This window comes from Myotis nattereri (genome assembly GCF_964212035.1).
Source record: "Myotis nattereri genome assembly, chromosome: 9".
Lineage (NCBI taxonomy): Eukaryota > Metazoa > Chordata > Mammalia > Chiroptera > Vespertilionidae > Myotis > Myotis nattereri.
In genome coordinates this window covers 18,724,567-18,796,655 of record NC_138084.1, presented here as the reverse complement: position 1 = coordinate 18,796,655, position 72,089 = coordinate 18,724,567, and the positions used below count along the sequence as shown (strand labels likewise).

Below are 72,089 nucleotides of genomic sequence, written 5' to 3'. Positions count from 1 at the left end.
GCTATATGTCAGATACTGTCCTAACCATTCCATATGTATTGTCCTCACTTAACGCTCACACCAGCCTTATGAATTAGGGACTATTACTATCATTGCCATTTTGCAGAGAAGGAAACTGAGACATGCACTTTTCAAGTAAATGTAAAGTTCATGTCATTGATAAATGCAAGCACCTTATGTAGTTAGTAAATGCGGAGCTGGAATTCTAACCAAGGCAGTCTGGCTGCAGAGCCCAAGGTCTTCACTCTCCTCTGCAGCAGCCTGTGGCCTGTCTAGGACTCCTGACTTCCGGTCCAGGGTGCTCTCCATGCCACAGTAGAGGCATAATCTCTATCCCTTCTTTTCATTACCAGATGTCTGTTAGGCATTGCCATGAGTGCTATTATCTCACTCACTTACTCACTCACTCAAGTACTTGTCACAGTTTTTATATGAGGAAACTGGGGCTCCAAAGAATACAGTAAATTTCCTTTGTTCTCACATTAGGTTAGTGGCAGAGCCAGGATTTGAACCCAAGTCTCATTGATTTTAACTTCCATGCCCTTTCTGTATATCACATGGTTACCAGAGAGGGTACACTGGACCTGAGGTCCTTGCCACTCTGATTGCTTAGTTTTGTGGGGGAACTGATGGGCATTTGGTGGAAAGATAGGAGTTCTTCTGGCACTGATTTGGTCCTAGAAAGTCCTTCCACCATCTGTGACTTCTTCCATGATCATGCCACTGGGAGCTTGGAATCTCTTTTCCAGAGCCAGAGTCTCTATCACTCCTTCCCTCTCCCCCTTGACAAGAAGAATATGTGCTTAATAAACCAAATAAACATGGCACATAGAAGTATATCATGTGTAAGGATGGCAGGTTCTCTGCATGGTTTTTTGGATGTGGGGTAAATTGGTTGAGTTTTTTGGGGAATGTGCCTTCTGCTTTTTAGAAGGCTATATCACTATTTTCTTTTATTACATTGAACATATATTTCATTAAACATAAAAAATTGATAACAAAATAGAAAAATAAATATCATCCAGTTTTGGAATTAAAAAAAAAGAAACAAGAACCTTAGAGATCATCTTGTACTCCAGAGATCAAATACATGGTGAGCTTGGAGCCACTCTCTCCTCCTTTATTGTGTTGGATGTCGGTTATTTTTTGTTTGTGTGGTGGCAGCACCTGATTTCTTGCTCAGGAATCAGTTCTCCCCAGTCTCAGTCCAGGTGCATGGGGTGGAGCAGACTAGTCTCTCTCTTCAGGGCTGGGTGGTTGACCCAGGGTCTTGGTTAGCTTGGGCAGCTGTAACAAAATAGCATAGACTGGGTGGCATAGACTGGGTGGCTTAAACAACACTCCCCCCCACCCCCAGTTCCCCACTCACAGTTCTGGAGTCTGGGAAGTTCAAGATCAAGATACTGGTAGATTTGGTTCCTGGTGAGATGGTGAGAAGCCTCTTTTTGTCTTGTAGATGGCGGTATTCTTGCTGAGTCATCACAGGGTAGAGAGAAAGGGAAGGAGAGAGGGAGAAAGAAAGAAAGAGGGAAAGGAAGAGGGTGAGGAAGAGGGTTAAGGGGAAGCAGAGGGAGAGGGAGAGAGAGAGAGAGAGAGAGAGAGAGAGAGAGAGAGAGAGAGAGGAAGAGTGTGTGTGTGTGTGTGTGTGTGTGTGTGTGTGTGTGAGAGAGAGAGAGAGAGAGAGAGAGAGAGAGAGAGAGAGAGAGCTAATTCTGGTCTTTCTCCCTCTTATAAATACATTAATCCCATCATGGGGCCCACACCCTCTTGACCTCATCTAAACCCAATTGCCTGCCAAAGGCCCACCTCAAATATTGTTACATTGGGCTTAAGGCCTCAACAAAAGGGGTTTTGATAGCGACGACAGACATTCAGTCTATAATGCCCAGTTTGACTCATTAAGACATCACTCTTTCTAGGGCACAGTGATTGGTTTACTGAAGTCTATCCAATCAGGACCAGTAGAAAGGAAATACTGGGGTGACTACTTGAGTAACTAGATAAAGAATGATATTTTTCTATTGGATGTGTTGCAGAAAGGACATAATCCTGAAGCCTAAGGTGGTTATAATATTGAGATTGTGTATTGAACTCTGGGATTCAGCCATTGCCTGAAGCCAACTCTATCCCTGGGCATTTTATTTTCATAGACCACTTTAAAATGTGAGCTCTGTGAGAATGGGGAATTCATCCCCATTGTAGCCTCAGTGCTTAAAACAATGTTTATCACACAGTAGAGTTCTGTTAAATAATTGCTGAAGAAATGCCAGATCTTAAGCCAATGTGTGTGGTGTTTTTTTTTTATTTTGTTTTTGCTTACAATCAGAGAAGTCCTAACTGATAAATTCTCATGGTATATATTATTAATCAATTTTGACACTTTTTGTAGCTGAAGGTAGATGCAGATTTTGAATTCTTTTTACTATGGTGCTTTGGGCAGGCAGACATTATCAATCATTAGAATTAGCAGGCAAGATGGAACTCACTTAGAATCTATATTAGCTTTCCATTACTGTGTAACAAGTTAACAAAAATTTGGTGGCTTACAACAACATATATTTATTATCTCAAGTTTTCATGGGTCAGGAGAATGGGTATACTTGACTGTGCCCTCTGCTTAGGGTCCCACAAAGCTGCAATCAAGTTTTAGCTGAGCTGTATTCCTTTTTGGAGTTCATGAAGTTGTTGGCCAAATTCATATCTTTGTGGTAGGACTGAGGTCCTCATTTTTTTTTTTTTTGGCTGTCAGTTGGGGCCACTCGGAGCTCTAGAGGCTATTCACAGTTCCTTATCACATAGCCATTTCACAGGCTCCCCAGGACTCAGCAGCTCTGTCTTCCAGGCTTACAAGAGAACCTTCCTTTTCAAGAAGGACCCAGTTCTCCTTTTAAGGACTTTCATCTGATTAATTCAGATAATCTCCCTTTCAAAGAACTGAAAAATCAACTAATTTGGAACTTTAATTACATCTGTAAAGAGCCCCTTTACTTTTCCCTTAGAACCTAACTTACTCAGGGGAGTGAGAGCCCATCACATGCCTACATCCCACCCACACCACAGGCATGTACAGCAAACGATGGGAGTTTTCAGAGGCCATTCTAGGGTTCTGCCCACCACAGAAGCCCCGGTTTAGTACAAATTCTTTGTTGTACAAATGAGAAAACTGAAGCTGAGAGAAGGAAAGCAACTGTCGGTGCACATGCAGGGTCCACTGGCATAACTGGGATGAAGACTCCACGTCTTCCGCTTTGTACTCTGGTGCACGTTGAGGTCATTGACTGTAGAACCATGGCTGAGCCTTTTTCAGGTCTGTTCAGACTCTGATCACATGACAACAACCTCTATTTTTTAGTTATAGTTGTGCCTTTCTCTTCTCCCCAACTCCCACTGCACCTAGCTAACAGATACACAAAATGCTTTTCGTGTTGGTTTGACTAAAATCCATTGGTTAAGTTTTAGGAATTTGGAGGCAGAAGTGAAATGAAACAATGTCTACTACAAAACCAACGAGGGATTCATCATACACAGAGGGAAGCCTTAAGGGCTCTGATGAATCATTAATAAAGTTCCTGTCAGTGACTCTTCTCCCAGCAACAGCTGTGACCTTTAAGAGTTAAGTGTCACCACAGGGACCCTTCCAACAGGGCTAGGTCCCCTGCTTTTCAGCAACTGAAGCCACTTACAAGTTATGGTCATGCTGGGGCTTGAGGAAGAACATGATGAATAGGTGAAAAGGATGTTAAAATGTCAGCTCAAGACCCCAGGCGATTCTCTTGGGAGTGTGCTGAGTTCATAAAAAGTTTTCACTCACCAGCAGTTTTAGTATTTTGAATAGACTTTGTTTCTCTTCTCATAGAAGGCTTATTGATATGAAATATGTATTTATCTAAATTAATGTGACAGCAAATGGAATCATGTGGAAACTATATATAACATATATAAAACACATATATATGGCATAAATATAAATGTTAAATATATACATTACCAAAGTATAAAAATATTTTATTACCACTTTCACGGGACTACATTTTTCATAAGAAAAACTTTTCGGAGATTTGGATACCTATACAATTTCTTAGAAAAGAGTCCAATTCATTGGTATTTTCAAACTCTGAGCTTAATTCTCAAGACCAAGCACATTGTCTGAAAAATAGAAGACTTTTAAAGAATAACAAGGGTCATGAAATGGTTTGGAGAGTGAGGAACAGATAGAGGGCAAAAAGGAAAAGGTTTTTCCAAAAATGTAGGCTCCTGAAAGGCATTTTGATTGGTTACTGTATGAGTTTTCTATTGTTGTATAATAAATCATCCCCAAACTTAGTGTCTTAATTAAGGAATATTTATTATCTCACAGTTTCTGCAGGTCAAGAATCCAGATGTGGCTTAGCTGAGTGCTTCTGGCTCAGGGTCTCTTACTAGGTGTTAGCCAGGTTTTGTGGGCTTTCCTCAAGGCTCTCCTCAAGGCTCTACTCAGGGAAAATTCTCTTCTAAGCTCACTAACGTGGCTGTTGACAGGATCCCTTGAGAGCTGTTGACCAGAGACATTAGTTCTTTTATACATGGGTCTTTCTACAGTGCAACTCATAACATGGAAGCTGGGGCTTACCTCTGAGGAAGAGTGGGGGAGGGGGAGGGAAGTGTGTGTGTGTGTGTGTGTGTGTGTGTGTGTGTGTGTGTGTGAGAGAGAGAGAGAGAGAGAGAGAGAGAGAGAGAGAGAGAGAGAGAGTCTTTTTGTAATTTTAATCTTGCTAATCTTGGAAGTGGCATCTTATTACTTTTTCAGTAGTCTCCTCAGTCCTTAGAGTGTCTGGTTATTTGAGCTAATTTTCTTAGAGCTATCTGACTCAGGTCTTCCTTTCAAAAGCATCGATCAGACCATCAAACCTCAGAGGGAAGGTAGGGGAGGGTGGGGTTAAGGGGAGAGATCGACCAAAGGACTTATATGCATGCGTATAAGCCTAACCAATGGACACAGACACTAGGGGGGTGAGGGCATGAGTGAGGGGTGGGTGGGGGATTAATAGGGGGGATAAGGACACATATGTAATACCTTAAACCAGTGGTTCTCAACCTTCCTAATGCCACGACCCTTTAATACAGTTCCTCATGTTGTGGTGACCCCCAATTTCATTGTTACAAATTGAACATAATTAAAGCATAGTAATTAATCACAAAACAATATTTAATTATATATGTGTTTTCCGATGGTCTTAGGCGACCCTGTGAAAGGGTCGTTCAACCCCCAAAGGGGTCGCGATCCACAGGTTGAGAACTGCTGCCTTAAACAATAAAGAGAGAGAAAGAAAATAAATAAAAAGAAAGCTAACACCCCCCCAACAAAAACAAACAAACAAACGAATGAATGACTGCTCACCTGACATTTGAAACACTAAATGTGTTAATTAAAGAGCTCCCTCCAAAAACAATAGACTCTTGCAAAGGCAAATTTTGGTCTTCAAACCAGAAGACAAAAAATTGCTTATTACCATAAAAATGATATCTCTTTGAGTCTAAAAATTTATTAAGGCAGGGTCTCTAGTAGGGCTTATATCAGAAGAGTTCTTATAATGCATTTAACTACATTTTCTCAAAGAATTCTCCTAACAATCATTTTTTATAGGTTATTACAGTCCTCCTGCTCCAAATGATAACAGGAAGACCTTGTGAGATGTAGAGATACAAAACTGTACATAAGGGCTCCAGACGCTTGTGGTCTGGAGCCTGTTCCTTAGTGTAGACAGTGGTTTAGCTGCATTAGTTAGACTGACTCTGGCTCTCACTGTTATTTTGAATAAGTTGTTATAAAAATATAGACTCCAGAAGCTCACATGTTTGGCTCAGTCTGAGAATTTCACATGTTAAAAAAGGAAGATAAAAATGTTCTGATGAGCTAATCATCACACAATTGTTGCAAACAGAATGCTAGATGACATCTTTAAGGGTAATTCACTTTAGCCTCTTGAATCATCTCTCCAACCACCCAAGTGTCTTCCTAATGAACTTCAGGAATTAAACTCTGACTTTCTTTTTCTTCTTTTATGAAAGGCCCTTATTCTGTATTTTTGAGTATGGTTGAACCCTATGCTCTTTGGTTCAAGTTTTTGGCATCTTCAGTTAAGTTCAAGACCGGTTGTGCCATTGATGCTAGGCTGAAAGTTTCATGAAGGCAGAGGTCATGTCTGTCTTGCTCATTTTTGTGTCCCCACTTAGCCTAGAACTTGTCACTGAGCATTCATCCCCAAAAACATTCATTGAAGAAATAAATTTCTGAAAATTGAGTACAGAATGTCTAGTAAGATTGAAAATTGAGTTGGGATAATCAAGCAAGATTTATGAAATATAATCATAGGCACTAGAGTTGAAAATCAGAGATTCAGTAAATTTTAGTGGAAAGAAAAGAAAAATCCAAAAACCCTAAATGCCCATTTTGGCCTGTGACTCTTTAGGTGAAGGATTTGGAAAGCCATTTGATGGCCCTGAGTATCAATGTCTTCGCCTATAAAAGGAGCTAACACCCTAAGAGACTCAGAGAAGTGCTGTGAGGGTCAGATAAGATGGTGTATAATAAGAGCACGTTGCATATTTTGGGACACTCTACATTTCTCTGGTGAAGAAATTGAAGAAAGGAAACGGTGATTCCAATGTGAGATAAAGGAGAGCATTATTTATGAAAACTAGCCAAGTAGGGGGCCCTTCCTCAATCACCTAACTCTAATTATTGGGAGAGCTTGAGGTTTTATCTGGTATATTCACCAGTTGATATCAAGTTAAAGAGCCTGCACCTTTGAAGACTTTCCCATGTTTTTCTGGGCTGAGCCACAGTGTCTCTAATATTGATAATGAAATTAGTAGGGGACAATGGTGACAGGGGGCAAGCTACCTTGTATTCTGACCTTATTGACTGAAGAAGCCCTGTATCTTAACCTGAAGGAACCTCTAATAAGCTAACTTTGAAGACTCCAGGAACATGCTAACTCTTGGTTCTGAGCTCAGGTAAATGAGTAAGATCTCAAGTTTTGGAGTTTAACATACCTAGATTCAAATATAGGCTAAGTTTCTCACTACTAATGTAATCCTATGGGTCTCTGAAGCTCAATTTTCTCATATGTAAGATGGGCATGTTCATTGCCCAGCCGGTGTGTCTCAGTGGTTGAGTGTTGACTCATGAACCAGGAGGTCATAGTTCGATTCCTGGTCAGGGCACAGATGTGGGTTCAATCTTCAGTAGAGGGTGTGCAAGAGACAGCCAATTGATTCTCTCTCATCATTGATGTTTCTATCTCACTCTCCCTTCATCTTTCTGAAATCAATAAAAATATTAAAAAATGGGCATGTACAATTAACTTTTGGTTATTAAACACATACTATGTGCCATGGTCTGTAGTAAGTTCTTCACTTATATATCAAGTTTAATTGAAAGTATCAACCTCATATAATGGTAGTGAGGATTAGATAAAATCATGCATGTAAAATACTTATCCTAGGCACATAATAACTATTCAATGAATGTTTGCTGTAATTATCATATTATTGACTATTATGGAATTTTAAATTTCAGGTTTGGTGCCTTGGAGGTTGTGGTTAAGTTTGAAATTGACATTTTTTATAACAATAATCTCATGTGTTTCTGATACTTAACTCATACCTCTGAGAATTTATTGGAGCTCAGTCCTCTCTGAGTCTCTGGTTCTGATTTGATAAGCAGAGCATGCTTCTTTCTGAAGAGTGTGAGCGGTATCCTGGCCAGGAGAAAAATACAATTCCAACAATTCTGCAATGCCATGACAGGTCCAAATTGCCACCCAGAAACTCATCTACCCAAAAGGAAGAGAGACTAGAATATTGATGTGGGTAAGATTCTAGTGTTCTGAGCAGCCTTTATTATAGACTAGAGGCCCGGTGCATGAAATTCATGCATTCAGGGGTCCCTCAGCCTGGCCTGTGCCCTCTGGCAGTCCAGTAGCCCTCAGAGGATGTCTGACTGAAGGCTTAGGCCCGCTCCCCTTGGACATCCTTTATGCTGCCACAGAGGCAGGAGAGGCTTCCGCCACCCCCACTATGCTCACCAGCTGTGAGCCCGGCTTCTGACTGAGCAACGCTCCCAATGTGGGAGCTCACTGACCACCAGGGAGCAGCTCCTGTGTTGAGCGTGTGCCCCCTAGTGGTCAGTGCACATCACAGCAACCGGTCATTCTACCATTCCATTGATTTGCATATTAGTCTTTTATTATATAGGATGGTGTTATGGGTGGAATTGTGACTCCTCTCAAAATTCACATTTTGAAGTCATAACCCCCAGTAACTCAGAATGTGATTTTATTGGAGAGAAGGTCTTCATAGAAATATTTTAATCAAATTAAAGTGAGGTCATTAGGGTGGGCCCTTAGTCAATATTATTGGTGTCCATGTAACATGGAAATCTTGAGACAGTCATGTAGAAAGAAAGAGCACCATGTGAACATGCAGGGGGCCATCACAAGTCAAGGGGAGAGGCCTGGAATAGCTCCTTCTTTCACACCCCTCAGAGAAACCAATCCTGTCAACACCTTGATTTTGGATTTCTAGCCTTCAGAACTATGAGACAGTGCATTTCTGTTGTGTAAAGCACCCAGTTTGTGGTATCCTGTTACAGCAGCCCAAGCAGCCTAAGACAGACAATAACATTTTAGCTATTGAAAGCCCTCTGTGGTATCCTGCTAGGGTCAGGGAGAGGTGATGGGAAGGAATGACCAACGGCTTTTGGAACTGAGGTAGTCCACATCTGGTATTCACTTCCACTCTTTGGGTAAATATGAGCTGGGATTCCAGAAAGTGTTTACAATATTCACTTCCCTTAGGTAAGGGAGAAAGGTGACTCATATTAAAGTTAGTAAATAATGACAGTAATAAGTGTTTCCTAAGGCTAAAAATTCACTAAAATAGGTAGATTGTGTGAAATAGCCAGTCTGAATCATCAGATACTTTTTAAAGAAGTAAAGATGTTGAACATCCACCATAACTAAACCATGGTAAGTAACATGCTTCCTTCCTATTAGGAATCATTAAGGCACTTTTATTAATAATTGAATATAATATTGATTTTTTAATATACAAGTGTGGTGTTCTATTTAGAGCTGAAGATGTCCTTAAAAGATGCTTTCTAGAAAGTACTTCAATAGTCTACTCTCTCTAGTTACTTTTATAAAAGCATTTAGCCAACTTTAAAAAAAACACACAGGTATTTTTCAAACTGAACTACAGGAAAAATGGGTTTCAAATTGTTCAAAATGTATTTATTATATTATATTAGATATATGCATATATCAATGGAAAGATTCACCATGAGTTTTATAACTTAACTGCCTTGTTAAATGTACAAGTGGATTTTAAAATAAGCCCAACATCAGAAATATTAAGACATGATAGAAATGTGCATTTTAGAATTAAGACAATAGAGCAATAAGTACATAGATTAAAAAGTGTCCTGTGGTCCAACACATTTGGGAAATGCTCTGCACTCCTTCTATCTTAGAGAGTCACAAGGCACACCAATAAGTAATATACTTCTAGAAAGCCCATTGTAAACAAATCTGACATTTATGAGTTTTATTTCTTGCCTCTCAGGAATCATGTTCTTTACTGTATGATATATAGTGTTTTGCAACTAGTGTTTCATCTATTTTGTTCATTTTTTTTCTTGTTTCAGGCAGGAGAGTAAATTCATTCCTGGTTCACCCATCTAGGTAATAAATGACGGTTCTGAAAGATATTTTTAATTGTATAAGTATTGCAAGTGTTTTTAAGGTGTCCAAATTATATTGTATCCAAGCCACTTTGGAGATTTATTTTATACTACCTGCAATGGAAAATAATAGGCTTTGAAGTTGGCTATACTTGGCTATACATTTGAACCTTGGAACCACTATTTAACATGTATGTGATCTTGGGCAAGAAAAGTAACTTCCCTCAACCTCAGTTGAACCTTTGATAAAATGAGATTGGAAAATATTTATCTTAACCACAGAAAATTCTATACAACGTTTTGTTTTTATAGCAAAAATTTTGGATATAGGTTGGGTAATGTTAAAATAAGTTAGAGTTAATCTATAGTTGTATTTCCATGAAAAAACCTAAAATAATGAGATGATTTATAGTATTAGGGAAAATGTTAATAACATGCTGAAATCCTGAAAAAGCATTTTGCAGAAAAAAACATGTTGGATGTAAACTGATTTTTAATTTAAAAAATTGTGTGTGTGTTTATGTGAAGGAAACACCATTGGGAAGGATATATAACAAACTTAAGAACAGTGAGTAGGACTAAGGGACATAAAGAATCTCCTTTTACAATTTTAAAAACAGCTGTATTGAAATAATAATGGATACATAAAAGTGAATAATTAAAGCATGTAAGGTGGCCCTAGGTGGTTTGGCTCAGTGGATAGAGCGTTGGCCTGCAGACCTAAGGGTCCCGGGTTTGATTCTGGTGAAGGGTGTGTACCTTGGTTGCAGCTCCTCCCCGGCCTAGGCCCTGGTTGGGGCTTGCGCAGGAGGCAACCAATCAATGTGTTTCTCTCACATCAGTATTTCTCTCTGTCTTCTAAAAATCAATGGAAAAAATATCCTCCACTAAGGATTTTTAAAAAAAGAAGCAAGTAAGATTTCTGAGAGGTAACAGATGCACTTGGCACAATTCACACTGTCAATGCTCAATAGCCAATGAGCACCAGGAGCACATAGGTGGACAAATGAAGTTAGATAGCAAGGAGAGCACACCCCAGAGGAACCAGAGTGCTGGACAAGAGGTTCTTGAGAAGGCTTATGCAGGGTGAGTCTAAGAAGGATTTAGGAAGTGAAGGGGAATTCTGTTTTGAGCATTATCAGGAATTCAGTAATTGGATATTTTGGCAATCTGTACCTGAGAGGGGAGAAAAATATAAGTGGATAAAGAAGGAGTGACTAGTTGACCTCTTCCCACCCATCCACCCACCCTCCGCTTCCTCCTTCCTGAGGTTTGACAGTTTGTTCGATGCTTCGACGTCTCTGGATCTATTTTTGTCCATCAGTTTATGTTGCTCATTATACTCCACGTATGAGTGAGATCATGTGATACTTATCTTTCTCTGACTGCTTATTTTGCTTAGCATATGCATATACGCATAACCATGGGCACAGACAATAGGTCGGTGAAGGCCTGGGGTGGGGGTGGGCTGGGAGAGGTCAATGGAGGAAAAGGGGGACATGTGTAATACTTTCAACAATAAAGATTAAGAAAATAAAAAATAAATAAAAAAGAAAATTAATGAAATTGAAAAGAAAAAAAAAGGAGCAACTGCTAATTTTAGCGAAGGCTTTTGTTTGTTAAGAGTCTTTGTCCTTCTTTTGTTCCAGACATACTCACAGAGTGGCCTTGTCTTGGTCTTGCTCCGTCCCCGTCATGGAGTGGCCTTGCCTAATTATTGCTTATATTCTGTAGAGGTTTTTCATGTCCAGCTGAGAACATTGTGGTTGATGTGTTAGCCCTCATGGCCAGGGCCATTTCCTTGTCTTCTGTTTCTTCTTCTCCTTTTTTTTTTTTTCTCCCAGAGGCCGAAAATATTTCATGTGAAGCTCACTTCCCAAATATCAAATATTACTGCTATAATATTTTAAAACCAACAATGACAAGAACAACATTCAATGAATTTTCCCCAGGAGCCCTGTCTGATTCCTCGCCCCTTCCACTCTATCCAGGGTAAGAATGATCTGAAGCAGTTCCAAAGAAAGCAGTGTGGAGTCAGCCTCCTTCAACGATCCTGCTATCAAAACAAAGAGTCTGGAAATTAAGGCCTTCATTAAACGTCTGATACAGCTCATGAATGCAGGGATTCAAGGGCAGCAGCCACACTCACTGTACGTCTCAATTTTCTGTACTGTCTGGGTCAACAGTCAGTGGTGTACACAGCTCTGAGAGCCACCTCTCGCCCAGCCTTCCCAGTACTGGTTCCGCCACTGTTTTCCGACTCCTTTCCACAGCTGTTCTTCGAGTCTGTTCAAACATTGCTTCCAAACCAAATGTATGAGCCTTTTCCCTGAACCCCGTGAAGCCCATGGTGACGGCCAGCTGCGGGTCCGGTCCGACGCCTCAGAGCCTGTCTGTTCGCTGGGCCCCGGGCGCCCCATCACCGCCACGCTGCAGAGCCAGCGGCAGCAGCAGCCCACACAGCAGCAGGAGCGGCACTGAGAACCCGGCTTTTGTTTTTTAATTCTTTATTGTTTAAAGTATTACATATGTCTTCTTTTTTCCCCATTGACCTCTTCCTGGCCACCGCTCCCCCCCCCCCCCCACATGCCTTCACCCCCCTACTGTCTGTGTCTATCGGTTATGCTCAAATGCATGCATACAAGTCCTTTGGTTGATCTCTTACCACCCACCCCCCTTCCCTCTGAAGTTTGATGGTCTATTTATTCAATGCTTCTCTGACTTTGGATTTATTTTTGTTCATCAGTTTGTGTTGTTTATTATATTCTACAAATGAGTGAGGTCATTATGCTTATTTCGCTTAGCATAATGCTCTCTAGGTCCATCCATGCTGTTGTGAACGGTAAGAGTTCTTTCTTTTTACAGCAGCATAGCATTCCATTGTGTAGATGTACCACCATTTTTTAATCCACTCATCTGCTGATGGGCACTTAGGCTGTTTCCAAATCTTAGTGATGGTGAATTGTGCTGCTATGGACATAGGAGTGCATATGTCCTTTCTGTTTGGTGTTTCTTGTTTCTTGGGATATATTCCTAGAAGTGGGATTACTGGGTCAAATGGGAGTTCCATTTTTAACTTTTTGAGGAAACTCCATACTGTTTTTCACAGTGGCTGCACCAGTCTGCATTCCCACCAGCAGTGCACGAGGGTTCTTTTTTCTCCACATCCTTGCCAGCACTTGTCATTTGTCGATTTGGCCAGAGCCATTTTCTAAAAACTTCTCCATACCATCAGTAATTCCCGCTCTTCATTTACATGTTTATTTTATTGGAAATAAGACCACTCTATCCAACCTTGGCCACTCTACCCAATATGCTGGCACATTGGCTGTACTCCTATGGACTTCACTGTGGTCCTCATATGCTGGAATGATGCTCAGCTGAATAGGAAAAATGCAGTTTGCTTTACATACAGGAGCTTTGACTTTAGATTTCCTTCCCAGGCTAGTGGAGACTGATTGCTCACCCGATGATTTCTCCACAAAGAGAGTATAGGGCTGTGGCCTGTGGGATTGGTACGTGTTCCCTTGAGCATCTGTGGCCTTATGCACTGAGACAGGAACAAAGAAAGCAATCTTTATTAGGTAATTTCCTGCTAAAGGAGAGAGGGGCTTCCCAGAGGAGGAAGGTTTCATGTTGCAAACTTTAGGAGAATTCTTACTGACTCCGTGTGCGTGTGTGTGTGTGTGTGTGTGTGCGCGTATGTGTGTGTGTGCGCGCACGCTCTTGCTTGGGTGGTGAGGGCATTCTTACAGTGTCTGTCACACACATGTTGAAATAATCCTTGTGAATTCTTATCACTATTAACATTTATTGAAGATTAATTAGTGTCAGGTACTATGATTTCTTTTCATTATTTTATCTATTACTAAAACACAAAATTTAAAATCTCACAAGCTCTGTATTATTATGAGAAATGAGGTTTGAAAGCTTACCACCCCCCCCTCTTCTGCCTTCCCTCTGAAGTTTGATGTAACACTTCAATTTTCTATTAACAGCCACTTACAAAGGGACACTGCTGGTGAGTGGCAGGGTTGGGACGTAAATCACATTCTAAAAGCTTCTAAATCCCGTGCTCTTAATGGCACATGCAATTAAAGCAACATTCTGCGTATTCAGATACTTATAGCTATTAGGCTCCATCTAATATCACAGAATCAATATATCCAGGGCTGAGATATAGCTATTGGCACTTAAAAAAAACTTTCCATGGTCATTCAAATGCTGCTATTTAACAATTGGTATTTAGAGACCAGTCATGTAGGCTACATATTCACACAACTTGGAGTTGGGAAATTGCCTATATTGTTGTTGTTTTTTTTGTCATCATGTATTCATCCATTCAATATTAATAGAATACCTACTGTGTCTAAGACTCTACACCAGATGTTAAAAGGTCATAGAAAACAATTTAGTTCAAGAGCTTTATAGATAATAGTGAAGGTCTTTTATGTAAATAAATAATTTAGATAGGAAGTGATAAAAAGAATGTTTATTAATGCAAATGAAGTGCTGTGGGTCTTTAGTGGAAGAAGAAATTATTTCCAGGGGTAGGACATTAGTGGGAAACAAATGTTGAGATGGAAAAACTTCAGGGAGAGAGTGATGTTTGAAGTTCTGGTAAGATTTGGGAATATGAAGGGTATTTTTCACATGGTGTATGTACCGATTAGTTGTCTATGGCTTTCTAACTTTGAAGAAGTAAGCTGCCATGCACAAGGGGTGATGAAGAGGGCCATGTGGCAAAGAATTGTGGATTGCCTCTAAGTGATGGGAGCAGCCCCTGCTGAGAGCCAGCAGGGGGGCAGGACTCTCAGTCCTACCACTGCAAGGAGATGAATTCTGCCAATAACATGAGGGAGGCTGGAAGCAGGTCCATCCCGGTTGGGCCTTCAGATGAGTTCCCATCCCAATTGACACCTTGATTGTAGCATCTCAGAGGATGCAGATTCCTACCCCATAAAACTGTAAGATAATGAGTGTGTGTGTGTGTGTGTGCGTGTGTGTGTGTGTATGTTTTAAAGCCCCTACATTTTTGGAAACTTGTGATGCAGCAATAGATACAGACTGTAGACTGGTAACAATACATATTTATTTCCTTATTGAGGACTATTTACTTTTTTTTGGTCTTGCCTTACTAAATAATACCATAACAAACATCTTAAATATATGTACTTATGGACTAGAATTCTATTGTACAGATCAATTTGCAAGGTTGGAATTCTGAGTTAAAGATTATTTTTAAGTGGAGGCGGGAGAGGCTTCTGCCACTGCCACTGTGCTCCCCAGCCATGAGCCTGGCTTATTGCGAGAAGGATGTCTGACTGCCGGTTTAGGGATCAGGCCTGAGCCAGCAGTCAGACATCTCTCTGGGGCCCCAGACTGCTAGAGGGTGCAGGCCGAGCTGAGGGACCCCTCTTCCCCCAGTACATGAATTTTCATGCACCAGGCCTCTAGTTAGATATAATTGTATTACTAATTCACAAAATTAGCTTTTGTTATGCACCCCTATACTTTGTGCATATGTTTCACTTAATAAATGAAAAGAATAATAAAAAGATTATTTTTTAAAAAGATATTGCCAGATTCCTTCTAATGTGAAGTAACACTTCAATTTTCTATTAACAGTATGTGAGAGCATAATTTTCCTTACATCACAGCATTTAATAGGCGTTATCATTCTTTGGCAGTTTTTGCCAGACATGTTTATAGAAAGCGATTATCTCATCATGACTTTAATTTGCAGCTCAGTCTTAGTAAAAATGAGCAACTTTTCCATGTTGCTTGACTTTTTTGTTTTGATTTCTTAAAAATTAGCACTACTGGTCTTGTTGTTTCCAAGCACAGAGAATTAGAAATTGAGGATCAAACTAGAGGCACTTCTTTCCAATCCCTTTCAGAGCTTCCTTCACATCTTGGTTTCTCAGGCTGTAGATGAGCGGGTTTAACATGGGGATCACAATGCCGTAAAACACAGAAGCCATTTTTTCTTGTTCTCGAGACTCCTGGGACCCATGGTGCAGATACATGTAAGAGAGGGTCCCATAGAAAATGGTGACTGCTGTCAGGTGGGAGGCACACGTGGAGAAAGCTTTTCTTCTCCCTGCAGCAGAAGATATCTTCAGGATGGCAGCCAGGATATATATGTATGAAAAGATGACGACCGACACGGTGAACATCAAGTTAAACCCCACAAAGATGGTCAGGAACATGATGTTTAAATCAACATTGGAGCATGAGAGAGCAAGAATTGGGGGTTCATCACAGAAAAAGTGGTTAATTTTCTTGGATTTGCAAAAGTTCAGTGAGAAAGTAAGACTTGTATTTATGGAGGCATTTAGGAAACCCATGAGGTATGAGCCAACTAACAGTTGAATGCAGACTCTCTGGGTCATGACTACTGGATAGTGGAGTGGGTTACAGATGGCCACATAACGGTCCACTGCCATTGCAGCAAGGATATAGCAGTCACTTGTTGCAAAAGTACCATAGACTAGTAATTGCACCATACATCCTATGAATGAGATGGATTGTTCTGTTTCTAAAAAGTTTTGCAACATCTTGGGAGTGATAGCAGAAGTGTAGCAGAGATCAACAAAGGCCAAGTGTTGGAGGAAAAAGTACATGGGGGTGTGAAGGCAGGAATTAATCTTGATGAGTAGGATCATCCCAGTATTACCCACGAGGGTGGTCACATAAATCACAAGAAATACTATGAAGAGGATATGCCAAGACGTGTGCTGCCCAGCAAATCCCAGAAGAATGAATTCAGTCACCTGAGTGCCATTGTTTTGTTCCATGACTAACAAAGACTAGGTATCACCTGAAAAGATACATAGAAAGAAACGCAGAGAAAGCTAAGATCATTGTGATCCTTGAACTAATTCTATAATTGCAAATGGTATAATAATTTGGCCTCATAGTGGGGTCAGAGAATATTTTCTATGACATAATTGACTTACATTTTAAAGGCTGAACTTTGACACCCGACTGAGATAATTTCATCTGCAGTTGGGAGAAATTGCCATGGACCAGTAGCTGTATACCCAGGGTGAAAATTGATTTGCATCTCATAAATATGGAAATTCTAGAACATACAAAACATACTTTTATTTAATTATATTTTCTCTTATGCCCTCACTATTTTTTCAATGTGCCTAAATACTAATCATTCCACCTGAGATCTTGATACACCTGTCAAGTTCCAACTTATTTCTGTAGTCTGATTTTATCTTCTTCTTAGTGACTCTTTTCTGCAATCAAGGGTTCATGGACACATGGAGTCCTTTATGGATGTGTTTATCAAAGTTTTTATGGTAAAGGTCATTTTATTTTTAACACTTTCTCTCTTTTTTGGACCAATATTTTGTAAAAAGCTACAAAAAGGTCTCAGTATTATTAAAAATCCTATAATAGTTTTAAATGTGCAAACTCATTTTCTATACTTATTTCATCATAGAGTGGAAACAGAGTCCTCGGACTGGTGCTGGTTCATGGACCACACATTGAGTAACATGCTGTATGATGTCCATCCATTATAATTTACCTATGTGCTTTCCTAGTGATGGATAACAGATTGCCTACAACTTGTCTGCACTGCAAATACCTCAGTGTGAAAATTTTTCTATAGTATAATCCTAGAAACAAAATTTTTGGGTCTGAGGGTATGCACACATTTAACTTAACGAAGTTTTCTTAGACCATTTTTCATAATGTATGCACCAGTATGAACTCCTACTAATCATACATGGGGGTGAGGAGGTTCCTATCTCCTAAATTCCTGTGAAGATTTTCTTAAAATAATATCTCATTTTTATAAGTTTTTCTCCCTTAATTACAAGTGGACTTGACCATTATCTAGTATTCTTAGAATATTGGGATTCTATTTTTTGTCAATTGCCTGTTCACATTTTTGGTCAATGTTTCTGTAAGTTGCCTCTTATTTTGTTATTATATATTTTAAATTCTCACCTGATGATATTTTTCCATTGATTTTTAGAGAGTGGAAGAGCAAGAGGGAAAGACAGAGAAATATAGATGTGAAAGAAACACATTGATTGGTTGCCTCCTGCAGGAGCCCTAACCAGGGCTGGGGCCAGGGAGGTGCCTAGCAACCGAGGTATGTGCCCTTGACCGAAATTGAACCTGGGACCCTTTGGTCCACAGGCTGATGCTCTATCCACTGAGCCAAACTGGCCAGGGCTACGTTTCTTTTTAGATGTTCTTTGTCCCAGATTTTAATCTTTATTCCAGATTTGAACTTCTTGTTACCTGTTAATGTGAGAAAGAGTTTCTTACAGTCTATCATCTGTTAATTTTGTCTATAATATGCTTTATAGAGCTAACATCCTTAAATTTGAACTAATAATTCATCATTTTTGCTTTATTATAGATTTTTTTTGAAAAAAAAAATGGAATAAAGTTCATTCCATTCCCTTGTCTATTACCCCAGGAGACTAAAAAGCAATAATAAAAATTTTTCCTTTCTATACTGGATTGCAGACACATTGTAATTCTTGCACTGTGAACACTTCATATCATGCACATAATTTGAAAAATATTACTATGTTTCTCAATATTTACTTTTTTTTTTTTTAAAAAAAGAAAGCAGGCTAACAGCACAGAGAGAGTAGTCAGTGTGTGTGTGAGTGTGTGTGTGTGTGTGTGTGTGTGTGTGTCTATGTTTGTGACTCTGTGTGTGCAAAATATTTAAATATTTTAAAAACCATTAAGTGGTTTGACTTGTTATTTTAAAGCTTACTCACACAATACTTGGCTCAACTGTGCTATAGGAAAATGTTACCAAACATTTATGGAACAACTAATTCTAATATACAATCTTTTCCCATAACTGTCAAAAGAGAACACTCCCAATTCATTTTGTGAGGCTAATGCAATCTTGGCAGCAAAGTAAGTAAAACTTGAGAAAAGAAAATGGAAACCAATGTCACTTGTGAATATAGATGCAAATATCTTAAAAATACATGTCCACAGTCAAATGCATCCCTGTATGAAAGAAACGATTGCTGGGGCCTCAAAGGAGTTTCCAGTGAACAGCTATTCACCTCTTTCTCAGGATTTGAACAAGTTGAGGAATAGAGATAGTGTCTATATGGAGACCATACTATCACGTTCAGCCGCTTGGGGAAAGATTTACTTAGTCAAGTTTCTTGCTGTCAGTGAACAATATAACTACACAGGCTTATTCACCTAGTTTTGGTGGCAGTGCCTGGGGGAGACCTCTTGCACATCTTGGGGAAGTGCCTCTGGAATGCAGAGTAACATTGGCTTCAGCAGGCTGGATAATCCCAAGAGGGAAAGGGCAGAGCAGAGCATGCCAGGTTGTTCTCAGGTTTGCCAGTCTGCCATGTTACTCCACCTTGCTGGGAACTGAGGGAATAAAATGGGTAGAGGGTGCCTCAAATGGCACAAATTTAGGTCCCTTTGCAAGAAAGAATAATCAGAAGCAGGAGAAAAGGTATTTCCCATCTGTAATCAAGACCAAATTGTATACACGTTATGTTTCTTTCCAATGTTAATTTATAAATTCAAGGTCATTTCAATCAAATGCTTGAAAGAATTTTATGTGCACCTTCACAAACCTACAAAGTGTATATGGAGGAGAAAAGAGCTAAAATAGTTGAGAGAATTTTAAAGGAAAACAAGGTGAGAACTTGTCGGAAATTACCATAAAGAAGTAATGCTGGTACTATGTGGTATTAGTGTGAGGGAAGACACATTGATCAATGCAACCGAGAAAAAGAAATTATAAAAAGACCCACAAGTCTATAGAAGCTTAATGTCTGAACACAGTAAATGCACATCAGTGAATTATGGTCCATTAAGCTGTGGTGCTATAAATGCCTAAGCATATGAAATTATAATATTGTATTCCTACTTTACATTTTACGAAAACCAATTCTAAATGGATTAAATATTTAAATCATAAGACTTTGAGAGTAAAACAGAAGACTATATATGACTTAGATATGCAAAAATGTTTAAACAAAACATGAATACACAAAACATAAAACACTGAAAATTCAACTATACCTAGATTTAAAAAATACTGGATGTTGACTGGAAATTTACTCTGGTAAATTTATTTGCAACCCATATAAATGTCAAAGAATCAGTATCCAGTATAAAGAAATAATTTCTATAAGTTATCCGAAGAGAAAAATTCATAAAAGAAAGGATCAGGATAATCATAGAAGAGAAAACCTAAATAGTCAATAGAAATGTGGAAATGTACACAACTCACTAGCAATCAGGTAGTTGTATATTAATACTGTATTGAAATATAATTTTTTACTCAGTATAAAATGTAAAGTTTTGGTGAGATTGTAGGGTCACATATTAGCAGTCATGTTGGAATCAAATTTGGAATAATTAGTAAAATTAAATATATGCCTCCAGAATTTCCATTATAGGTCCATATACTAGAAAAAAATTTCAGCATGTAAACAATGACACATACATATAAGTATATGTATGACTATAGATATACGCACACAAGAATGTCCTTAGCAGCATTATTCATCATAGAAAAATATCAACAAATCACTGAAAAGTCAGTCAATTGGTGTTGTAAGATATGTAAATAAATATCACAAATGGAATGCTAAGTAATAAAAATCAAGTTGCAGAAGTGAGATGAGTGGTGGTTACCTTATTTTAAGTGTGTTTTTATACACCTGAAATGTTGTGTAATAACAGAAATTTCTCACCAAGAAAAAAACCACATCATCAGTACGTCAGCTGAGGGCTCCTTTATTATGATGTCAGAAATGCCAGGCAGAGCAGTAGCTCCATGGACAAGATGGTCAGTTTTAGGATGTGCCTTCAGTGATGGGAAATACAGCAAATTAAACCTGTGGTTGATGTGCACAATCTGGTTCTTTCAAATATCTTGAGAAATGAACAAGCAATACCTCGTGATAAGTTTGTGGTGATGAAACAAGACACATTCTGTTTAATGCAACGTTTGGTGAGGGCTAAGGGCCAACACATTTGTGCAGTTTCCTCTTCAGGACAATTTGCAAATTAAAATAGATTACATTAAAACTTTTCAAGGAGGCTTCCATCCAGCAGGTAAAAGCACTTGTCAGAGGAAGCTAGAATTGGTCATGGGTTCACTTAAACTAGGACCTGGATAGGGTAATGACATTTACCATATCCATTTCATAATTTTGAATTGAAATAAAATGTGTGACATATTGGGATTCCTTTTTCAAGAGCTATGGAAAACCAGTACAAGGGACTCCACACACACACACACACACACACACACACACACACACAAGCATGAGTGCCAAGTGCCCAAGTATGTTGAACATGCTTAATTTAGCTTGAACCCGGTGCTTCTGAAGCTTTATTTATATTAAGCATTGTGCATTGGGAAGGACACAGGCTGATCTGAATTTGAATTCCGTTCCCATCACTTCATAGAAACAAAGAATGTACTTCCTTTTGGCCTCAGTTCCATCCTCTATAAAATGGGATCACAGAATCACTTAGAAGGTAATGACTGTCATTGTAACACTATTTGCAATAGCAGGACTTTGTAAATAGAGTTAAATAAATCAGAGTAGGTTCTTATTACGGATCAATACATACTCCAAAAAGAATGAGATATATACTTGTATGGAAAGGAGCCCATGTCATATTGTCAAATGGGCAAAGTAAGTTGCAGAATGATGCATAAAATGTGGACCCTTTAAAAAATAAAATTTTCACTGCCATACTCTTTTTTTCTCATTTTCTTTATTTATCTATGAAAAAGGCCAGGAAGGACTCACACTAAACTTTTTTTTTAAAATATATTTTAAAAAACTTTTTTTTAAAAAATATATTTTATTGATTTTTTACAGAGAGGAAGGGAGAGGGATAGAGAGTAAGAAACATCGATGAGAGAGAAACATCGATCAGCTGCCTCCTGCACACCCCCTACTGGGGATGTGCCCGCAACCAAGGTACATGCCCTTGACTGGAATCGAACCCGGGACCCTTGAGTCCACAGGCTGACCCTCTATCCATTGAGCCAAACCGGCTAGGGCTCACACTAAACTTTTAATGGTTATCCTTGGGCATGGGAATTTGGAGAGAATACCTTAAACTTATGAACTTCTTTGCCTTTTCTTTTAAAGTAGCTTAATTGTTTTAAAAAGGAAGAGGAAGGAGCAAAGTCTGCTTTGTAATGATATGACAAAGTGAGGTGATTTATGTAAACTCTCTGGCACAGGGCCAGTCATTGCATGGGCACTCAAAATTGGTCATGATAACTCATGCAAATAATACACTAAAGACACATAATATCCATCCACCCATCCACCCATCCATCCATCCATCCATCCATCCATCCATCCATCCATCCATCCATCCAATCTTTCAATCATGTGTTCATTCATATCTTTCCCAGGCAACACCCAGCCAATTTAGTTCCCTCACTCCATTTCCATTACGTCACCAGGGATAAAGTGATAATTCCTGGTCTTGTGGTGGAACTTGTTAGAACTTGGCCTCTGACCCAGTTGCTCCCCCATTTCCTGCACACCCTGGGATGATACATGGCTGAAGTTAACTTACATCAGAGTTGCCTCCAGATTCTCTTTCTGCAACTGGTGCAGGCTGACAACCCACCAAGGTCTTTCTGTGTGTTTCCTTCTAATTGGGGGAGTTTATAGCTGGGGCCTAAGGGATCAAGACTTGCTCCCTTGAGAATCTGAAGTTCCTGGGGCTGAGATGGGATTAGAATAAACAATGTTCAGTAGTTATTTTCTGCTGAAGAACATTTAAACTTCCTAGAGAGGATACATTTAATTTATGTTACTGTCATTAGGGACTGTGTGTGTGTTGCTTTCTTAAAGAGTAATTCCTTTTAAAATTTCCCTGGTTTTGGATCAGGTTGAGCATCTTTTTTTTTTTTTTTAATATATTTTATTGATTTTTCACAGAGAGGAAGGGAGAGAGATAGAGAGAGTTAGAAACATCGATGAGAGAGAAACATCGATCAGCTGCCTCTTGCACATCCCCCACCGGGGATGTGCCCGCAACCCAGGTACATGCCCTTAACCGGATCCTTCCTTCCTTCCTTCCTTCCTTCCTTCCTTCCTTCCTTCCTTCCTTCCTTCCTTCCTTCCTTCCGTTATGGTGACAGTGCTTAAAATTAACCCTTTGAGCAAATTTCAAACATATGATATAGAGTTTCAACTATAGTCACCATTAGTCTCCAATTTCTCCCTCTAGGGCAGGGGTGGGCAAACTTTTTGACTCGAGGGCCACAATGGGTTCTTAAACTGGACCGGAGGGCCGGAACAAAAGCATGGATGGAGTGTTTGTGTGAACTAATATAAATTCAAAGTAAACATCATTACATAAAAGGGTACGGTCTTTTTTTTTTTTAGTTTTATTCATTTCTTTTTTTTTTAAAATATATATTTTATTGATTTTTTACAGAGAGGAAGGGAGAAGGATAGAGAGTTAGAAACATCGATGAGAGAGAAACATCGATCAGCTGCCTCCTGCACACTCCCTACTGGGGATGTGCCCGCAACCAAGGTACATGCCCTTGACCGGAATCGAACCTGGGACCTTTCAGTCTGCAGGCCGACGCTCTATCCACTGAGCCAAACCGGTTTCGGCTAGTTTTATTCATTTCAAACGGGCCGGATCCGGCCCGCGGGCAGTAGTTTGCCCACAGCTGGGGCCTCAGGATATCCTCTGTCTACCTTATGATGACCCCCCAGCTGTTGTCCCTGGGTCTGATCTTTGAGATAATTGGGCCTTCCTCAGACAGAAGGTATCTTCCTTTAGAAAGAGAGTCTTTGCTGGGGAGATTCTGGTAATCTTACACTGACTTCAAATTATTTATCTTCTCTTAGAATTTAAGTAGGATAGCATATTTGAAAAAACATATCTTCATCTCTTGCCCAATTCTCCTATGCTGTTATTTAACAGTACATTTTTCTCATCAGTGCATTACACTGGCTAGTGTTAATTAAAGTGAAGCTTTCTCTTTCATCTTGCTAGCATGGCATCTCGAGATTCATGTGGGAGTTTCCATCATTTACCTTCAACCTATCAACTAAAGCTTTTTTTTTTTTTAAATCAACAGTCTATCTTCCTGATTTAATGGCCTCTTTGCTTCCCTTCAACTTTTCATTAAATTCCTATAGTTTAAAGTTATTCATTTGGACTAAAATGATCAGGCATGCCTTTCATAAATGAATGACCATTGTTTAGGTTTTTAGATCTATCTATATTCTAGATTTTTTAAAAATATATTTTTATTGATTTCAGTGAGGAAGGGAGAGATAGAAACATCAGTGATGGGAGGGAATCATTGATTGGCTGCCTCCTGCATGCCCCCTACTGGGGATTGAGCCTGAAACCTGGGCATGTGCCTTTGACCAGAATTGAACCCTAGACCCTTCAGTCCATAGGCTGATGCTCTATCCACTGAGCAAAACCAGCTAGGGCCATTCTAGATTTTCTACCTCTAATGGAGACAGATATCAAAAGTGTTTCTAGAAGTTTCCTACTTTATGCAAGAAAGAGATACATTAAGAATAAAGTGGGTAACTAATATAAAAAATAAATCATAACATCATATAAACATGTGTTTTTAAGTACTAGAGAATGTAACTAATAGGGGATTATTAGGTAGAAAGCACAATAGCCTAAGACATACAGTGTTTTCAAATCAGTTTATTTTATATTTTGATTTATGCAATAATTAGAACAGAACATATGTGAAGCCTCTTTGTAGACAAGTTAGAGTGTGAAGCCTCTTTGTAGACAAGTTAGAGAACTTGTTAAAATGAATGGGGAATAATGAACTTCAGTTTTAAAATTAATTATATACAGCATTGGAGTTTTCTGGTCTTTAAGAACATAGCCAAAATATTTGAAACAACTAAGTATTTTGCAAAGTCCATACACACTTCTTAATATTTTAAATAATTTAAATAAAGCCCTTCTTCATGGGTAGTATGAAATATGCTTCTCAAACTATACTTAAGGGAAAATTAGTCCCATGAAATGTTTAGATATTTTCCACATTCTAAGAACTTATCTATTGAAAGAGGTAGCATTGTTTTAAGTTGTGAATGTGTTTCCAATTTCAGAAACATTACATGGTGGTCAAACATCTCTACTGGATGCTTTGATGTGCTGAATTGGGGTCCAATCTAGAGGATCTTTTTCCCCATCACTTTTAGAGCTTCCTTTACTTCCTTATTCCTCAAACTATAGATCAGGGGGTTCAACATGGGAATCATAATGCCATAACATATAGAAGCCACTTTCATATTCTCCTGGAAATTGCTAGAATGAGGCTGTAGGTACATGTATGATAGGGTCCCATAGAAAATGGTGACTGTTGTCAGGTGGGAGGCACATGTGGAGAAGGCTTTCTTCCTCCCGGTGGTAGAAGACATCCTTAGGATGGCAACCATGATAGAGATGTAGGAAAAGATGACAACCAGCACAGTGGACATCAAGTTAAATCCCACAAAGACAGCAAGTAGCCTAATGTTGATGTCAGTGTTGGAGCATGAAAGGGCGAGGATTGGTGGAACATCACAAAAAAAGTGATTGATGGCATTGGACTTGCAGAAAGACAATGAAAATGTAAAACCTGTGTGCACAGAAGCATTTATGGAGCCCATGACATATGAGCCAGCTACCAAATGGATGCAGACTCTTCGGGACATGACAATGGGATAGTGAAGTGGGTTACAGATGGCCACATAACGGTCCACTGCCATAGCCGCCAGGAGGTAACAGTCACTGGTTGCGAATGTTGCGTAAACCAGTAATTGCATAACACAGCCCCTGAATGATATTGATATATTTCCTACTATGAAGTTCTGCAGCATCTTGGGAGTGATAGCAGAGGTATAGCAGATATCAACAAAAGCCAAATGTTGTAGGAAGAAGTACATGGGTGTTCGAAGTCTGGAATCTGTCTTGATGAGCAGAATCATTCCGATATTACCCACCATAGAGGTCACATAGATGACCAGAAATACAGCGAAGAGAGCATACCGAAACTTGTGTTGTGCACCAAATCCTAGAAGAAAGAACTCAGTCACTTCAGTGCTATTTTCTTGTGTCATGGCTAGAAAGGACCAAGAGGAGAATAAAGAAAAGAAGGGAAATGTTTAGGACTTATTGAAAGAAGAAAGCCTCTTGCATTTCATGTCACATTTTTTTTTTTTGTATTGGTTTTTCAGGCAAACATTCACAATAGGATTTATTGCTTAGTAAATAGTTCCTTTATTTTCTCAAGAATGAACCACCCCAATAAAAGTGATATCTGAGCCATGCATTCATTTTCTAAAGATTTCATAGAAGACTGACCTCTAATATGTGTGATTCTAAGAAACATAGATTAAAACATGTTTTTACCAAATTAAACAGATTATCTACATTTAATATTGTAAAGCAATGTTAAAATAGGACTTTGAACACTTTCAACAACCTATAGTTTTTCTCAGTCATTTATCAGTATAATCCTGGTTCAAACTCTTGAAATTTGTCCACGTGGAGATAAAGCAAAATGAACAGAAAAAGAATTGGTTAATCTAGGTGAAGTGTATACCAGAATTACTTGTACTATATTTTTAATTGTTATGAAGGTTTTATATTTAAAAATCTAATGAAAAACATAGATTATAAAGATGTTTTAATACAAGACAATGAAGAGAGTTTACCATCAAGAGTTGTGCACTGAAGATGCTTCTAAAGACTGTTATTCAGAAAAGAGGAATATACTCTGAAGGAAGTCTCAGAAGCAAAAAGAAATGAGTGCAGACATTGGGAAACATATGGAAAAACAGGAACAAATAGAGTACAAAATAATAATAATATTTTCCATGGGGAAGTGATAAACTAAACATATCAGCAAAAACTAATACGTTAGATTGGAGGGTCCATTAGGTTTATCGAGTTCTAAAATTCTTGTCCTTAGATTTTTACTTATATGTATATATTTTCAATAATTACAAAAGATAAAAAGGAATTTTTTAGGTTTAGATGAATAAGTGAAATTTTAAAGTCAACCAATACAGATTAACACAGTAGGGGAGATGAAACAAATAATAGAAAATATCAAGATAAATAGAAATAACCTAAGAAGGCATAAATAAATCCAAATAAATTAGTAAGGAAAATAAATATAAATGGACTAAACTCATCATTAAAATTCAAAGATTGTCAAATTGGATTTTAAAATGATAAATGATAAATTGAGCCATGTGATTACATACTAGACAAAAATTGAAAAGAAATTAAACAACTAATGGTTAAATAAATAATGGTATAGAAAACAATAGAATATTATACATTAGGAAAAATAAATTACAAGAACTACATTTCTTAGCCCAAAACTTAGAAACGTAATGCTGAGGAAAAGAGCTATTGACTGACTGATGACATTACATTTAATACCAGGACTTCAATGGTATTAGTGGCATTTTTTATCCATAGCTATTTGTTGCATGTGTTTGTTTATATTTCGTGTGCCTTTTTATAATTGTTAACTATTTTTGTATGTATTTTACACCCTTAGATTGTTCTTAAGCATAAGTTACAGACATACCATCTCTCAGCAAGTCAAAATGCTGCCAGGTTTATTAACTCGAAGCCTTACCTTCTTGATAAGACATTAAAGAAACAAGAGAAGTACTATTTGAGGCATTAAAAGAGATAAATTAAGTCCAAAGGGAAAAAATAAATTGAGCATCTCGGGTGCTAAAAACAATGTTCAGAGACTTATGTCTAAAACAGTGAATTAGTTATATTCATAGTCCTCAAGCTCAATTGTTACAGTGATTCTCTGTGACAAAGTCAGAGTGAATAGTGTCCAAAAGGAGATACAGACCAAATGCTGTTTGACTTTAGAGGAAAGATCTCACACTGTTAGAAGAACCTTGCCAGAGAAACCTTCCTTGAAATAAGTAACGTTAAAATTGGGTCTAAGAATATGCATGGGATTATATAAATTGGAGATCTATATAGCCAGGGAAGGCAACTCCAAGCAGAGAAAGTACTTTGAACAAGGTAAGGGCAAGACACAATAGGGACTTACATTATATACACTTAGGTGGTGTTTCTCTAATTAGCAGCATTTTCTCTATTAAATCACAACAGACTTTTCCTATGTCTCGTTCAGATATATTCTATTTTCCCCCAGCTTTCAAATTGAGATGTGAGTGACATGTAACATTGTGTAAGTATAAGGTGTGCAATGTGATAATTTGATACATGGACCTATTGCAAAATGTTTACCATGTTAAAGTTTGTTATTACAACCTTCACCTAACACAGTTGTTGTTATGATAAGAACATTTAAACTCTTACAGCAACTTTCAAGTACACAATATAGTGTTGTTAATTATAGTCACCATGCTGTACATTAGATCCCAGAACTTATACATCTTATTATTGGAAGTTTGTATCCTTTGACCAAGATCTTATTTTCCTCACCCTATGACCCCTGGCCACCACCGGTCTGTCTACTCAAAGATATTCTTAAGCAAAGTAAATCCTGAGTCTAGACCTGACTTCTCCCTTTCCCAAAGTGTTAGCTGGTAACTGAGATGAATACTTTCAGTTGCAAAAGCTTTACTGAGCATTGGCAATATCTGAGACATTGTTTTAGGACAGTGGTCGGCAAATGCGGCCCCTCGAGTGTGGCTCTTCCACAAAATACCACGTGCGGGTGCACACGTACAGTGCGATTGAAACTTCGTGGCCACACTCGAGGGACCAAAGAGCCGCATGTGGCTCGCGAGTCGCAGTTTGCTGACCACTGTTTTAGGACATTGTTGAATGTCCAAAGTGCTCCCCACTCACCCTTCAGCAGCTCCTGCTACTGTTTCCACTTTTGAGTTTCTGGAGGAGGATTTTCTGAAGTCCGCAAAGAACCAAAGGTAAAATTCCTGGTGTATTTTTCCAACTTCCAGGCATGGATTGTCCTTCCAGACAATGTACCAAGAGTTACATTTCTAACAAAGTAATATTTATGGTCTAGTATCTCTTTCTACATTTGCTTCAAGGTGATGTTTTTGTTTGGCTATAAATGGGGGATTTATTTTTGAGGGCTATGGGATTAAGACCTATTCCCTTGAGAATCTCAGACACTGGGGCTGAGCTGAGAGTGTGCAGTACTGAGTGTCCCAGTTGAGACCATTAACAAAAACAATTTTTTTTTTCCAAGTTTCTGTCCTTTAGGGACATTTTGCCTTATTTAATTCCACAAGCTTAGGGACCATATCGCCAACCGGGGACAGATCTTAGATTTTGCACACTGGATCTTCCGCTTACTCCAAACTTCTGTTTCTTCGTCTTTAAAATAGGGCTAATGAACCAGACGTGGCTGCCTCAGTGGTATTGGAAGGGCAAATGCATATATGCATGTACTCATCCTTTGACTCTTGGTTCAGAGAAATGGGCATCATTCTCTCCCCACCCCTGTGACTTAGATCTTTTCCCTTTTCTTCCCATAGCCTATGGGCATATGTCTATCCATTATCCCATGTGCTAATACGAATTTGAATCACTTGTTTGCTTGGCATGGTGAGCTCCTTGAAGGCAAGCATACTTATTAGTATTTGTGTAGGTCGGCCATGCCTAGCACGGTGTCCGGAACTAGTTCGCATCCAAATCTTCATGGAATAAATAAATGAATGCATGTAAATGAAAGGCATGATCTCTGATAGAGAAATCTACCCCTTCTACTTTACAGTGATGACTACTCAGAGTACAAAACCAACATCAGTAATAGTAATAATGTTTATTGAGGGTTTGCCATTCCAAGACATTGGGCTGATAGGTTTTACATGTATTGATTGTCTTGTTTAATCTACATACAACCCTATGGAGTAAGTACTGTTATTGTCTGAATTTTATAGAGAAAGGAGCTGAGGCTCAGAGATGTGAAGTGAGTCAGGCATGACTACATGCATAGTACAACATGGAATTCAAATAAGTCAATTTGAATACAGAATTGGAGATCTCATTCATTAGGCTGAGCCAGACCCAAAGTTTAAAAAGAACCAGAATCCAAGATGTAAACTCTCTTCATCAGTTAATATGTTGTTTTTAACAGTAGGGGAAATCTGTTTGCAGGTTCTCTATTTGAACTTACAGCTCCCCAAAAGAGCTTAAAACAAAATAAAGTGTATTGGTATTTACAGCCCTCATATTGGTCACATTTTGCTCTAAAATAAAGCATTCTGTGGGGGTAGGGGGTGGGGGTGGAGAACCAGAATCTTCTGTCTTCTTAAGAAAACACATAAATTCAGCGATTCTATGTGAAATGTTTTATGTCAAGGCAATAGATAATATTAGCACATACTATGTGCCAGGCACTGTTCTAGGCACTTGAGACACATAGAAATCAAGAACATGCGGATATGACTCATGGAATTTGCATCTTTGTGTGTGTGGAGAACACACTGCAAACAAAGAAATTCACTAATAAGCAAGACAATTTCTGCTACAAAGAAAATACAATACTATGAAGTGAAGGTGCCTGAGAGGAGACTACCTCAGCCAGGAAAAGCCTCCTTAAGGGATGATACAGTGGGGAAAGCAAACCCAACTGAGGGAAAAGATGGCAACTGGCTTGAGCTTGCTTGTGTGTGCCAAGGACAAGAATGCAGCCTGGAGGGACTGAAGGGGAACGTGTTACATACACACTATATCAGAGACCTAGCAAGGATCTTATCATAGAAGGCCTCGGTGTAGGATAGGGAGTCATTGTAGCTTAAGCAGAGGAAGTGACATTAGATCATTGCACTGGACAGATTGCTCTTGCTGCTGCCTGGAGTATAGATTAAAAGAACAAGAATGAAAATCGAGAGCCCATCTATGAGACGCTGTGGTTTTTTGATTGAGGGATAATAGTGGCTTGACTAGAGTAATATAAGGGAAATGGAGACAATGGTACTTTAATTATGCTATTTTGAGAAGGCAGCCTTTAAAGGAATTGATTTTGGTCTGAATTTAGGAAGTAAAAGAAAGAGAGAAATGAAGTCTGACTCCTAAATTTTGGATCTGACCAATTGTGTGAATGGTGGTGCCATTTAACGGTGATAGAGAAGACTGAACAGGTTAACATGAAGTGCAGATAAATCAGATAAGACATTACCCAAAACCAAGAGAAACAATCCTCGGTGTAGTTGAAACATAAACGTAAAACGAGTTTCAAAGGCGTAAAGAACCTTGTCAAAACTGAAAATGCTGAAAAGCTGCTAACGGGGGTACAGAGGGGCCTAAGGAGACAAAGACTGGACTCCTCGGGCCTCTTTAGAGAACTTTTCAACAGCTGCTAACACAGTAAACAAGCCCATGGAGCCCCCTCAGCAGCATGGGGCACATGGCAACGCAGGGAGCTTGCTGCAAAGGCAAATGGAAACCAGACCACCAGAGCTCACATTCCTTGTATTTCACCCATCATCAATGAATAAAGGGGATAATTTCTAGAGAGGAAAGGACAATCCCATGATCACATGGTTAGTTGGAAGTAGATGTGTAACTATTAAAACCCAAGTTCAGGGCTCTAGAAACACCCCATTGTGGCTTAGGGCAGCCTCACTTTCTTGTCTCTTCAGCTCTGCCCAGTTCTTTCCCCAATAAATCATGTATCGGAATGCACGTACTAGAATTTTCTTGTTGTGAGTGATTGTTTGGGTCTGTCCCAATGAGAAGGGGATCCAAATTGCTCTTGGGCAACCTTTCTCAATTGCCTGAGCAAAGGGTTTCAAGTCACAGGCCTTAACAATTCCATCCACTTAGGCATTTTTTTGGTCTCCATACTGAACAGAGAGCATCAGAATGACACTTGGCTTCTGGGCAGCAATTACCAAAAATTTTTGGAATGCTTGTCATGAGGAGAAAGATTATTTACTGTTTTCATTACTAGGTAGTGGCATTTTGTGATTTCTGTTGTTGCTCTTAATTGGGAGATTTTGTAGGCCACATTGAAATCGTCAAACTCAAATCAGCCGAGGCCTAGAGGTTAAATATTATTTTGTCTTTTGTAAATAAGCTGCGTTATCATTACACTGAACAGGACTTAAAAGGTATAAAAAAGTCCAGCCAATGTGCCTCAGTGGTTGAGTGTCGATCTATGAAGCAGGAGGTCACGGTTCAATTCCTGGTCAGGCCAAATGCTGGGTTGTGGGCTTGATCCCCAGTAGGGGGCATGCAGGAGGTAGCCTATCAATGATTCTCTCTCTCTCTCTCTCCCTCTCCCTTCCTCTCTGAAATCAATAAAAAACAAATTTTTTTAAAAAAGGTATGAAAAAGTACCCCCTACCTACCAACCCAATTATCCCCATTCTGAGGCAGTGAAGGGGTGTGTCCTGGCAGAGGGGCTGGGCATCAGGGGGACAGGAACCTAAGGAAGAAGGTAGTGGTTATTTACTAACTGATATGGTGGATTCCATCTTTTAGTAAATGATACAGCTGAAGTGGTTGGTTACTATCTCTGGCTGTAGGACTAGTCTCCAGACATGTTCCTTGAGGTGGGGTAGACCAGGACTTTCCAACCTGTCTTCTGGGACATCCTGTCATGCTGAATATTGATTCCCTCATTTTTCAGTTTAGCTGGATGGGGCTTGGGCAGCCATAGTTCTGGGTGGGTCATCTTGTGGGATGAGCATCCGGTTCCATTTATCCTTGCCCTTATATTTCATATAAACATTCTCATTTATGTTTGTGTCATTACAGAAATTTTTTCATGGAATTGAAATATGAACTCTTTCTCTCTGTTTATTAAAATGATGACAAATTTTCAAACATTAGCAATAGAATGCTTTTAGAAGCTGGTGATGACATGTCCAGTACATATACTCCAGCCTGGATGTTTAGTTCCTTCTTGAGGTGAACCCAACTCAACTTTTGCAAACCAAACAAAGCAAAATTAAATAGACTTTGTTCCATAATGCCTTCTCTCCATATTTGACTTTGCTCATTATCCACTTTTCTAAACCTTCTCCTCTCCCACCTTCTGCCCCATATCTTCTCTTCTATTTTTTGCTAGGACTCAGCTAACCATTATTTTTTCTGGCTCATCTTCTCCCCCCAACTCTACATTGGGAACATTTTTAAAATTCTCTGTCAAATCAAGTCTCTCCCTCTACTCTCTTTCTTGGTTATCTCTCTGGAGCGTATGTCCAAGTTAGTATGATTTTTCCTTTATTTCCTTGACAAGGTCCAGAAGGGATTTTCTCCAATTACTTGTTTGGCATCTCCACTTAGGTTTTCTTTCAATACTGTAAACTCAAGATGTTTAAAAGCAACTCTTCCCTTTTGTTCCATCTTCTACTTTTCTGTCCTTAGTTAATGTCACCACCTATAATATGTAAACTTTGCATTGTCTTTAGGTTTCCCCAGTGTTGAGTTACTTACCATGTTCCGTAGATCCAGGCTCCACACCTGTCTCCATCTATTTCTTTCTGTTTCATGTTTGTACCACCAGTTGAACTTAGGTTCTCATGATCTCTTACCCAGGTTGTTGCAACAGTCAACTTGCTGGTCTCCCACCTGCATGCCCCCCACTTTTCAAAACTTTCTTTTGTATGATTTCAAGATGGTTCTTTCCAGAGCCCAATTCCAATCTCTCCCTCGCTCCAGCTTGAAATTCTCTGTGAACCCATCTAGTCTACTAACCAAGCATATACTTTCCAATCTAGCATTGCAGATTTGTTTTCAATATAAACCCAATTTAACTTTCCAAGCTTAGCTACCATCATTCTAACTAATTAATTACTTATTAAAACATCGGTCGGACGCTCACTTAATGATAAACAATGTACTGCTGCTGGTGATAAAATTGTGAATAACAGCATCAACGTCATAGTCCTCATGGAGTTTTCAGTCTAGTGGGTGTGCAGGCAGAAATAAATAAAATTTGTGAGGTGCACAGGCCATAAGAGCTTATAAATGGAGAATTAACCTGTTCATTTAAATCTGGGAAGACTTCCCAGAGAAAACAATGCTCACACAAATAAGAGAAAATTACTTTTGAATGCTGCTGAAAAGCCATGGCAAAACACACGTATGAAGAAATGATGTTAATTGACAGTGAGGGAAAAACCTGCTGCTTGCAAGTGTCCCTAGTAATAGACACCTCCTGTTCTGTTCTCAGCACAGAATCTTGTTCCTGCCTCAGGACTTTGCTTCTCATGATCTTGCTCATCAGGATCTCAGAGCAGGCTTCTTCACATTCTTCTCATGTTCACCTTCCCCAGATCCCTTTATCCAAACTAGTTCTCTGCTTGTTATTCTCTCACACTATCATTTTATTTTCTTTACTCTCAGAGGCCCAGTGAACGAAATTCATGCACTCAGGGGGGATCCCTCAGCCCGGCCTGCACCCTCTTGCAATCTGGGAGCCCTTGGTGGATGTCCGACTGATGGCTTAGGCAGTTGGACATCCTTAGCGCTGCCACAGAGGCAGGAGAGGCTCCCGCCACCACCGCTGCATATGCCAGCCGTGAGCCCAGCTTCTGGCTGAGCAGCACTTACACAGGGGGAGCACACTGACCACCATGGGGCAGCTTCTACATTGAGCGTCTGCTCCCTGGTGGTCAGTTCACATCATAGCAATCGGTCATTCTGCTGTTTGGTCGATTTGCATATTAGCCTTTTATTACATAGGATATATAATAACCTTGATTTTTGTTCTATTTACTTGTTTATTGACTGTCTTCTCCATTGAAATGTAAGCTTCAAGAGGCTGGCTCCTGTCCCTCTTGTTCACATCACCAGTGTCTGACACCTGGTAAGTGCTCAATAAATGTTGCCAGATGAAAGAGAATAATGAAGATAAATATTTATATGCATAAATAAAAGATGGTGAAAGATAAATGTATATATGAGAAGGTTTATTCTATTTTGAGTTAATAATTGATTTTGCAGAAAGTTAACTATGTTATAGTCTCGTAATGAAGCAAAATTTCCTAAAAATTCCCCCGAAGATGAAGCTGCTACACAATTTTCACCAATTCTTTATTGAAGAGAAGAGATATATTTTGTTGTTTGCATAATCTGAGGTTTATTTTTAAAAGTCAGCTCCTAGAAATTTATTTTCAAATGCATAAAAAATAAGGGAATTAATAAGTGGATGGATAGATAGTAAATGAAAAAATGTTTGCTAAGATGTTCAAGTTGAAATTTAGGTGATGGCTATACTGATGCTCACTGTAAAATTCTTTCAACATTGCTGTCTGTTTACAAACTTTCATAAATAATGTTGAGAAAGGAAAAATACCTGAGCATATTCGTACCCTCAATAGAGTTTAGGTTCAATCTCTTATATTTTCTGCATCTTTAGAGTTGATGATTAGGTGATTAGCAGGGAGATAGTCAAGAAAGTTTTTTATAATATGCTGATTATGCAATACTTATTGTTTCATTTGTATACTTATATTTGGCATAATTTCCAACCAGGATAATTGTGTACTCACTTGGTTAATCAAAAGTTTGGCAACTAGAACCTTTGGCTCTCTCCTCTTCCTCCAGCCTGTGCTCTCAAAGCTGGGCCCAGGGGAGTGAATACAGTCAGACCTTGAGGGTGACTCCTGAGTCTTAGTTGTTGCAACAAGAGGAATCATTTTCTCGATTGTGGGGAAAGTCTGTCATCGTTTCATTTTAAAAATGATTCACTACCTCTCCATCTTGTGTTTCTGTGTGACTCTAAGGCTTCTCTTGCATTTGGTGGGTTTAGGATGGGAGGAACCCTCACTATAATAACAATAACCAGTATCAGATGGGATGGGTGTTCCTGGCTTGTGAAACTATCCCATTTGCCTTGCTTCATTTGATTGTTCTGACTATGCTGTGATGCATGTAGGCCAGGTAATATTATGCACCACACCTATTTTACACATTGAAGTGTGGAGTGTATACATGACCTGGCCAATTTCATTGTAGAGTATTAAAGAGATGAAATAAGAATCTAGGTCCCTGACCTCTAAGGCAGTCACTCTTACTTAATGCCTAACTGAAAACACATGCAATTTCTCAGAGGTGAATTTCGCCAGGAGGAATACAGTTTTAAAGGAAATAGGATTCAGGTAAGGCCACATAAAGACAGCCACAGAGAAGGTGAATTTTCCTTGGGTTGGAATCATGCTAAGTCATCACAAAATCCCAAATCCATGTCTTTACCCTGTTCTTCCATGTTTAATGCAGTTAAAGGTTAAATCTCAGCTTGACTACGTCCAAGTGAAACTTGTCTGAGCTGAGTACTCTTTTAGGATTGGTGAGTAGAAGTTTGTCAACAGGAGCTCTTTCCAAGTGGCCACTGTGCCTTTCATGGGCCCCTCCCGCCTTCCCCTTCCCAGGTACGTGCTCTTGCTGAGGTAGAAATGCTTATTTCATTAGCTTCTGGGAAGCTATTAGAGATATTCCAGAAACACCAACTGCCATGTCTTCTAATGCCACTTAATTCCCCATTACTTTGAATTTTCTGGCATGGAAATTAATGAGCATTGACTATGGAGTCAGACATCTCTGAGTCTGAAACTCTACTCCACCACTTTCTACCTTGTGACATCAGGCAAGTTGCTTGGGCTCCCTAGGCCCCAACTTTTTCTTTTATAAAATAAGATTAATTATAGGACTGTGTCATGGGACCATTAGGAGGGTTAAATAAAATAATGCCAATGAGAGGTACAGTTCAGTACTAAGTGGCTGGTAGATACTCTTAAGTATTGGTAATAATTTTAATAATTCAGAGTTAGAATATGAAAGTGCTTTTCCTATATTAGAAAAAATTTACCTTTCTATGTAGCTAGAAAGAATTACATTTATATACATCCTTTCCTTCCTTCCTCCCTTTTTTTTCCTTCCTCCCTTCCTTCCCCCCTTCCTTCTTTCTTCCCTTTCTTTCCTTCCTTCCGTACATCTTTACTGATTCTGCAAGCTAGGGTGTAATAAAAATTAATTAAGGAGTCACACAAATGAATGTAAAATTATACCTGTAGTAATTGTTATAGAGCATATCACAGTGGAGAAGCTTCCCTGGGATGTGCAGGTGAGTGACAGCTAACCAGATGAGAAGGCGTGAGAGCAGGGAGAGTGACAGGGAGGTTCAGACACTGGGTTCAGGAGCAAAGACCCTGTCGCAAAGAAACTGTGAGGACTCAAAAGAAGCCATTGGGGCTGCAGCAGAGAGAGCACGTGCCAGAGTGTTATAAGGGGGGGCAAGGTACATGGGGAAGGGACAGTGCAGGCAAAGTCTGTAGGCATTTTTCCAGGTTGTTCTTTATTCAAAGAGCCATGGGAATCCATTGAAGTGTTTCAGGGAGGACTGTATTATAACAATCAAGAGTCATTAGAAAACTACATTATGAAGGGCAAAAATGGAATGCCCTGCAGGCTGGATCATCTAAATTCCAAATCAGTGCTCAGAGATCTGGGAAACTGTCAAAGTAACAGCCTTGGTTCTCCTCCTCTGGGAAATTTATTGAACAAGTAATATTAATATAGTCATGTGTCTCCCCAGATGCAAATACCAGTCACTGCAGGGTGAGATAGAGAAATCAATTGAGAGACTGAATTCAGAAAAAGGACTATTTTATTGACTAGCACTAGTAAGTTAAAATGTACTCCATTATAAACTTTTGTTCTTACCTAGCACCTGTTTTGAACTGTAAGTGAGAGCAGGGAGAGTGACAGAGAGGTTCAGTAACTAGTATAGAGTGTCTGTGCTTTTGCTCATATATTCATGTGGGAAGGGGGGTGGGAGGGGGAACAGCTTACAGATGACCTCGGCTGCAGGGAGAGAAAGCAAAGGGCATGACCTCCATTTAGTTTTCATGTTTCCCTTACATCATCTGTCTAAATCTCCCAGATTTGTTCCGTTTCACAGTAACCAACTCCATTTGGGGAATTGCAACATGGGCTAGTTTCCACCTTGAGGAAGGAAGGTCTTGAGGTAGTGTGTCCAGGGAGAGGTCTGGTTGCTATTTCGAGTGACTAGGAGGACAAATCATGCTTGAACTTCTCTGGGAGTTGGATAGAGAAAGCAACCACTGTGCTCCATTCCTACTTGCAACCCTGATTTCAGGCAGGAGTAATCTGTAGATCCACTGGCAGGAGGATTCTCGGCTCTTCCACCCAGGGCTTACATTATGAAGAATTATGAAGTCAACAAAACTTTTCTCCCTTTTCATTCCCTACCCAACTTCCCAATTGAATATTACTAGTATTTAAATGCCCAGTCCTCCCAGACTACCTGTTTCTTGGCGTTGGCATGCATGGCTTACCCTTAGGACATGTGAGTAATTTAATGTATTTCCTTCATTGCCCCTCCATGGCCCCTGCTCCCTCTGAGTCAACCCCAGTGGCTTCTTTCAAGTCTCCACACTTTTTTTTTTCTGCCACAGGGTCTTTGCTTCACAACCCAGGGATTAAATTAAGAAACAAACAAAACAATAAAACCCCACATATTTTGCAGAGTTTGGAAGAAGGGGATGAAATGCTTCCTGGTAGAATGTCAGACAACAGATAAACCCCTAACGCGGGGCCGGAAGACGTGCCATTTGTTTTCTTTCCCTGCAGACAAGGTCATGTGTAAACTGCCCCCTCCCATCCCACCCCCCACCCCCTGACTAGATGAGCAAAAGCACAGACATATTAAACATCACTATACTAGCTACTGAGAGTGTCGACTCATCCTTCTAATATTGAAACTCTTTCGTCCTAAGACATGCTTCAGCAGGGGGTTATGTAACAGATGAAAATGCCTTGACATAGCCTATGGTCTAGTTTATAGAAAATATATCCCTCTCTTGCAGTAGGGTCACCTAATAATGAGGTTTGGCAGTTCTGTTTTGGTGGTTAGGGATTAGGCAAACAAATCTTATAGTCAGGGAGAGTCTATTCTTACTTTACCAGTTGCTGTTGGGACTAAATGTAGGAAGCACTTTCAAGAAATGTTACAACTTGGAAACAAATTATAAATATATATATATGCCAATTACAGATGTGCAGTACAATAATGAAAATCTGAAATGAATATTTAAATATTTAGAGATTTTAATGTTAATTACACTCAACATTTAAAGAAAAAGAAGTTCAAGTGTTTAAAAAAGGAAAAAGTAAAAAATTAGTGCTTTGCCAGGAACTTCTTAAATGTATGATTCTCTTCAAAGAGCAATTGCCCCGTTTTTCAAAAAGTGCTCTATCTGAAGTCTCTCCTTAACCCTTTTCTCATTGACCCTTGACATTGTCAGTGAGACGTTTACATGGCTCCTGTACTTATGCCCAGCAACTGAGATGATTTGAATAAGGCCTTTTGGTAGGACTAAGTTAAGATCTTTTGGAAAAAATAATAACATTGGACTCCACTTCCCATTTGACACTCTGGTCAAAGCCATCTTGTGTTCCTTCTGCTTCTTATTTGCAGGGGAAACCTTCAGGGAAAGTTATCATGTATCCTTAGAGTTCACACTCCTGGCACACTCCGGTATGCCAATGGCGCTGACAGGTAAGCAGGAAGTTCCTACACATTCACCAGCCTCCTTGAAAGATGCAATTACGTGCACATCAAGGCTGGCATCTGCATCATGTTTCATAATATGCATCCATCCAGAGGGCTGCGGATTTCTTCAAGGACCTGTGGGAAGAGTGAACGAGATTATCAGGAGGTGAGACTCTAAGATAAAAGCTGCTACTCCAGGGAACATATGCTCTTTTACTTGGTTCAGGGCCACGTTGTCATTTTCAGTTATGTGTGAAAAATACCTTCTTCTGTTGCCCAGTGAAGGGAGTCAAATACACTGACTTGTGTTTTTAGCAGGTGAGGTCACCTTTCCTTTATGGAAGAGATTGTTCTTCTTTCAATTACTCTCTTCTGTATCCCAAACCATCACCTACCCTTTTCTCTCATTTTTTTAAAAAATCTTTTGAGATTCTTTAAGATAAAGCATGCAACTGTATAACAATCCATCCAATATGCATCTACCCATCTTATTTTAGAATGTGAAAGATACTTTTCTAGGCTCTGGGGATGCAACAGTGCATAGGAGAGAGGTAGGCCCTGTCCACGTGGAGTTTCTGGTCTAGTGGGAGACACATATTAAAGAATTTGTTACCTAATTTGTTGTTTAGTCATGATTATGACACAAGTCACGAATGAAGAGAGCCAGGTGCTGCAAGAGCATGTGACTTAGTCATAGGCGTCAGGGAAGACTGAGGAGGAAAAGGCATTTGAGATGAACCTTGAAGAGTGAATGAAAATTGACAAGGTGATAAGGACAGGTTGGAAGAACATTCTAGGCAGAAGAAAAGGTGACAAAGCAAGTGAAATGGCAAGGGCAGGGGGTTATGTAACAGATGAAGGGAGGCCAGGTATCTGGAGGGCAGAGAAGGAGGAGGAGAGGGGTAGAGTCAGACACTGGAGCACTAGGCAGGATCAGATCAGAATAGGACTGGCCTTGTTGGCTTCTTTCAAGATACTGTTGTGGTTTTACTTGCTTGTCTCCCCCCTCCTCTCCCCCCGCCCCCAATCCTAAAAGGAAGTTATTAAACCCAGATCACTGGCTGTTAGTCTGAGCAGCACAATGCTTTCTAGGGAACTGAATGCTTTGGGATGGATATGAATTTCCAGTTCCCTCAGGGCTTGCCATTCTTGGTCAGTTATCCCTGGGGTCAGTCTATAGAGGATCAGTCATCCCTGCCCGATTCACACATTTATGTCCTACTGGACCCTGCAAGCATCTTCGTTTGCAACCCTGGAGCAGAATCTTTGAGAGTCCCTCCCACCACTTAAGTTGTCAAGCATGCAAAGGCTCTATAGGGGACACAAAGGCAAATAGTACACAGCCCTGGTTTTAAGAAGCTTGAACTTAAGTAGAGCAGAAAGGCATTTCCACTAAGAAATACCTAGAAGGCAGAAGGTACATGGTAAAATTATTATTATTATTATTATTATTATTATTATCAAATCTGCAGTTGATGCTGTCCATGTCCATGCCGGGCATACAGGAGCCTCTTAATAAATGGTTCCTGGGTGAATGAATCACAACCCAGTGAATAGTCTGGGGACATGAAGAAAAATGAGAGCTGAATTGAGGAGACGCTGTTATTACCTGACAATATCTCCAAATGCCTTCAATATGGGCTTATTCACATACTGCAATCCATGCTTGGCACACAGGGACCTCACCAGAGGTGCCACCTTCTGATAATTATGGCGGGGCATAGTGGGAAACAGACTAGGGGAACAGAAACAGGAGATACACAACTTAGACCTACAGAGCAACCGGAAAGAGGTTCTTTCCCCCATTACTAAATAAAATTATGTCAGCAATGCAGACCCAACCTTGACTTTGCACAATACTGCTACAGGGAGTTAAAAAAAACTCTTGCCAAACACTCTTCTCTTATCTCTTAAACTTCTGTGAGCCCTGTGGTTGGCAATGTTTGGGAAGAGCTAAGAAAATAAATATTAGCACCATAAAAAAATATTTATATTTGGCAGCTCAAATGAAAGTATGGATTTATTTATTTATTTACCATTCTAAATTATCTAGAGAGCTGGAGCTATTTACCTTCCATCTCTGTCTGTCTGTCTGTCTGTCTGTTTCTCTATCCATCTAACTCCTGCATCATGAATACATAAGTTCTAGTAATGGCATATGGGGAAAAGTTCTAGGATAGGAGTAAGAAGTGAGGAAAGACGGGCTTTCATCCAAGGCTTTAACTAATCAGCCAGATGACTTTCTTGGGTTTTTATCTCCTCTTTGATGAAATATAAATAATAATTATTTCTTGTTTTGATGGGATTTTAATATGAAAGAAAGGATAAAAAAATCCTTTGAATAGGTATAAGATCTCTTCCTTCACTATCACAGAAATGGCTTAGATAAAGAGGTTATGGAAAGTCTCTCCTCTGAATATTCTGGGGAGATTAACTCAAAGGGTTATCATTTACTCTTTCTTTAGGGCATGTTTGCCTAGCTGACCCATTGGTAAAGTATTTCCAGATACCATTTGGAAATTGCAGCAGAGACTGGATTTCATTGTTGATTATTTTGCAACCTCAGTCTAAAGATATAGAGAGATAGGCATTTAAATTAAATTGCAATTAAGTTTCAACACAACTTGGTTACCCAGGTGTCATTTTTTTTCTTGGGTTTTGCCAACAAACCGAATGCAAAGAAAACAATCAACAATTTCTAAATCCATGGGAATCTGTAAACCAAATCACTGGTAGTTTCTAAGATTTCACTCTATTTACTCACTATTGTCCTACTTCCTTCTTTTCTTTTTTATCCTTAATGTTAGTTGAAAGATAGCAGTCTTTAAAGAATTCTGGTTCATTGTTTCCCCTCTGTGATCCCAACCCTATGGCTCTGCTCTGGACTGTATGGAGGCTATTATAAGTCAGAGCCCATTCCCCTATCATGGGTTGTTTCTATCACTTACTGGTGCTCGATTTGGAAGTTCAGGTGCCCAGTGAACCAGTCATTGAAAAAGGACTGTTCAACATTACAGGTTGCCAGGACCTGCAAAGAAAAAGTTTACATTAGATATAAATAAGTTCAAGTGTCAAACAGAGAAAATGTTTAGTTCCCTCTCCCGCGCCCCCCCCCCCCGCCCCCCCCCCCCCGCCCCTGGCAATCATTCAATAAGTGCTCATTGATTACCTCTTTTGTGTAAGAAACTATGAGGAATATTAAAGATAGGTGGTCCCAGGTAAATAGCTTACAATTTAAAACATAAATAAGACATTTTGCAAAGAAATATATATAAGGTAATAGATATGAAAAAGTGTATAGAATTTGAGGGGGCTAAGTCACCATCAGCTCTTAGATACAAAAGACTAAGGTGTCACCAATGAGGACCTTGGCAGATGAAAGTGAGAATAGAGGATTTTGGGAGAGATTGTAGGGTTTAGAATCCATTTCCATAGAATGGAATTGAAAGGCTTCTCAATGGGGAATAAGGCATTAAGGGTTTTAACCAAGGGTTCTGTGCATAAAAGTACATTCAATGTAAAGATTTTCCTTTGTAATCTAATGTATTTTATTTTATACATTGAAAAGTATTATCATGAGGAGATTGTAGCTTCTTCAGACTGCAAAGATTAAGATCCTTTGTGAATGTTATTTTACTCAATACCTTTCTAAGGTTTAATTCCAGTTGAGTTGACATTTTGAATATTATTTTTGTGGTTGTTCTATGTCAGCATTTCTCAAAGCATTCTTCAGAAAACCTTGGGGTTTCCTAGGACTTTTTTCAGGGGATCTGCAAGGTCAAAATTACTTCTGTAATACTTCTAAGACTTTTTTTTTCTTTTCATTCTCATTCTCTCATGCTTGTACAGTAGATTTTCCCAGAGGCTACTAATATAGGATGGCACCATCACTCTGAGGTATTGCTTTGATTCTTATATTAATTAACAATGAATTCATAAATGTTTGAAAGTATTTTAATTTCAACTATAGTAAATATCCATGAATATAAATAACTGATATAAATACAAACTCTTTCAGGTTCGCAGTGACTTTTAAGAGTGTCAAATGGTTCTGTAAATATGAGAACCACTGCTTGATGCCCTATGGAAAGTCCACTGAACTTGGAAGTGAGTTTGGAGAAGGAAGCAGAATTATGACTGGATTCTCCAGTCAATCGTGGCACAGCAGGTGGAAGGCCGAGGAGGTAGAGCTCTTCTGCACTGGTTAGAACTCTGAATCGTTCACAGATGCTCGGAGAGCATGTCATGTCTCCTCACTGAGGCTCTCTACCTATACAAAGAAATGAAGTGCATTCCAGTGCCCTTTTTGGTGTAAATTCATTCTGTAATTGAAAGGCTGTGTCATGTGGTCAGCAAATCTTTTCTATAAAGTATCGAACTGCAGATATTTTAATTCTCTGCAGAGCTACTTAATTCTGCTGTTGTTGCATGAAAGCATTCATAAATAATATAAAATGTATGAACATGGTTGTGTTCTAAGAAAACTTTATTTACAGAAATAGAAAGTGGGTCAGATTTGGCCCTTGAACTGTAGTTTATTGACCCTTGATTTAGAGCAGTGGTTCTCAACCTTCTGGCCCTTTAAATACAGTTCCTCATGTTGTGACCCAACCATAAAATTATTTTCGTTGCTACTTCATAACTGTAATGTTGCTACTGTTATGAATCGTAATGTAAATATCTGATATGCAGGATGGTCTTAGGCGACCCCTGTGAAAGGGTCGTTCGACTGCCAAAGGGGTCGCAACCCACAGGTTGAGAACTGCTGGTTTAGAGCAAAGGCTCTGAAATCAAACTGCCTGTGTTTAAAACCTGTTTGTAACACCTATTAACTATGTGATCTTATGCAAGTTACCCAACTTCTTCATAACTCAATTTTATCATTTGCAATGTGGGAGTAATCATAGCACCTATCTCATGCAGTTCAATGCACAGTATTTGACAGTGCTTGGTCTCTGGCAAGCATTGGATAAGAATGAATTCATATTATTGGAGATAACCAGACTCTAAATCATTATGCTTTGAAGGATCCTCTCCCAGGAACTTCATTACTACCTGAGTACTGAGCCAGTCTTTGTTCTCCTCTCTGCTCATTTTCATTGGTATGTGGCTCATCTGTGTAACACATGCAATCCAGGGACTTTCAAGAAACCTTTTGGAGAATAAAAGGAGGAATTGATGACTCCTTGAGGTGTTACAGTTCCAATCACTGGGCTTACATAATTGCTGACAGAGTTGGCTGAGTATTGGAGGGAGTAAAAGTGACTCCAGGGTTCGAGTAAAATAGTGGTCATTTATTTTTCTCTTTAAATCTAGAAATGACACAGTAGGCATTTGGTCACAAGACCTACCTTGCTGCCTAATGTGCAGAAGCAGTGCCCCAAAGTTTGCTGTAGCATTGGTGCAAGGATAAAAAAATACCTAACTTAAGGGCATACACAGCCTAGGCTTTGTCATCAGATAGAGCTGGGTTCAAGGTCTGGTTTGGTACTGCCATTGGACCTTACAAGCTCTGTAGCCTTGGGCAAGTGATTAAATCTCTCTTAGCTCCAGCTTCTTTAGCAGAAAATAAGATGATAACTATCTACAATACAGGATCCTGTGAAGATTGCAGCAAATAAGAGAATGACTATTAAGCCTTTAGCAAAGTGCCTAATGCAGAGTAGCTATTATTATCTTTACTAGAGGCCTGTTGCAGGAAGATTCCTGCAAGAATAGGGCTTCCTGAGACCGCAGTGAAGCAGAGAAGGGAGCAAAGTCCACTGAGGCAGGCTTCGCTCCCTTCTCCACTGCCTCGCTCCCTCCCTTCGCCACTTAGCCCTCGGCTCCCTCCCTTCTCTGCTGCTATGCTCTTCCCCGGGTCACGGTCCGGGTCCCGGGTCCCGCGGGCAGCATCGTGCGCTGCCGGCCCCGCCTGCAGTATGGAAATTAGCCGCCATCTTTGTTGGAAGTTAATTTGCATATCACGCTGATTAGCCAATGGGAGGCGTAGCGAAGGTATGGTCAATTACCATGTTTGTCTATTATTAGATAGGATTATTATGTAGGATTTAGAATAACAAAGTAAAATAATGAGGGGGGTAAATTGGGAAGTTGAAGAGGGCTATTCAGTGGGAAGTCATTTTGGTTTTGGGAAAATTCCTAGTCATAAAGACATGTGTTAGACAATACTCATGTGAATGGGCCAAAAACAAAACAAAACTCGAGGACTGTATTTGTGACTAATTGTATAACAGGTTATTTTAATTTCTGTTCTGTGGAAAGTGCAAAGCATTCCAACAAAAGGTTTTAATGTAGTTGGTTGGTTTTTTTTGCACCAATGCTCTTGATTGCTAAATGCAATGGTCTGATCATGACGCTGAATAAATGTGTCTTTTAAAAAAAATTTCTTCTCTTCCATTATCTTTGGAAGGATTATGATGTCCAACTGGATTACAGTTTTAAAAGATTTTTGGGTCAGGTGAAATACTTTATTGGGAATTAAGAAAATGGGAACAAAAAGAGAAGATTGGGCCAATATTTTTTTCTAAGGAGCACTTCTTACTCAAATATTTCAACTGTTTTTTTCCTTCACAGTTACAGAGAATGGGGCATGGTGTAATAATCTTATGCTAATCACAAATGGTTTAGATAAGGAAGATAAGAGAATTATCTAAGGAATAAATGGATATTCTTGCTTTCTTACTTGACCAAATATATGAGCAATACTGTTCCGAAGATTCCATAGAAAGGGCCAAATGTGATGAAATAGCGGATGTAAAAACTGCTGACCCAGACGATGTCCTGCAGAGAGAAGTGCCTGAAAGTTAGATGCTCTGAACATAATCTCATTTCCCCCTTCATTGGTCTAGGGTCCCTTCATGTACTGGTTAAATCTTATGTCTCACTATTCAAAAAGCTCTATCTGGAAGAGACTAAGCACTTTCATTTCCCATTTTCTACTTGATTTAGCTTCAGAGAATGAGTTGTTACTCACCCTCCAATATCTTCCCAGGTACATCACTTGCATGGATTGCAGGTTGAAATATACTGGCATGAGGAGGGGAAGCCCAACTGAAAACAACAATAATAACAAAAAATATGTTGAATAAATGAGTAGAATGTGTCCTCAGTGCAAGTCAGCAGGGCTCTATCTCCTTAACATGCCACCCTGCAATGTTGCCTCTGAGAAAGACAGAAGGCTTGAGATCCAAAATGGGATTTTTTGATTCTACGAGGCTGAACCAGGAATTTGGTTCAAGCTCCCTCAAGAAGACTAGGGAAGCTTTCAAGATTTGAGTCATTCTTGATGGGGGCATCCCAAAAGAGCTTTTGCTGTGAGCTTTCAAGTTATCTCAAGGTCTATGGAAACCTTCCATCCTTCACAATCCTCAGGATAGGGCCTGGTCACAATATGTGAAGGTGGCATAAATAAAGAAGCTGTACTCCTTTCTTGGCTTAAGAATTATTTACCTGCCTTTCCGCCAGGGCCAGTGAGGCCAGAGCACAAACAAGTCTTATGGAGAACCTTTGGGTTTTGATAGACTCTCTCCTTGACCACACTTTAGTCAGGTCCTCTGAGCCCTCTTCTAGACTAGGCTGTGTCCGCCTGCAAACTCTCAAACTATGTAACCTCTCAGCACAAATGATTTCATCCTTCCCACATACTAAGAAACTTGAACAAATACTAGCATAGTTTCTAACAGCTCAGGGCCACATCCCTGGGATGCCTTTCTTTTCTTAGAGCATTTATGTTAGAAATCTTACAATGGTAAATGCTTTCTCTGTCCCTCTGAGATATATCTTCTGTGACCCAGAAATGGCTTCCTTAAGGACTTTATTCTTTTCTTCTTGTAGGTGTTTAGTCTTTCCACAATTAGAGTCCTAGATTCAAGACTCTTTGATTGGCATCCTGTCTTCCATCCTTATCAGAGTATTTCCTTTTTTACCCAATATCCAGAGTGATGAAATGCCTATTAAAGATTCCTATTTGCTTCTCCACTTTTCCTTTTCAGTTTTCTACACCAGTAAGTCTAAAAGAAGGCATTCTGCTTTTCTCAGTTATAAGATAACATGGGCTGGTCTCTCTGTAAGAGCACACCAGTCATGTCTTCTAGCTTGACTACTGCTTGCTTTAAGGAAATGGAATGATAAGGAATTTGGCTCCAAGGAGACTCACCCATGTAGAAGTAAAGGTGCTGCTTTTCATAGTCAATGTATTTGATTTTCTTCTTGCCATACTAAATGGAGAGAGAATACAACTTAAATAAGAGACAATACTTCTGGCCATTACACTCGAGGACATCTATGTGTTTGTGAGTGTCTAAAATCTCTATAGAAAGAGCCATCTGATCAGAGTTCATTGGTTGTTGAACTTAAGGCACTAGAAGAAGCAGAGGTGGAGTGGGGAGAAATATTGTGGCATCTTTTTGCCTTAATTAAATATGAACAATTCTTGTATAGATGGTTTATTCTATTTGACTATGTGGATTATGATAATTTTTTAAAAATTTTATTACCATAGAAGCCATTTTGAGATTTTTTTGGTCCTTCTGTGGAGTGGTGATTGAAAGGGCACATTTCTGATGAATTTTTCTAGCTCTTCTTTAACAGTGGTGTTTACAATTCTGCTTGAAGCTCAGTCTCTATCTACATTCATTCAATAGATACCATGTGATAAAAGATACAGGCATGGCATCTCCTATCTGTTCCATCTTTCCTCATTTGTGTTCTGATCATGGATCTCATGCTGTAATTTACTATTTGTAAAGTACAGTGATATTATATATATCAGTACTGGAGATTTGATTTATTTTCTATGGGTCTCCTTCATTCATTTAATCTGTTCTCAGTGCATGAAGACAAAAAATACCTCGAGAGGAGGAATAAAAGTAATGGTTATATCTTCAATAACTAGCAGGCACTCAATAAATATTTAATTGAATCAATGAATGGTAAGTCACATCCTGCTGTATATTCACTCAGTTACACGATGGGCAAGGTTTGACTCTTGCTTTCCCCATTCTTTTAATACTTTCCCACCTACATATAGATTTCTTCTCTTATTTGGAAAGTAGGTCTGATCCTTTCTTCTCATATTGTTATAAATAAAAAGAAATATCATGGTGATGACATAATAATAGCTATTTGCAGTTATTCTCAAACTTCCAAATATTTAAGTGGTAGAAAAATGGAAAAGGAAATACATGAAGAAAGCTTGGGAGTTAGCAAAGCTAGGAGAAAGGCTGGTTTTGAGTGTCATTCAAAAGGAGGATGCTAAGTCTTCCAGGAGCATAGCAACTGGCACATAGAAGATTTAATTAATGCTTGTTGAAAGAATGAATGTTTGCAGAAAGTGATAGAAATATTGACAATAAAATGTGAGAATGCAAATATTCTAGACTCATCAGAACTATTTTTTGATGTGAAACAACTGAATTTTAGAGTATAATAATTTTAAGTAATGTTTTGTGAAGTAGCTTTGAAACTATGTCATATAGATCCCTAAGATGCTAGGGATATGTCCCAAGAGCAACTGTAAAACTTGAGGAGGTGGCCCCAATAATTTGTGAAGCTCTAGAGAAGCCCCTTCTGAAGAAGGTCAAGCTGCTTCATGAACTTCAGTGAGACAAATCTCTCTTTGTCAGAGGGGATGATAAATCAGATGTCACAATTTTAGTGATGAGCATGAAGTTCACAAACATCAGAGAGGTCTAATTTGTTTGTGGAGTCATGGTCAAAAGCAACTGACTCACAATCACAGCCATGGCTTTTGTTTTTCAAAATATAGGCAAGAGAATTTATTTCCTAATTCAGATGGAAAAGAGAGGACCACAAGACCCAGACAGCAACTGACTAAGCTAGATTCTTATTTTTATAAAACTCCAGAATAGTCATAGTCCTAGGAACATAGCAGATTCTTCCTAAGTACCCAACTCCCAGGATCTATGTCCTTAGACCTCCTCTAATGAATGAAGACTTCAAAGAAACTTGTTGATTGTCCTTTACATGATGACATTAAGTGAGGTTTTTAAAAATATCAACCACTGAGAAATTATGGAGTTGACTTTTTCCTTCCCTTTTCTATATTTTAAAAAATATAAATTATAGGTGTGGTCTCTAAGTATCTTAAGAAGCATTTGGGCTGTGGTTCATGTGTAAATGTACCAAAATAAACACAAACTAAAAAGAATAGCATTGTTTCTTCTAACTGAGCTAGAATTAGTTGAAATAATTAGAGATTTAGATGTTTGTGCTTTAGTGCTTATTGAATGTACTGACCTGTTTCCCTGAGTGAATGTCTCCAAATTCTTGGAGAGTCATTGCTGACCTCACATCACCTGGTTTTACTACCTAACATTAGCATATGTTGCTTCAAAGCTAGTGACAGGAAGTGGGCAGGTATCTGCTTGTCATCGGGATTGCTCAAGCAGAGTGAGATGAGTTATATTTCTTACACTAGGAGGTTGTACTGAATGACTTTTAAGGACATAGAGCATGCACTCCACACCTCCTAATTTTACAATCCCAGGTTCAGTTATTTCAAATCCACATCCTGGACTTAAAAAGAGAGTTGTTTTCAGAACACGTGTGGAGTTGGAAGCTCTAGCTTGATCTTTCCAAAACAAGGCAATAGGCCTTTCTAAGAACATCTTCTAGGAACTTCTAGAAACCACTTCTAGGAACTTCTGTTGGCCAGTACTTCTAAACATACCTTGATAGGTTGCAAATCTCCAACCAGGAAAAGTGGACCCACATCAATATCTGGGTCTTTTGGGTAAATGTTTGGTTTTGTGTGATGTTGGAAGTGTCGGTGATTCCACCATTTCACTGACAGGCCCTGAGGAAAAGAGAGGATTCATTAGTGGTGGCAAGATTTCTCTTTTGAAATGCCCTTCAGATTAGAATTTTTTACATGTATCTCCAAAGTCAAAACAAGATATTTGAGCTTCTCAAACTTGCTCCCACTGCTGGGTCACAGAATGATTCACTGGACAGGCATTCTCAAAGCCTACAGACAAATACTCATCTGAGTCAGGAACATAAATTCAGGCTCAAACAACACCTGATGGTGAAAAATTTTAAGAATCTGGTGAAATGAAACAATTTCCTATCTTTCTATTTTGATTCTCATTAAAAAAATTCTGGCCCTAGGTGGTTTGGCTCAGTGGATAGAACATTGACCTCCAGACTGAAGGGTCCTGGGTTTGATTCTGGTCAAAGGCAGTTACCTTGGTTGCAGGCTCCTCCCTGGCCCAGGCCCCTGGTTGGGGCTTGTGCAGGAGGCAACCAATTAATGTGTTTCTCCCACATTGCTATTTCTCTCTGTTTTTCCCTCTCTCTTCCTCTTCCTCTTTCTCTCTCTCTCTCTCTCTCTCTCTCTCTCTCTCTCTCTCTCTCTCAAAAAAAAAAAAAAAATCCTTGGGTGAGTATTAAAAAAAATATTCTTATAAAAAAAAATTCTGGATGTAGGTGGGGCAGAAAGTAGTTTTTCTATTTAAAAATCTAAAAGGAAACCTCAGCTCTAAAACTTTAATTAGTTGTGTAGAAAAAATGGCCCCAGGAATTCTACTTCAATGAATATTTCAAAGACTATGGATTTGAAGTGATCTCCTAGGGGAGCTTGGCTCAGATCATTGCATGTCCAGGCTTCAGTGCTCTCATCCTATCTAATAAAGAGGGAATATGCAAATTGACCATCACTCTGCCACAAAGAGGGAAGCACCCATAGCCATAAGATGGCAATGCCCAGTCCCCTCAGCCCCGCCAGAATCCTTCAGTCCTTTCAGCCCAGCAGGGCGAGGGGGAGGGGTGGAGCGGCAGGTGCACAGTGCAGCCGGGCCCACCCTCAGTCCCCCCAGCCTCCCAGGGCTGGCCCGAGGCGCAGGCAAGCCTGGGTGGCTGGGGGGCTGAGGGCGGGTCCAGTTGCACTGTGCTCCTGCTGCCCCCCCCCCCCCAGCTGGGCTGAAAGGACTGTGGGACTTTTGTGGGGCTGAAGGGACTGGGCGCCGTCATCTTGTGGCTATAGGTATTGCCATCTTTGTGATGGAGTGATAGCAATTTGCATATTCCCTCTTTATTAGATAGAATTTGACATCTCTTAATAACTCGCCAATACATGTTTCAGATCTTCACTAGCCAATACAGTAGCCATAGCCATTTGTGGTTATTGAATATTTGAAATGTGACCAAATTAAGATGGATTGTAAGTGTTTAATACATATTGAATTTTGAAGATTCAAGATAAAAAAATACAAATATCTTAATTTTTATACTGATTACCCACTGAAATGATGATATTTGAATACATGGAGTAATAAAATTACCTTTTAAAATGTGGCTATTAGAAACTTTAAAGTGACTTACCAGGAACACACTATACAACTATGGTACAAGAGATGTCTTTGAAAAATCTGTTAGCATTGCCTTCCCATAGTCTTCACTGCAGATTTCTTTTAGCAAGCCAAGCCCTCAGTCATCAGGAGCAGTAGTCTCTTCTCATTTCTAACATTCCCTAATGTCCTTCCAGTGGAATCTCTCTCCAGTCCAGCGCTCTCTCCTGAATCTCATGCTTGAACGGGAGATCACTTTCAAAACATTTCCTTTGGATGTCTCATGACATCTCAAACTCAACATGGAGTCATCAGTTTCTGTTCCCCCTTTTGGGGCTCCAATGGACTCTGCATTTCTCCTATCAAATTGTACACCACCCACTCACTCTTACAATTGTGTATTCACTCATTTATTCACCCACTCATTATGTACTTTGAAGTTTGTCCCATGTATCAGATACTGAAGTAGGCAATATTTAGAATATAAAGATAGACATGATAAGATGGAATTCTCACATTTATGAAACATATAATTTAATAAGTGCAGGAGACAACAAGGACACTGTGATAAGCAATGGTTCTCTCTTTCAATTAAATCCTCTGATAGCCAATATCTTGGCCTCTTCTACCAGCTTACTATACCCTTCAGCCAACAACTATCTATGGAAATTGGTAATATGAGAGACAGGGTTTGATTCACGAAGGTCAGAGAGTGTCTGCTCAAGGTTGTGGAACTTAGAACAGTGGTCAGAGTGGTGTGGGTGTGATCTAAAGCACCTGGCTCCTCCCTGGCTCCTCTGTCTGGAAGCTATAATTTCTGGAGATAAGGGAGAGAGTGATCCCTGGGGAAGTAAGGATTATCAACTTCGTGCAAAACAGGCTACCGGGCACCTAGTTCCATACAGGAACCACCCTAAGTCATTCTTCATTTTCACATTATGTCCTTTCTTAGGACAGTAGCCAGGGTTTGGACTGAAACCATCCTGAATCTAAAGTCCTGCTACTAGGCGTGTGCCCTTGACCAATTTCATCATCTGTAAAATGGATGAGGTTACTGGAAGGATTACAGGAAATACCATGCTTGACACTCTTCCTCCTAAAATGTTTTAGGATGTAGTCATGGAAACAACATAAGCCAGATTTTTAAGGAAGGTTTTAATTTCAACTGTTCTGCTTCTTTAACTCTATAATAACACTTGATTCTTATAGTTTGCAAAATATGCATATGGGAGTGAGGGGTGAAAATATGCTACAGGGAGTCCATTTTGATTTTCACATTGCACAGAAGTCCAAAATGTATGCAGACATTTCATGGATTATTTTCAGAAACACTATTTTCTTATGTGAGCATGGCAAAGACCAAAATGTATATATTTTTGCACAGCTGGTGGATGAAAATTCCAAAAGAATTTCAATATCTGTGCCTTTTCCAGGTGGGAGGAGGGTAAATTAATGTGAAATCAAGCTTTGAAATTTAAAATTGTCATACATGTACAAAGCGGGGATCTTTGCTGTTTATCGGATAATTTTCTTTGTTACCCCCCTGCCCCAGCACACCTTTCTTCCCCACAGGTAACTCTCTCCTGTGCATAGTTGAAGCCTATATTAGTTTTGCTCAGAAATCACTAGTTTTGCCCAAGTGCACTTGATTTGCTTTTATTTACTTTTAAAATCTTTATTGTTGAAAGTATTACAGATGTCTCCCTTTTCCCCCATTGATCCATTATCGACCACTCTTGATTTGCTTTTAGAGCCATTTACCATTTATTTACTCTGGTCATGAGTCATCAAGATTATATTCAAAATTGTTTCTGGAGACACAATTTATAACAAGAGAGCTGTGTACAAATTTGGATCAATGGGAAAGCAGTAGTTTTTAAAAAAGTACCAGCAAGGGTGGAGTTGATTGAAATATTCCATTCACTGGCACCAAATCAATTGTCAATTATCTGCAGAGCAGATGAGTCTTATTTTTCCTCTGACTTCCTCAGAGTCAGGGAGGTAGGCTGAGAGGGTACACTACCTGAATCCCACAATGCTATAAAGAACTATCTCTGCTTTATTTCTGTGTTAAAGATTTCTGAGTGAATCCCAAAACACTTAATCCAACACTAGTGGATAAAGGGCCGAATAGTGTACTTACAGGAATTTTACCATTAAACTTGTTACATAAAATGACAATGTATTATTCCTTCTAACCATGTGGGAGAACAGATATTTCTGACCTTAATCCTGACTCAATTCTGTTATTTTAAGATAGTTAAGCCTCATTTTGCTCAACTGAAAACAGGGTAGGATTAGATGGTGATTCTAACCAAGTATCTTCCAATTCAATATGAAATCAGTTCAATAAGAAAAAACAAAGAGGCTCTGAAGCAGGGCTTATGAGTTTCTCCTACGAGAGTCTGGCTTGAATGGAAGGATTTGGCTTAGTGAAAGGCTCAGAGGCATTTCCTATCTTCCTGAGCCAGAGCACATAGCCATCAAATCCTAGAATGTCATAGAAAAACAGAGATCAAATTTATCTCCTAATATTACAGATGACAACACTTGAGGGCCAGGGATAGAAAGTGACTCCCTCAAGGTCACACAGTGAACTTTATCAGAGTCAGGACTGAGAGTCATTATTAGCAGTCCTTGGTGGACTTCATCCATTCATTCAATCATGAATTAATAAGTAATTAATTCATCCATTCATCCATTCATCCACTCATTCAACAAATGCTCATTGAAGAACTACTATGTGCTGGACACTTTGCTGGGTGCTGCATTGCAATGGTGCATAGGACACTGTGGCTGCCCTTCTGGAGCTTATGTTAGTGAGGATAAGACCAACTGCCATCATGGGCACCTGCTTTTTCCAGCAGACTGGGTTTTGCAACCTTCGACTCTTGGCCAAAGTCATCTGAGCTTCCTTGCCCACTCTTCCTCTTTCTCTTCATTTTTATCTATTCATCTGCATCATTTCCTTTATTTCTTCACAGCCACACCCTTTTAGGACTATTCAGGTTTGCTGGATTCCCCTAGCTTCCCAGCAGTTTATGTTCAGAGCCCTCCTAAAAATATTCCTATTCGTGAATTTATAGGACATATCTTCATATTTAAAGGCACAGCCCTTCTTCTGTGAGGAGTTCCTTAACCGGGTGCCAGGCATTGGGTCAAAAAGCTTACTTGGGTAAGAAAAAATGTTAGAGCTTCTTAAATAAAAATAAATCCTTATAAAAATTTAAAATTCTATTTTCAGCATATGTATTATAATGTAATCTTACATATTTGCATATATGCATAGTATCTACACTGCTAGTATATTTATATTTATTTTCAGGGTGGCCGCAAACATTTTTTAATGATCTGAGTGCACAAGCAAATTTGGAAACCACTTCCTTAGGAAATGACCTTTGAGAATTTCCTCCTACTCCCTGAACATCTTGTACCTTGAGATGACACATCACAAATCTGTGCATCAGGTGGTTCCACTTGGACTTCTTAAATATGGAAAGATGACCTGTGTCATGCTGCAGAAATGAACTCTGGGCCTAGAAGAGATAAAGTTGTTAGAGGAGCTGAGAAGGGAAGAAAAATTAACAAATGAGTCCACTAGTTGATTCAGGAGCCCTTTGGGGAAGAACAGTAGGAGATTTCGTCTGACCTCAAGGCAAATGCACTTTCTGTTTCCCACACATAGCACATTCTGTCCTGCCTCTGTGCCTTTGTGCAGGTGGTTTCCTCAGCCTAGAATGCTCTCTTTGCCACCACCATCAAAATCTTCCGGTGTGGAGTGGAAAGAGCATGGCCTTTGGAGTCAGGAAGATGTGGGTTCTAAACCGTTCTTCACCACTTCTGAGCTGCAGGATTCTTAGCAAGTTATTAGTAGCTCTGAAACTCATCCTTCATCTGATAAGCAGGGATAATAGCAGGGATAACAGCTTTGGGCTGTTGTGCAACATAAATACATGTAAAGTTCCTGGTCAAAGTTTGCTTCTTTTCTTGCTTCTAAAGTTGCTTTTCAAGGAATCGTGCAATGTGGCTTTCAAGAAATAAGTTAATATAAAATATTCTGGAATTAACAGTGATGTTAATTCCCCATAAAGCCTTCCCCATTTATCCCATTCAGAATTAAATGCCTTTTTCTGCTCCAACAGCACATGCTTGTCCCTCTCCTTGGCATCAATGTCATTGTGTCATGTAATATGTTTAGATACTTCAATGGCAATCTTCCTCACTGGATGGCTCATTTCCAAGGCAGGGACCAGGTGCATTTCCCTTTGTGTCCAAAACACAGTGTTGTGCTCATAGAAGGCTATGTTCAGACATTCATACTTTAGTCAGCAAAGATTTATCGAGTCTACATGCCAGGTGTTGGTTGTCATTTATGGCAGAATCTATATGTTCTTATTCTCATACTAGAGGCCGGGTGCATGGATTTCTGCACCGGTGGGGCCCCTCAGCTTGGCCTGTGGGGATCCAGCCAAAACTGGCTCTCCAAAATCCCCCAAAGGGTCCCGGATTGAGAGAGGGCAGTTCTTGGGCGATGCACCCCGGAATCAGGCTCCCTCCTCTCTGGTTCTAGGTGCGTCACCCAAGAACTGCAGCTGCCAAGTCACAGCAGCTTGGCAGCTCCTGAGTTGAGTGTCTGCCCCCTGGTGGTCAGTGCATGTCTTGGCTACCAGTCAGATGGTCGAATGGTCGGTCGGTCACTTAGGCTTTTACATATATAGATAAGATGTATTCTCTGCTCTTGAAGAATTCATGGTCTATACATTGATAAATGTTGGTTGGTTAATGAATGAAAAATAAAGATGAATGTTACGTGACTGAAAACTGAACTTCTGTGGACAAAATTGGGTAAGGAGTAGCAACTGTCATAAATTAAATATTTGCATTATGCCAGTGATTGTGCTAGGTGGTGTTCACATTAACTTGATTAGTCCTCCTCAGAAGATTTTTATAAAAAAAATTGTTATCCCCCCATTTTACAGTCAAGAGAACTTGGGCCCAGCAAGGTTTGATAATCTGCTGGGTCAGACACCAATGATTAGTTTGCCAAGAAGTATCCAGCAGCAGCTGACACCAATCTAAAGAGAGAAGAAGAAATTCTGAACCTCCCCCCAAAGCCATTGTCTGGGCTTAGGATACCTGCTTACCTGAGAAATTGTGAGAAGAAAGGAAATACATATTGTAATTGGCCAGCCATTGCCAAAATGCCACAGCATTAGCCAAGCCAGCGCTTCCAAAATCAAGATCTGGATGAGGTGAAGGGAAAAGAACCCCAGGTTGGCACTGAACATGTTCATAGCCTCTAATGTCCTCCTCAGTTCTTGGAAATCTTCCACCAACTGGGCCTGTGAAATATTCAAGGAGGAAATTAGTTCTTTCAGGAGAAAGCTCAAATGATCATAATTACTAATATATTTTATTAAGTTATTAATACCTTAATTTTATAAATAGAAATTTATTAGTATTAATATATTTAATAGGGCAGAATTGAAAACAAAAAACAATGAGCAAAAAAAATCCTTTGAAAAATGTTATAATAATTTTTTTTTCTTTAGAAAGGAGAAAGATGAGGAGTGGTTTGTCAACTGTACTCAAGCTGCATGGAACTTAGAATTAATGTCTTTTTTTGAGGGGTGGTGGTGGTCAGTAAAGATATATAAAAGTCAGCCTGCAGCGTGGCTCAGTGGTTGAATGTTGACCTATAATCCAGGAAGTCACGGTTCAATTCTCCGTCAGGGCACAGGTGGGCTCGATCCCTAGTTGGGGGCGTGCAGGAGGCAGTCGATCAATGATTCTCTCTCATCATGCTTCTATCTCTGTCTCCCTCTCCCTTCCTCTCTGAAATCAAGAAAAATATATTTAAAAAAAAAGATAAACAAAAGTCTAACAGTTGTTTTTGAAACAATCAGTATTATTTCAGGTGTTGACGGATTTCTGGTTATGCTTTGGAGAACTTTGTTGTCTGTATGGATCTATGTTACCATAGATACTGGTACATTCTATAAGTGACATTTTACAGTTTTAAAAAAGTATTTTTATTGTTGACAATATTACAGTTATCCCCCATTTCTGCCCCTTTGTCCCCTCCACCTAGCCCCTGCCCCACCTCAGGCCTTCACTTTACTGTTGTCTGTCCATAGGTTATGCATATATGCATATAAATTCTTTGGTTAATCTCTTCCTGCCCTCGCACCCTCCTTCCCTCTGAGATCTGTCATTCTGTTACACTGTCAGTTGTTTATATGTTCAAAGGGCTGGCTCATAGAAGATGATGAAGATAAATAGATATAGGTCACTTAGATTAGCTCAATGGATAAATTCACTGTGAGATGCTCAAAAGAGCCCCAGAAACAAGACAGATCTCTAGTGGCATTAGAGTGTCTGCTTGCTGGAAAGGTCCTGGCTCTGTGCACATGCACCGGGCATATGTGCATGTGTGTGTATGTACAATGCTAGCCTCCATTGTCACATCATACTAGAGAGCCAGCTCAAAGACTGGGCAGAAATATCTCTTAGCTTAATGACTGTTATGGGGTTGAAACCAGGCCTGTTGGGAAAGTGACAAGAGTATAAGAAAGAGAAGGAATGTTCAGATGTAAGAAAGGAAGAAATTTGAAATAAAAAAGAGCTAGGAACATAATTCTAGAAGTCAAACAATTTCATTTAAAAATTCACTGATGCAACGTTTAAAGGATCTACTACCTGGGAAAAGTCTGGATGGGCTCATCGATGAGGCCCTCATCAACCCTGGAATCTGGAGGCCATAGATAATTTTAATAGGTCATCTCTAGAGTGCCTCAGAGCTTGGTCATGTTTTCCAACCTATTTATTTACAGAGATAGGGTTGCCAAAGCCCAGAAGAGTGATTGGTCTGAAACCATCAGCAAGTCAGTGACAGATGCCAGATTTAAACTTACGCTTCCTGACACCCAGTTTTGTGCTTAAACATTAATTGTCTACATATATATATTTGGGTAAATACAAGATAATCATTTATTGTCTAAAAGAGTGTTGATCTCTGGGGGTAACCCTAAATTTTCTTTAGTTTTCTATCCATCTGTACTTACATATGTATCTTCACATAGATGCACTAAAGAAAATTTATGGTAGATCGTTACCTCCAGAGACCAACACTCTTTTAAAAAATGAACACTTATAGCTCTTAGCCATTAGTGGGAGTTTCTTTTCCCTAGAGAATATTTTTGGGAAAAACAAAGCTTTGCATCATCTTCCTCTTTTAACTCAGGGCCTCCTGCCCTAAGTGATATAAAGTTCATGATAATGATAGCATCTAAAATTTATTATTTACTGTGTTCCAGACACTGGTCTGAGCATTTAAATGCCTTTAACTCTTTCCATAATATTCCAACAACTCTAATGATGTTGGTTCTATTGTTGCCATTTACACAGAGAGAAGCTGAGCTACAGAGAGTTTTGGTAAATGGCCTAAACTTAGATAAATTATGGCAGGACTAGGTTGTGAGTCTAAGCTGTCTACCCTCAGAGCCCACCCTTCTGAACATAGAGCCATGCTTCTTGACACACAAATCCTTGTGGGATGCACATGGATCTAAGCAGTGGTTCTCAACCTACCTAATGCTGCGACCCTTTAATACAGTTCCTCATGTTGTGGTGACCCCCAACCATAAAATTATTTTCATTGCTACTTCATAACTGTAATTTTGCTACTGTTATGAATCATAATGTAAATATCTGATATGCAGGATGTATTTAAGCGACCCCTGTGAAAGGGTCATTCGACCCCCAAAGGGGTCGCGACCCACAGGTTGAGAACCACTGAGTGAGCTGAAGTGTTTGTCTCAGGTCTACACATAACCAGTTCTATATCCTCAGATTCTCCCTGGACCTCTGTGAGTTTGATTCCTCATTTCTTAAAGTGGAAATATAATCCTTATTCTACCTGCCTCGCAGAGATAGATGGGGTCAGCACTTTGTACAAATTATTTCCAAAGAATTATAAAGTGCAAGCTGTTTATTAGCTGAAATCCCTTTAAGCTTTATGTAAAATCATCCTGGTGATTTTTAATCTTATAGAGACCCTGTCCTTTGGAAGACAGTGTTCAGGTAGCCAAAGTATTGGAAGAAGAAAGAGTGATGTCCTTCCTTGGGAATCCCTAATGGATAGAGGTCAGAAAAGAGTGACTTGGAGTCTCAGCATTTCAACACACCAGCTGTGGGACTTTCAGAAAGGAATTCATTTTCCCTGGACTATAATTCCCCCAAATCTCAAAAGGGCAGTAGTCAGAATATAGTCACATCTTTGATGCAACAGCTATTTATGTAGTTTCTATTATATGTCTGATCCTGTGCAGATGAGTCCTGAGGACATAGGGATAAGCCACATAGACACAATCTCTTCTCTCATGGAACACAGTGTATCAGAGAGCATAGACATAGACATTAAACTAATAATTACAAGCAGTCACTGGCAAAAATTATATGTATAAATTACCTGGCATGGAGTAGGTGTTTAGAGACATGGAATTACTGTTTGGCACTGGACCAAAAATTCTATTCCTTTGTTTCACAGAGGTTTCAGAGTTCTGAGTGGGAGGAGAACATTGTTTGGAAATATGTGGCATTCACTTATTCACACTACTGCATGTCCACCCAGGCATGATGGCTGGGTGCTCACAGAAAATGATAAGTTGAACCTGAAATATACCTTGGACCCATCCCTCCACATACTCTTGAGGCCTGAGACATCACTCACGTTTTTGTTTCTCTCCTGGCTTGGCTCTCCTGGGGCAAGCTCTCCAATGAGCAGTGGCTTAAGGTACAATCGTGCAATGTCAATCTCCAGGTGCATGGCTCTGAAAACATCCTGTAGACCAGAGGGAATTGTTAGAGGCTAGAAGAGACATGCTTATCTACAGATTAGTCCCCTTCCTGACCTCACCCTGTGCCCATCTTGAGAACCAGCACAGACTCTGTTGTAGAGAATTTGCTTACAATTCCCGGTTGATGCTTCAAGTGGACTAAGCAAAACTACCCTTGGAAATACTCTATGAAAGCTGGAGATCCACCTACTGAATGAACTGATTCACTAGGCAAGTCCAATGCAGCCAGATTATCCCCAAGAATTGGAAGAGACCTCTATATTATTGAGAACCAGAAGAAATAATGGCTTGAGTTTATGGGCCATGATAAATCTTTCAAATCCAACATCATGCTTGGGGTTGAAGTTGCTTACACTAGCTAAGGCATGCAGCAATCAAGACTGGCTATGCAGATCATGTCTTCCATCCAAGTCTGCTGCTGGGTTCTTAGCCAAGGACCAGAGGAATGGGGTTCTTGAATTAAGTTATTTAAAAACAAAAACCACAAAGTTGATAATGGTTGTTTAAGAAAAATATGGAAGAAAGTGTGGGAGTATAGCCCTTGAGCTCTGGGTTATCTGGAGTAGCACACTCTTGGCTAAGTTTGTCACTGATCCTAAAAACATGAGGCAGTATCTGCAGGGGCTTGTGGTAGCCAGACACAGAATTGAGTTGATCAATTATATTTTTCCATCTCAGGTCCCTTGCTAAGTAAATATTTCAAATGGCTATGAGAAGCAGGAGTGGTTCCTATATCATGCTTATATTTGGAAGTGAGAAACATCCTCTTCCTTTGGGGATTTAAAGTTTTGGAGGGAGGGGGATTTTCTAAGAGGAAGATGCTAGACTTTCTGCTATTATGGCTTTGGGGATGAGGGTGATTAAAAATGAAGAAATATAAACAAGGTTGTAACTTGAATACATGGAAACCATACACATTACTCTGAGTTATGTTGTTGCATAGTTATGTTGTTGCATAGACACAGGAGCAACCTTCCTGTATATAAATCCTAGCTTTGCCACCTACTAGCTGTGTAGTTGTGGACAAGTCTCTTGACCTAGTTGTACTTCTCTTTTCTTTAACATGAAAGTGATGATAATAGCTGCTCAAGTCAGAAAAGAATTATATGCATTAAGTGAATTAATTAGAATATGGTTGGCAGATAGATAATTCTCAATATATGTTAGTTATCTTTCTTGTATATCGCTAGTGATAAGAACTTAATATTTATCTTCTTTGCATGCAGCAATTCAGATATTTTCTTCCTATACTCCAATTTCTAATGTGTTGTGAGATCTGAATTATTTTGGTAAATATGATAAATTCACCATCTTTAAATCATAGAGCAACTTTAGACATAGCCAAGAACTATATACCCTACTTATAAAAAGGTGCTTATATAATGAATAAGGTTAATTGGAAATCTGCAATATCAACTCTTTGGATTTATTTCACCTAGATTCACTAATGTGAAAAGAGATTTGTATCTGCTAAAAGCAGTCCAAGCTCGACTGTCCATTCTGCTTCTGCACACCTCCTCTAACCCCCTTGGAAAATGCCCAACTATATGATTTGAAAGGTGTTTTTTATTATCACATTCAATGATTCTGAAACTTAGTTCCCCTAACTATGAAGAGAATAATTTAGTGATTTAGAAGGTGATTAAAGTATTTCCTGATGATCCATACTGAAAAATCATGGTCTGCTTGCTGTTTGGGAGCAGATTAGAATGCAAAGCATTCTGATTGATAAAGATCAGAGTGTAAAGGAGAGGTAAGCTACTGAAATTTCATCTTAGTCTGAGCAGTCATCCAAAGTCCTGGAACAGTGTGCTGACAATCACATTCCTCTGGGCTCAGTATTTCTTCTGACCCGCTGCAAGGTTCAGCACTGTGATAGCAGGGACTGAAGACCTACACAGTGCTCCAGAACAGTAGGCATTGCCCTGCTCTGTGGAATTCTTTTCATTGTATTGATGGGCAGTGCAATAAAAAAGTTTAGCTAGTCTTAGAATACTTGATTTAGAAGAATTTCCTAATCGAGACTGAATGTTGAGTCAGTTGTGAAATCCCCTCTTGAAAGACCTGCAAAAACGAGTTCTGTTACCAACATTCTTGGGCAAGTATGTTCCTGCTGAAGAAAGGAGAGGGGATAAAATGAAGGGGAAAAGAGATACTGCCAATATTTATTGAATGTATTCTATGTACAAGATACTCTATGGGCCAATTCACAATCATCATCTTAGTGCTGTGAGGTTTCATTGATTCTGTTGTAAAGTTAAAGAAACCATGTCTCAGAGGGGAGAAATGTCTGGCTCCAAATACCACAGTGAATAGTAGAGTCAGGATTTGAATTCAGGGCTTTGTGACTTTAAAGCCATGAAGCTGTAAAGGTCCATTACAGCCTTAACATGTATATATATTTTTGAAAGCCCTCTCAAGAGAGGAGCATCATCGGATTGTTTGGGGATGGTGCTAAAATCAGTATGTATTTGCTAAGTATAGAGTAATGGTGTCTCTCCACCTTAGGTTGTAATCATGTGAATCACTTTGCCTCTGGTTTCAACCTCTCTCCCTAGGCTTAGCTTTTATCATACCCTTCATGAACCATGTTATTCACTGGATCTCTCCCAATTCAATAATCATTTCATGCCTCTTCATGGTTCTGCAGTTTTACACTGTTTCATTGCCTTCATTGCCTTCCTCTGCTTTCTCTACACAAAAGCTCTCTTCACCCCTCAGGATCCAAATGAAATATTTCCTCTCTGAACCTACCCAGGAAAATTATTCATGGTCTCCTCTGGGCTCCTATGACACTTTGTTCCTAGAACTTTTCAAATTATATTGTAAGCAATCTGTGTCTCTACCCTTTCTCTAGTGGCCTTTGAGTTTTTTGAAGATTGGGACCATGTGCTATTGATTCCATTATACATAACATCTATCAATATGCCTGGAGTATGGCATGTGATCATGCATGTCTAATGGGTAAGGGAAATGAATGAATGAATACATGAATATAGGGTTTTTCTTTTTTCTTTTTAGTCCTCACCTGAGGATATTTTTCCATTGATTTTTAGAGAGAATGGAAGAGACAGAAAGAGAGAAACATTGATGCGAAGGAAACACATTGATTGGTTGCCTCCTGCACATTCCCCAACCAGGGCCCCAGCTGAGGAGGAGCCTGCAACGGAGGTACAACCCTTTGGAGGTCAAACCCAGGACCCCTTGGTCCACAGGCCCATACTCTGCCCACTGAACCAAACCGGCTAGGGCTGAATATAGAGTGTTTATAACAAGGAGAAAGTTGGGATCATTAAAGTGTTGAATTCAGAGGATATAGTTCTTAAGCACCACTGTCCCCTTCCTATCCTCCGTATCTCTCATTTTCTGACCTTTCTGCTGCTTTAGCCTCTCTCCTTTTCATCTGTTAGCCTTTTGAATTTCCTCTCAACCATCATCTGTAATCCTAAACCTATTCATAAATTTATATCAAAATTTATTATTTTCAAAACAGGAAAAATGTTATTTTCACAACTAGCTTGGTAATCCTGATAATTTTTTGCTGCTTCTTCATGGGAGACAACAAGATGTGCTTTACTGTAAAAGCAGTCTGATTCCTAGTGGAAGAGAAAAGTATGTAATGCCAGAGACAAAATCTTGCCTTTACAATTCAAGTACTGTATCCAGGTTGTGCCCTGCATGAAGGCACCCAGCCAGGAGGGAATGTATGGGCTGAAATTCAGCCAGCACTCTGCTTGCCAACTCTTCAGCTGCAACCACCCACAGTCACAGTGCAGGCTAGTAGGGGAGCAGGCTGGTTTATATTGGGAAGATTACTTAATCTTTTTTTCTAAATGTGAATAATACTGCTACTCAGTCTACCCCATAGGTTCATTAATCCCTATGTTCATTTATTCAGTCATTCCAAAACTGATTGAGAGTCTAGATAAGTGGTTAAGCTCTGGAATCAGACATCATTAAATGACTGCATTTTTATATTATTTAATTCATCTGAGGTGGGTTAAAATTTCCCAAAATTCAGGAAAGAAAAAACTGATGACAAATGTCTGCATGAATCACAAAACAAAATAACTAGAACCTGATTTACTCCAGAAAAGCTCATCAGAGTATTCAGTGCCCAACCACAGACACCCATTGAGTAATTTCTTCGCTGCTCACCCTTTTCAGATTTCATCTGCTCCAAAGCAATGACCAGAACAAGTTTGCCTCATATTTTGGGTACAGCATGAGTTGTGAGTAGGCCGATTTGTGAGGAGAATGCAATTTTTGCTATTTTCTTGGAAGAGAACCAATTTGGAGTAGAGAATGTCACATGAACTCACCCAGATTTCTTTTCACCCTCAGGGATAAGCAGAGAGTTATTTTTCTCACTGAAACTCATTCTATTTCTTGAGAACTTTCCATATTTGAAAACTGTTCCTTGTACTAAGATATGTTTTCTATGATACTTTCAGCTGAGCTCCAGCGCAAACTATCTCTCTCTTTCCACTCTCCCTACAAACCGGCTCCCCTGTCCCATAATAGATATCACCACCTAGTTACCTAAGCCAGATATCCATAAGTCAGTTTAGGGTCCTTCATCCTATTTACTTACGCAGTCACTCATAAGTGAATGAATGACCTTTTATGAGGAGGATGAAGGCTTGGGGAAGAGTCGCTGTGTAAATAAATTTTTTTAAAAAAGGCGCACACTCTGGACAGGGGTAGTCATGAGTCCAGGGCCAACACAAAGAGACTATTTTTGGGTCCACATTTCCCTATCAGGGCATAACCTACGAAGGCCTCTCAAGTCGTAGAGAGAGTATTGGACATCAAGGCCTCTGACTTTGTTCTGCCCTCCTTCTCTAGAGAGCATGGTGCCCTCCACCTTGTACGCTCTGTTTCCAATAGATGGCACCCAATAGAATCAGGATTTCTAAGCTGGTAGTAAACAGAAAGTGATAATCACACCCTGGAGGCTATGGATGTCGGAGATATGAATAGTTGTAGCTACAATGGAATGGAACTTTATTAAAGTGTCCGACATTGTTCTGAACATTTTACAAGCATCAGTCCCATTTACCATAAACCAGTTAGATGGGGAATGCCGATGGTGAAGCTGAGGTGCAGAGCATTCCAATAACTTTCCCAGGTTCATTGAAGGACCCCAGATCCCAGGCTCTCCATTCACTGAGTAGTCACAGCATGTTGTGGGTGTCAGAATTTCCCCAGCACCCTCCCAATCTTCTTGAGCCACCTTCCCTTGGAGAATCTTTTCTCTGAACATTTTTAGATTCACTTTCCTAATATCTGAGGTCCATGACTGAACAAGCTCAGGATTTTCATTCTCAGGATATGAATCCTAAGGTGGCATGAGTATTTTAATCTGGGGTTCTGATAGTTTCTATTTTATTTATCAATTCTCCTTATTGGCTAGAATTAGATCAGAATCACATCTCTTCCTAACTTCTGGGAGGTAAAAATTATCAGCAAATTAGAGATTTATCATCTGAGCTGCCTCTAGCTTAGAATTTATCCATGATTTTCACGGTGGCTGAGACCCACATCTTTGCAAACACATCCGCTGAGTTCATTCTATGACTTGAGTTAGGAAAGCAACAACCATGTTTTCCCTGAGTTGTGGGAATGCGGGAAGGGATACTTAGGGATCTGTAGTATTTTTTATTCCATTTTATTTTTGTTACTTTCTCTTTTTATTCTTGCACACATTATTTCCACCTCACTTCTATCCTCAGCACTCTGGATTCCTACCCACCATCTATCTTCCTGATACAAAGGTATCCCATCCCTTGCTACAAGCCCATGCTCATTTTCTCAATAAAAGGTTGAACTTTGTTTAAAACATATGTCTGATGGAAGTGTTGGGGAAGTAGCAAGGTACGTTCAGAAATGTATTTGCCTGACTTTAGAATCAAGATATGAAGATGGTAGAAGAAGAAGAACCTACTCCACATATTAATTTTCTGATTTTGGGTTAGTTAGAAATTTTTCTAATATGTTTTTATTGATTTCTAGAGAGAGAGAGAGGGAGAGGGATAGAGAGATAGAAACATCAATGAGAAATATCATTGAACATCTGCCTCCTGCACCCCCTCTAGTGGGGATTGAGCCCACAACCTGGGCATGTATCCTGATTGGGAATTGAACAGTAACCTCTTGGTTCCTCAGTGGACACTCAACCGCTGAGCCATTCTGGCTGGACAAGGTTAGTTATATTTTTTTACTCTCATTTCTTCAACTGTGTAATGTGGGCAATAAAATTCCTAATTGGCAAAAAAAATAATCTTCCTTATAGAATATTTTAAAAGGGCTTCCTAAATGCATCTAAGGATTCAAAAGACCTTCCTATTAAATGTTAAAAGGAAATTTTATTTGTAAGGACTCAGCTACAAAGGTTTTTATGGTAAAACACCTCCCTGATTTCAAAATTTGGCAATATTACTTGGTGGCTGTGAGCATTATTTGCCTCTTTGAACATTAATTTTCTCATCTGTAATATGGAGATGGTATCCACCTTCACCATGGTGAGGTTTAAGTGAGGTGATGCATTTGAATGTGTCTAAGGTATTCTACGCATCCAATAAATGTTACATTATTTTATTTCCTTTGCTGCTTTGGTGGGTGGTGAGGAGAAGTAATGAAGAAAAGTGGAGGATTGGAAGCTAAGAAAGATAAGTTTTTGAATCGGAGCTCTGTTGTTGGGTGACCTTGGGCCAATCAGTTATCCTCTCTGATTTTAATTTCTTCTTCCATAAAAGTGAGTTGTATTACCTCTTTGACACTGAACAAGCTGCAGGACACAAAAGAGCTCTGCAAAGCCTAAACGCCTATGTCATTGTAGGCTTTCACCATTGTTATTAACAACATTTTTACTGGTATGCTTAACAGACGAATCACTGACTTTCTTTTGAACACTCCAAATTAAAGAGCCTGAGAAATTTATACTTGGGTACATTTTTCCCCCCAGATTTTACTCACCTATTTGTAACTTTCTTCTTACAAAACAGCAACTTCATTTCAAAGCAAAACACCAAGAACAAAACGAAAACCAGACTACGCAAATATAGTACCCACTGTCAACATCTGAGCTCATCCCAAACCTGATTCAGATAATAGCTAGACCTTGAGGCTTACGTTGCTTCCGAATCCTTGCCGGATAGGAATCCTGAAAAATTAGTTTGGGAGGAGATGAGCACCTACTTGACATGCCTTTGGGAAGAGAGTCAAGGTCCCACCCACCCAGCAGCTGGAACAGAGAGAGGATAGAACGTGGCGTTCCTTACCGTGGCATCTGTCCCCGCGTAGTGGTTGAGAACCCGCCTGCCACCTGGATGTCGGTCTGCCCAGCTAGTAACATCGTAGACCTTGCGATTGATCACCAGCCACTGGTCGGTCTCCTGATTGTGTCTCTGGATCTCCTGCCAACTGTACAAGTTGAGGCTCTTTCTAGGTGTGTCACCTTTCCCATCTGCCTCCTGCTTTGGGGAGACCTGTGCTTTCCCGTTTGCTTCTGGTTTGTCGTTTGCCTGATGCTTCTCCCCCAGGGGCAGCTGCGTCTTTCCTACATGGCTCCCATTGGCTGCATGCTTCTCTTCAATCTTCATCATCACAGAACCCCTGAGATGTCTGGGTTGACTCCTGAAACTTCCAATCCTCACCTCTGATTGGATCATAAACTAATCCCTCTTTCCCTTTTATTCCATTTGTAGTATGATGCCTGCACAGAACACTTCTTTTTAGCCTAATTTTCTCTTCCCAAACTTGACCAGCCTCTCACTTCTGTCTGTCCTGAATCTTTTCTGCCTGGATGGAGGCTGAACCACCTTTCTCTCCTCACTTCTCTCCCTGCTGGCTGGTCTCTTAAGCAGCATCTGTCACCATTAAGTCCTTAAGTAAAGAGTTGTGACCAATGGTAGGCCGGCACAATGTTGTTGCCCGCCCCTCCCAACCCCCCAGGAGGAGGGGCTAGGCTCTGTCAAGTAACTTTCTGCTCTGCATCAAGGTGGGTTGGGTTCCTAGCTCTCTGAATGAAAACATCCAGATTTCTTAATTCAACATGTGAGCAGAAGCTTTCAAAATCTCCAGGATGACATGAATGCTTCATGGACTTGACAGCTATTTCTTCCCAGGGCTTTTAAACTTTTTAAAAATACTTTTTGTAAAGGTTTATATGTACCAGAAGAGCATGTCAACAGTAAACCAGTTTCTCTCTTTTATCTCCCTCTGAAAGCTGTCCAAATCTGTCAACACACCTGAAAGTAGCAGCCACAGCTGTTTGCTAGAACACATGATTTATTTACAAAACCCTGGTCATGTGCTTTATCTGGTTGAATCCTCACATTAACCTTTTGAGGGAGGTGCTGTTAGTGTCTCATGTTCCAGGTGAGAAAACACTGTCTGAAGACCTCAGGTAAGATGAGCCACAATCACCTTATCAGTGAGAAGTAAATCCAGATTTTCTGATTCCAAGTCCTGAACTCTTTCCATTCGGTTCTCTGAATCTGACATATCTTGACTCGGTGGTTTAGAAATGAAGTGAAGAAGAGATTAAAGGGTGATGGTGGTGGTGGTGTCTTAATGTTAAAAAGAAATAATAGAAAAAGCCTATTTTCATATTTAGAAATTGATACTGAGTAAATCATCAGTGTTTCAGCCCAAGATTTATGTACTCAGGGATTTATTCCAGTATGATTTATGATTTATAAATGTTAAAAATCAGCAATGGCTTAAATGTCCAACTATAAACAAGGCTTTTTTTTGATGTATAAATGGAATATTATATATATACATATATATGCATATATATAATATTTAATTACATGGACTAATGTTTGCAAAATAAGAAGTAAAAAATTAGTAAATAATATTCTGCTCATGATTGGAGAAAAAAATGTTAAAATATTGGCATTAGTTCTCCCTGTTATTAAAGTTTTTTTTCTTTTTTTATTCTGTGTGGTCCTTTAAAATTTTTTTTTTTTTTTTTTTTGCAAATGAAGACATGTTACTTGTATAATTTAGATAAAGCAGGATTTTGTTTTCTTAAATAGGGAACCCAAGAAAGAAAGAAAATGCATAGATTTTGGAGCTAGAAGAATCTGGGACCATATTTGAGCTCTTCTACTTATTAGCTGTACAACATGATGTGAATTACTTTACTTCTTTGGTTTTTCATTTTTCCATCTGTAAAGTGAAAAAATAAACACAATTCTCAGAACTACATTAAATTAACATAAGTGTTACGGTATTTACAGAAACCCTCAGTAATTTCCATAATTTCTGTATGGGAGTTTTAGAAATCCAACATAAATACATTTGGTATTCAGAAGCTACATTTATAAATCCAGGATAGCTCTGGAATTTCAGTATAAGTGAAGTTTGAAGACAACAACCTGGTTGGAAGTTTGTGGGAGAGGGAGTTCAGGGAGTTTGCCTGCTTCGATATCAAATAGACATTTGTACTTGTTTTGTACAGTCTCTCTGAAGGCCAGGAGACTGTTTACAATCCTGGAAATAACAAACTTTGGAGCCAGAAATATCTCAGCTGAATATTCTTACACAAGATTCTTATTATCTCTGTGCCTCAGTTTTGTTAGTTTATAAAATGGGGTGAACAGAAACTATACTCATAAGTTTGCAACCAGTCGTTCTGTCGTTCAGTCGATTTGCATATTAGGGTTTTATTATATAGGAAGGGAAGAGGTTAGCATAGTACCTAATACCTAGAGGTTGCAATAGATGAAGCAGCTGTTATTATTGTTATTGTAGATATTTTTATTTTTGCTTTGGAAGGTAGTCACCTGTGTTTGCTATTCTTTCAGACCCTCAAGCCTCACATAATTTTATTTGTTTTAAAAGAAATATTATAGAAAACACCTTCATTATTAAGGCCAGAAAGAGAGACCAGAGGTGTTTGATTATGAAAGGTGAAACTCTTTTGATTCTGCCTTTTGTCCACCCCAAAATAAAGGGGACATCTGGGACTTTTTAGGCTAAGAGTTCTGTTCTATCTTCTCTCAGGAGGAACTGACTCCCTATAATTTCATTCTTATTTTACTCAATTCTGTGGAATAAAGAGAGAAACAGGGTAATGGAAGAGAAATGGATACATGTGAATGAAATTATAGCCTACCCAGCTGGTGCAGAGGGGTTAAGAACTAGGAGAAAGCCTATGTAGTTACCTAAATATTTATTTATGCTTGTTTGATTGATTGACTCCTAAAGGTGCATGCCTGAGATGTTTTCCTTCAAGATAAGAAAAGCCGTTAGCCCAGCTGGTGTGGCTCAGTCAGCCTGTGAACCAGGAGGTCATGGTTTGATTCCCAGTCAGAGCACATGTCTGAGTTGTGGGCTTGATCCCCAGTAGGGGGCATGCAGGAGGCAGCTGATCAATGATTCTCTTTCATCATTAATATTTCTATCTCTCCCTCTTCCTTCTTCTCTGAAATCAATATATTAAAAAAAATTCTAAAAAAAGAAACAAGAAAACCTCCAGAGATCAGTTGAAATGAAACAGAGAACACTTCAATGGGCTCAGTTGGAATTTCCTTCATTACACCCTCATAATAATACTAAAATCTCCCCCAGATGAGGGCTTACCTGCTGTTTTCTGTGCACATGATGCATATCTAGCCATGCCCATTTACTGTGCATGCTCACCCAAAACATACCTCAACATGCTATGATGTAAGCAACAGCCCTATAAAACCATCTGGTCTTTTGTTCTTGGAGAGAAACTGCTCAGGGAATGACTCTCAGTGCACTCCTTGTTTGCTGGCCAGCAAACAACTTTCTTGGAATGTGTTTTTGGCTGACCTCTACCAAGTGGCTAGACCCCATTCCAGTCGATAACAAAATAAGATTAAAAAAAAGGGAGCAGTTGAGAAAGAAGGAAGTGGTATGGAGTAAAGAAAGGAAGTGCCTATTACAGTGGTAAAAACTGACTAGGTGACGAGGATGCTGGTTACAGGGTGATCCCCAACTAACTGCTTGCCTTATTCCTTCACTGAGACTGAGTTTCCTTATATGTAACATGGGAAGTTGAAATTGACAGGGTTCCAACGATGCTTTAAGTTTAATAGTCTATGAAAAGATGATCGAACCTTCCTAACCTCATTTTATAGGGAAGTGTAACAATGGGCTTCTGTGTAGGTTTTGTGTACTGGTAAATAGCTGTAGAGTGTTGCTGGCCAACAGGAATGAACCTGCCCTTCCCAGAGGGACCTCTTGTGGTTTTGGAGCAGCCTAGAGCTAGTTCCTACACTGGCCTTGTCACAGACGGAGAGCACACGATATTTTGCTTGCTGAGGACCAGTCTCTCCCTTCTCATGCCAGGCTCAGAAAGTATTCGTACTGGAGGTTTTCTTAGCAAAAGTCCTCAGCACACTGTGCTCCCAATAAACATTCCTTTTCAGAATAGATGCAAGTTCATCAGAACCTGGGTATATGTTGGTTGCGTGCAAATCGTTCCCAGATCAGCCTTCTGGAGATCTGATTCCCCCCAAGTAACTCATCTTCCCAATGATGTTCTAACTCTGGGGGAAATGAGGTGAGTGCCTCGTCTCAGAGGTAATGCTGAAGATTTTCTATAAGGATAGGATTCTGGAATATCAATCCCACACGTAGCTTTTTGAGAAGCTAGCATCTTTCACCAGTGGAGTCATTCGTTTATTTACAGATCAGTCTGAGCCTGT

At 39.5% G+C, this 72,089-nt stretch overlaps 3 protein-coding genes across 4 annotated transcripts; all 3 read right to left on the bottom strand.

Annotated features, from left to right (window-relative positions):
* Window positions 1–15,594: 15,594 nt before the first annotated feature.
* On the bottom strand, window positions 15,595–16,537 carry LOC308525268 (olfactory receptor 5AK2-like; the record flags this gene model as incomplete). The annotated part of the gene is made up of 1 exon (XM_081100060.1): window positions 15,595–16,537. Exon 1 carries the CDS (start codon window positions 16,522–16,524, stop codon window positions 15,595–15,597), a length of 930 nt encoding a protein of 309 aa, XP_080956186.1. The 5' UTR covers window positions 16,525–16,537.
* An 8,378-nt stretch (window positions 16,538–24,915) lies between these two features.
* Window positions 24,916–25,845, bottom strand: LOC308525231 (putative olfactory receptor 5AK3; the record flags this gene model as incomplete). Its single annotated transcript, XM_081100020.1, has 1 exon — window positions 24,916–25,845. One exon carries the CDS (start codon window positions 25,843–25,845, stop codon window positions 24,916–24,918), a length of 930 nt encoding a protein of 309 aa, XP_080956146.1.
* Window positions 25,846–38,762: 12,917 nt separating this feature from the next.
* Window positions 38,763–68,100, bottom strand: LOC308525169 (fatty acid desaturase 2-like protein FADS2B). Of its 2 annotated transcripts, XM_081099950.1 has the most exons (12): window positions 67,683–68,100; window positions 60,273–60,383; window positions 56,686–56,883; window positions 54,976–55,077; window positions 49,924–50,049; window positions 47,389–47,449; window positions 46,207–46,283; window positions 45,916–46,013; window positions 44,286–44,382; window positions 42,179–42,258; window positions 40,840–40,965; window positions 38,763–39,365 (listed from the first exon to the last, which is right to left on the bottom strand). In XM_081099950.1, the coding sequence occupies exons 1-12, from the start codon at window positions 68,070–68,072 to the stop codon at window positions 39,314–39,316; spliced, it is 1,518 nt and encodes a 505-aa protein (XP_080956076.1). In that variant the 5' UTR covers window positions 68,073–68,100; the 3' UTR covers window positions 38,763–39,313. The 2 variants fall into 2 exon arrangements, with proteins under 2 accessions (XP_080956076.1, XP_080956077.1); XM_081099951.1 differs by lacking the exons at window positions 38,763–39,365; window positions 40,840–40,965; window positions 42,179–42,258 and adding an exon at window positions 42,875–43,000.
* Window positions 68,101–72,089: the final 3,989 nt, after the last annotated feature.

Excerpts from the sequence above, each read along its gene's own strand:
- LOC308525169 (XM_081099950.1), bottom strand. The coding sequence starts at position 68,072 with ATGATCCAATCAGAGGTGAGGATTGGAAGTTTCAGGAGTCAACCCAGA. Across the intron at positions 50,050-54,975 it reads TTGTGATGTGTCATCTCAAG|GGCCTGTCAGTGAAATGGTG; the intron begins GTACAAGATGTT and ends TCTTTTCCTCAG. Across the intron at positions 46,014-46,206 it reads ACCTGGGAAGATATTGGAGG|GACATCGTCTGGGTCAGCAG; the intron begins GTGAGTAACAAC and ends TTCTCTCTGCAG.